At 41.6% G+C, this 72,089-nt stretch overlaps 1 protein-coding gene across 1 annotated transcript; it reads right to left on the bottom strand.

Moving 5' to 3' along the window:
- Positions 1 to 24,756: 24,756 nt before the first annotated feature.
- Positions 24,757 to 33,290, bottom strand: LOC120019231 (protein FAM177A1-like). The gene is made up of 5 exons (XM_038962553.1): positions 33,276 to 33,290; positions 27,758 to 27,875; positions 27,531 to 27,619; positions 27,234 to 27,293; positions 24,757 to 24,963 (listed from the first exon to the last, which is right to left on the bottom strand). The coding sequence occupies exons 1-5, from the start codon at positions 33,288 to 33,290 to the stop codon at positions 24,757 to 24,759; spliced, it is 489 nt and encodes a 162-aa protein (XP_038818481.1).
- Between the last annotated feature and the right edge of the window lie 38,799 nt (positions 33,291 to 72,089).

A 72,089-nucleotide genomic window follows, 5' to 3' on the forward strand; every position in this document is an offset into this window, starting at 1 on the left:
ATCATACAAACTGAGGCAGCAGACCTTGTGAAAATTTATATTTGTGTCATTCTCAAAACTTTTGGCCACGACTGTATAAATAAGCCTGTAATAAAACAACAAACATAAATATGCCAAGCCACAGGAACACTGCACGTCAGTGTGGCGATCGAGTTTAGTAGGCCATAGGGCCAGACCCATATGGCACTATATTACCTTTGTAGTGCACTACCTTTGACCAGGGCCCATATAGCTCTGGTCAATAGTAGTGCACTATGTATGGAATAGGGTGCCATTTGGGACAGATATATATTCTCTGACAGCGCATTTCCATTTGTTATATCATTGCAGGTCTGTTCAGTGGGGTAGATCTGAAAATATATATCTATAGCATACATAGAAACCTGCGTAACTGTAACCATGTATACAGTGCATACAGAACGTATTCAGACCCCTTCACTTTTTCCACATTTTGTTATGTTACAGCCTTATTCTAAAAAAAAATAATAAATAAATATCCTCATCAATCTACACACAATACCCCATAATGACAAAGCGAAAACAGGTTTTTAGAAATTGTTGCAAATGTATTACAAATAATTACATGCTGTTTCCATTGATCATTCTTGAGACGTTTCTACAACTTGATTGGAGTCCACTTGTGGTAAATTCAATTGATTGGACATGATCTGGAAAGGCACACACCTGTCCATATACGGATCGAGAGAGAGATGAACGGAGCAAAGTACAGAGAGATCCTTGATGAAAACCTGCTCCAGAGCGCTCAGGACCTCAGATTGGGGCAAAGATTCACCTTCCAAAAGGACAATGACCCTAAGAACACAGCCAAGACAATGCAGGAGTGGCTTCATGACAAGTCTCTGAATGTCCTTGAGTGGCCCAGCCAGAGCCCGGACTTGAACCTGATCTAACGTCTCTGGATAGAACTGAAAATAGCTGTGCTGCGACGCTCCGAATCCAACATGACAGAGCTTTGAGAGGATCTGCAGAGAAGAATGGGAGAAACTCCCCAAATACAGGTGTGCCAACCTTGTAGCGTCATACCCAAGAAGACTCTAGGCTGTAATCACTGCCAAAGGTGCTTCAACAAAGTCCTGAGTAAAGGGTCTGACCACTTATGTAAATGTGATATTTCCTTTTTTTTGCAAACATTTAAAAAAAATCTGTTTTTTCTTTGTCAGTTTGGGGTATTGTGTGTAAATTGATGAGGGGGAAAAGAGGATTTAATCCATTTTAAAATAAGGCGAGATAAGGGACCTAAAGACATGGAATAACATATTAATAAACCCTTGTTCAAATGGTCTTCAAAATGTCAACAAAATGACAGATTTACTTCAAATGTCAAACTGCTTGAGAAAGTAAACTTTGGCGCCACTGTGCTACAGGGTAGCAGGAAACCCAAAACACTCTCTCTTTTTCAGGATGAGAAACAACTTGTCAGCGTAGCAACAGAGCCTCTGAACCCCAGAGGGAGAGCTGGGTCTCAGGCGTATTCAGACAAGCCGTAGTCCTGACAATCCGGTTCTACAGGTGAACTACCTTTACTGTACCTCATCTCCCGCCCTTCTGCTCACTGTACTGCATTAAAATGTTTTATTGTCAAATACACCAGGTGCAGTGAAATGTGTTGTTTTACAGGGTCAGCCATAGTAGTAAAGCCCCCCGGAGCAAATTAGGGTTAAGTACCTTGCTCAAGGGCACATCAACAGATTTTTCACCTTGTCAACTCAGGTATTTGATAAAATAATGTATATGTGAAAGATAATGATAAAATAATTCCACTCTGAAACCTTATAACTGTATGAAATTGATTAGAATCATAAAATTATAATCTGATGATGTGTGTAGTTTAAATCGGAATTAGGTTAAACAATGTATAGTGGAAAAACACAGACTGAGCAAGGCGTAGCTTAGGATTTGAACTTGTGTGTGTGTGTGTGCCTAGTAAAATACCGAAGAACAATTAAAACTATGTTTGGACCGACCTGGCTAGGCCTCTGAGAGACTTGGGAGAGGACAGGGAGTACTTCTCAAGGTCTCCCTAATCTCGGGGGAATGGAACTGTCGGCTGGGTAGTGATACAACGTGGTGCGAACTGTGGAGAAGGATAAAACTCACCTACTGTTTGTGTGTATGTATGTGCGTAGGATACTTACTGTTTGTGTGGAAGTATGTGCGCAGCTATAAAATGGATGTTTTTGTATTCTTGACTTTAGAACGTTCTCTGAATAAACTGTACTATCCTTTTGCATAAGCTGAGTTTTTGACTAATTATTATTAAACCCATGGTCTTACAGATCTCGGGGATTGGTCAGAGCTATTGATTGTCAGTTATTATCATTGGGATTGAAAATTCTCGTGACAGTATTCCTACCAGTAACCTTTCAGATACTGGCTTAACGCTCTAATTATTAGGCTTCCTGACGCATCATAACAGTCATCATTTGATACAGTATCTGTCTACAACACCATTAGTCATCATCTAACACCAGATGCTGCAAGTATAACCCACTGGGCACACACTGGTTAAATCAACATCTAACAGTCAGAGAGAAAGAGAGTGACTTCCGACTGGGGACACTGGTTGAATCAATCATTTTTCAACCTATTGTGAAGTGGAGTCTACGTGGAAAAAACATTTGGATTTGCAAAAACTATTCAACCAAAAATGTCATTCAAACATTGAAATTAGGATAAAACTTCAACTTAATTGACTCAACTTAATGACTTAACTTGAGTAACAGGTTGTTACATCAATGTAATTTCAACATAATTGTCAGAACTATGTATACGTCAAAATTGCATGGAAAATTCAACATAGAAACTTTGAATTTAGGTTGAAAATGATATTTAATCTACAGTGCATTTAGACCTCTTGACTTTTTCCACATTTTGTTACGTTACAGCCTTATTCTAAAATGTATAAATATTTTTTTCCTCATCAATCAACACACAATAACCCGTAATGACAGAGCAAAAACAGGTTTTTAGAAAATTTCGCACATTATTAAAAATAAAAAGCCAAAATAAGCCAAAATAAACTTAAGTATTCAGACCCTTTGCTATGAGACTTGAAATTGAGCTCAGGTGTTTCCCATTGATCATCCTTGAGATGTTTCTACAACTTGATTGGAGTCCACCTGTGGTAAATTACATTTATTGGACATGATTTGGAAAGGCACACACCTACCTATATACTGTCCCACAAGTGATAGTGCATGTCAGAGCAAAAACCAAGGCATGAGGTCGAAGTAATTGTCCGTAGAACTCCGGGACAGGATTGTGTCGAGGCACAGATCTAAGGAAGGCTACCAACAAAATGTCTGCAGCATTGAAGGTCCCCAAGAACATAGTGGCTTCAGATCATGCTTAAATGGAAGAAGTTTGGAACCACCAATACTCTTCCTAGAGCTGGCCGCCCGGCGAATCTGAGCAATCGGAGGAGAAGGGCCTTGGTCAGAGAGGTGACCAAGAACCCGATGGTCACACTGACAGCTTCAGAGTTCCTCTGTGGAGATGGGAGAACCTTCCGGAAGGACAACCATCTCTGCAGCACTCCACCAATCAGGCCTTTACGGTGGCCAGACATAAGTCACTCCTCAGTAAATGGCACAACAGCCCGCTTGGAGTCTGCCAAAAAGCACCTAAAATAATCTCAGACCATGAGAAACAAGATTCTCTGGTCTTTGGCCTGAATGCCAAGCGTCACGTCAGGAGGAAACCTGGCACCATCTCTACGGTGAAACATGGTGGCAGCATCATACTGTGCGGATGTTTTTCAGCGGCAGGGACTGGGAGACTAGTCAGGATCAAGGGAAAGATGAACAGAGCAAAGTATAGAGAGATCATTGATGAAAACCTGCTCCAGAATGCTCAGGACCTCAGACTATGGCAAAGGTTCACCTTCTAACAAGACAATAACCCTAAGCACACAGTCAAGACAATACAGGAGTAGCTTCAGGACAAGTCTCTGAATGTCCTTGAGTAGCCCAGCCAGAGCCCGGACTTGAACCTAGAGAGACCTGAAAATAGCTGTGCTGTGACGCTCCCCATCCAACCTGACAGAGCTTGAGAGGATCTGCAGAGAAGAATAGGAGAAACTCCCAAATGCAGGTGTGCCAAGCTTGTAGCGTTATACCCAAGAAGACTCTAGGCTGTAATCGCTGCCAAAGGTGCTTCCACAAAGTACTGAGTTAATGGTTTGAATACTTGTGTAAATGTAATATTTGTTTTTTATTTGTAATAATTAGAATTTAAAACAAAAAAAAAACTGTTTTTGCTTTGTCATTATGAGGTATTCTGTGTAGATTGATGAGTATTTCATTTAAAAAAAATCGATTTTAGAATAATGCGGTAATGTAACAAAATATTGAAAATGTAAAGGGGTCTGAATACTTTCCGAATTGAGAGGTTGAAATGATGTTGAATTTCATATTTGATTATACATATTTAATATGACCTTGTTTTAATGCTGATAGTAAAATGGTATGTTTGAATCAACATCATTGTTTCAACATCATGACATCAAACAGTCTGGGCCGCAACCTGGACCTACAGGCCGTGGTGAAAACATTTGCACACAAAAATGCAAGGCGACGCAGTCACATACTACTATAGTATATATATATATAGTCACATACTACTATAGGTCTCTACATAGGAAAAAAAAATAGAGATAAGCACAGAGATACTTTTTCATAAGGAGCAAAGAGGATTTGAGGAGACCAGGGGAGTCTCCCAAATTGGATTTAATTTAATCTGAATATTTCAGTCCATTTGTGTAAGCTATTAGCCAGACAAAACCCACTGAGTTCAACAGTAAATATTGGCAAAATGTATCCTCAAGCCGACTACTTTTTTTTCTCATTGTTAGGCTATTTTATATATTTTTTAAAGTATATAAATAGCAGCTAAATACTGTATACCATGGAGGCTGCGGAGGGGAGGACGGCTGATAATAATGTTTGGATTGATAATGGAGTGGTATCAACCACGTCTTTGATACCATTCCATTGACTCCATTCCAGCCATTATTATGAGCTGTCCTCCCCTCTGCAGCTCCCACTGCTGTACAGTATATACTGTAGCTATAGATAATAGGCAACACTGAAACACAATGAAACAATCCCTAGTAAGCTGGTGTTTTGAGGGTTAATAGACTGGTTTTACGCAAAACATCTTTCTATCCAAGCTGGGAGAGAGTGCGGGGATGGTTCATGTCATACATGCATTAAACTAAATCTATTGGTAGGCGATTACTATGCAGTTGCATTGAACATTTATTTTACAACCTGCAATGTTTGAATCTCCAACTTTAATTACTGAACAAGTAATGGCATTATTGCTGCCAGCCAGCAGTCTAAATGGCAGCATTGTGAAACTGTGTATAGCCTCGTGAAATGTTAGGCTTAACATAAGAAAATGATGACCAAATAGGCCTCCCAATAAACTTTTTTTCAGAGAGATGGCGTTACGCCAGTGCCTATGGGCCGTGGTCAAAAGAAGTGCACAATATAGGGAACAGGGTGCCATTTGGGACTTAGCCATACTCAATGTCTTGGTAGCCATTTTAGGTTGAATCTAATATGAGCATGTGCCTGGTGGCTGCAGTAATATAATGACAGGAGAAAGAGGAGCCCAGAGGCTCCTGTGGAATTAATTTAGGGGGAACTCCCTACCCTACTGCATCAATGCCATCTCTGTGGTACTACAATCCAGTAGTGCCCAAACTGTATCTGTCTGCCTTGTTCGTGACCCACTTAAAGCTAAATTTGTCTTATGACCGAACAGTGTTTTTGAGCCACCTAAAGCCTGAGGCTAAATTTACCATTATGGCCAAACAATGTCTCTCTACCCACAGACGAGTATCACATCACAGGCAGCCCATGGATGATCTAGTTTAGTCTTTAGACTAGTGGATACATAATACCAATATTTGAGGAACATTTGGTGTAATGCCATTGGTTGGCAGTTGGTGGGTGCAGTTGGCTGGGATGTGGAGGTACAGTGGATGAGAGATGGTGAAAAGGACACATTGGCACACGACGGAGTTACTGAGTTACATACTGTATTGTAAGTCCCAAAAATCCCCCCCTAGCACAGACGAATGTATTCATTAATTCAATTATTATATCGGCAACAAAATGAAAGAAAAACATTCCCTCACACCACATTTGGATATACGCTGAGATAATCATCAAGGAATAAATATAGTCAGATTGTAAAGTCTCTATGTGCTGGCTCTATACATGTTTCATTGAACACATACACACAGTCACTATTCTATTACTAATGCCAGTTAGGATAGGTAATATATGACACACAAACAGATACTATGTTGAAGTTTGAACAGAATAAACCAACCTAATTCTGTTCTCCCCATCGACGACTGTTGGTGAGCAGGCAAGAAGTGAGGTCTTGGCCCCACATCAAAGATACTGGACACACACACACACACACACACACACACACACACACACACACACACACACACACACACAAATTATCAATGGTGGTTATGATTAACCTGGTGGAACCAACCTGATCGCTACGTTTACCTTTCTATTTCACTTCAGATATCATAAAATGTGAAGTGAAATAGAATGGTGAACACAGTGATAATTCCAAATATTTTTTTTTTGGTTCCAACCGTCGTGTCTTTGTGAGCTGCAGAGAAGGTGAATGGATGATCTCCGCATGTGTGGTTCACACCGTGAAGCATGGAGGAGGAGGTGTGATGGTACACCACAGAATTCTACAGCGATAAGCCATCCCATCTGCTATGCGCTTAGTGGGACTATCATTTGTTTTCCAACAGCACAATGACCCAACACACCTCCAGGCTGTGTACGGGCTATTTGACCAAGAAGGAGAGTGTTGGTGCTGCATCAGATGACCTGGCCTCCACAATCACCCGACCTCAACCCAGTTGAGATGGTTTGGGATGAGTTGGACCGCAGAGTGAAGGAAAAGCAGCCAACAAGTGCTCAGCATATGTGGGAACTCCTTCAAGACTGTAGGAAAAACATTCCAGTTGAAGCTGGTTGAGAGAATGCCAAGAGTGTGCAAAGTTGTCCTCAAGGCAAAGGGTGGCTACTTTGAAGAAAATAATACAAAATATATTTAGATTTGTTTAACACTTTTTTTTTACTACATGATTCCATATGTGTTATTTCATAGTTTTGATGTCTTCACTATTACTCTATTAATAGGTGTGTCCAAACTTTTGACTGGTACTGTATATAATTGTATTAATTTCCCCTAACCCTACCACCCCTCCCCTAATTGGAGTAAACTAATGGACAACAATACTTAGGTTTCTACTTCCAGCTTATACATACAATATACAGACACAGTATATTTTACATTAGTTATCTTGTTATTTTTTGTCCCACCCTTCAGCTCCACTCAACTCCTCCCATCTACCTCTGAACCCCATCCAGTTTTGATTTCTATTTACCATATATTTTCAACTGTGTTGTTTCACAAAAGTTCTGAACCTTTCTATGCTCATAGTTTCTACAGATTGTAAATTAACTAAACATTTTTGCCAAGAGTATTACTATATTATTTATTGATTGACTATGACTTTTTAAATCACCCAGCAGTGCTATTTGCAGAGTTGGCTCCAGGTAAATGTTGCAATTCTTCAGCCATTGTCACGCCCTGGCCTTAGTTATCTATGTTTTCTTTATTATTTTGGTTAGGTCAGGGTGTGACTAGGGTGGGTATGCTAGTTTTGTCCTGTCTAGGGTTTTTGTATATCTAGGGTTTTTTGTAGGTCTAGGTATATATATGTCTATGGTGGCCTGATATGTTTCCCAATCAGAGACAGCTGTTTATCGTTGTCTCTGATTGGGGACCATATTTAGGTAGCCATTTTCCCTTGGGTTTGTGGGTTCTTGTCTATGTGTAGTTGTCTGTTAGCACTCATTTTGTATAGCTTCACTGTTTGTTTTGTTATTTTGTTATTTTTGTTTAGTGTTCATTCTTAGAATAAAGAAGAATGTACGCATACAACGCTGCGCCCTGGTCTCCTCCTTTTGACGGCCGTGACAGCCATTCCTAAACCTGTGATAAAAAATAAGCTATATATGGACAGTACCAAAAGAAATGATCTAATGATTCTTTCTCTTTATTAATTGTTGTATTTAATATTAACTTTTTTTTTATTACAATCCCTACCATTGATAGTGTTGGATGTGTGGTCTTTGTGTCTCGGAACAGTTTGTTATCAATGTATAGGTTATTGACCTTGAGAGCTAAACGTGTTCATTTTAGTATATTCTCTTTGAAGAGTGGGTACAGTACTTTGCGATTTTGTTTGGGAACTGATCATTCATGCCTACTTTAAAGCTGGCGAGTCTTTAGCCCAGTATTTTAACCATTATGGTATCTTTAAAGGATGCGATTGGGCGTTCGTATTGGTGTCCTCTATGTTCGAAATAATGTACATGTTTGAGTTTAACCTCTCTAGGGTATGTGGGACGGTAGCGTCCCACCTCGTCAACAGCCAGTGAAACTGCAGGGCGCCAAATTCAAAACAACAGAATTCCCATATTTTAAATTCCTCAAATATACAAGTATTTTACATCATTTTAAAGCTACACTTGTTGTAAATCCAGCCAAAGTGTCCGGTTTCAAAAAGGTTTTACGACGAAAGCACACCAAACGATTATGTTAGGTATGAGCCAAGTCACAGAAAAAGACAGCCATTTTTCCAGCTAAAGAGAGCAGTAACAAAAAGCAGAAATAGAGATTAAATTAATCACTAACCTTTGATAATCTTCATCAGATGACACTCATAGGACTTGATGTTACCCAATACATGTATTTTTTGTTCGGTAAAGTTCATATTTATATTTAGAGTTTAGGCAAGACGCTACTGTATCACTTGGCAAAAAGCCTGAGAAAATGCAGAGCGCCAAATTAAAATGAATTACTATGAAAATTACTATAAAATCAAACTTTCATTAAATCACACATGAAAGATACCAAATCCAGCCAACATGTCAGAATTCAAATAGGCTTATCAGCGAAAGCATACGATGCTATTATCTGAGCATAGCACCATAGTAAACAAAAGAAAGAAAACATTTCAACCCTGCAGGCACCTCACAAAACGCAGAAATAAAAATATAATTCATGCCTTACCTTTGACGAGCTTCTGTTGTTGGCACTCCAATATGTCCCATAAACATCACAAATGGTCCTTTTGTTCGATTAATTCCGTCGATATATATCCAAAATGTCCATTTATTTGGCGCGTTTGATCCAGAAAAACACCGGTTCCAACTTGCTCAAACGTGACGACAAAATATCTCAAAGGTTACCTGTAAATTTTGCCAACAAATGTCAAACTACTTTTGTATTACAACTTTAGGTATTTTTTAACGTTAATAATCGATAAAATTGAAGACGGGATGATATGTGTTCAATACAGGATTAAAACGAAATGTTGCATGCCTTCTGTTTGATTGAAGCGCATGTCCAGGACACCTGGAGTGCCTCGACTTCAAGATGTCCGTATTTCTTCATTACACAAAGGAATAACCTCAACCTATTTCTCAGGACTGTTGACATCTAGTGGAAGCCGTAGGAACTACAAGCAATTCGCTTAGAAATCTGGTTTCCCAATGAAAAATCATTGAAAAGACAGTGACCTAAAAAAAAAAAAATCTGAATGGTTTGTCCTCAGGGTTTCGCCTGCTAAATAAGGTCTGTTATACTCACAGACATGATTCAAACAGTTTTAGAAACTTCAGAGAGTTTCCTATCCAAATCTACTAATAATATGCATATCTTATCTCCTGGGGATGAGTAACTGGCAGTTGAATTTGGGTATGCTTTTCATCCAAACGTGAAAATGCTGCCCCCTACCCTAGAGAAGTTAATTTGGTGGACAGTATCACCTAGGATCTGCAGCGCCTTAACCATGAATACTTTCACCACACTCTCTGGATCTTCACCTTCATCCTCTTTAATTCCGATAAGCACCAGATGTTTGCGCATTGATCTAGTCTGCATATCAAGTAGGGATTCTATTAACAACTTGTTACCTTTTTTAAGTTCATTAATGTCAGCTTCGCCATGGCTGTATTTAATACTGTGTTTCCCAGCCTCTGTTCTGGACCTGGGGACTGTGAAGAGACCTCTGGTAGCATGTCAAATCAAATGTTATTTTATTTATCACCTGCGATGAATACAACAGGTGTAGACCTTAAAAGTGAAATGCTTACTTACAACCCCTTAACCAACAATGCAGTATTAATAAAAATAAGTGTTAAGAAAGTATTTACTAAAATAAACTGAAGTAAAAAAATGTATAAAATAAAAAAATAAGAAAAATAGAAAAATAACAAATAATTAAAGAGCAACAATAAAATAACAGCAACAAGGGTAAATACAGGGGGTACCGGTACAGAGTCAATGTGTGGGGGCACAGGTTAGTCGAGGTAATTGAGGTAATATGTACATGTAGGTAGAGGTAAAGTGACTATGCATAGATAATAAACAGAGAGCAGCAGCACTCCGGTACCGCTTGCCGTGTGGTAGCAGAGAGAACAGTCTATGACTAGTGTGGCACAAAGACCAATAGTGATGCAGTAAATCTCTCCTCAACTTTGAGCCAGGAGAGATTGACATGCATGTCATTGCCATTCACCCTCTGTGTACATTTTAGTGCAATACAAGCTGTCCGTTTTGGACCAACTGTAATTTGCCCATGTCATTTGTTTGCTGCACCTGACCACACAACTGGACAGTAGTCCAGGTGCGACAAAACAAGGGCCTGTAGGACTTGTCGGGTTGACTGAGATATCATGAAAGCAGAGCAACGATTTCTTCACATTTTAGTAACCATTGAGTCTATATGTTTTGACCATGATAGCTTGCTATCTATGGTGACACCCAGAAGTTTAGTCTCTTCAACTTGCTCAATAGCCACATTATTCAATAATAGATCCAGATGAGGTTTAGGGTTGAGCGAGTGATTTGTCCCAAAAATGTTGCTTTTAGTTTGAGATATTTAGCACGAGCCTATTGCTAGTTACCCATTCTAAAACTGACTAGAGCTCTATGTTAAGGGTGTCAGTTATTTATTTTACTGTTATATAATAGACAGCCAAGTGGTAAATTACATTTTGTCCTAAAGAAAGGACAAAGATTTTTGCTAATGCACTTCACAACCAAAATTACTCTAGTTGTATCTGCTTGCCTGGGGAATTAGCCTACTATTTTATCAAGCTGCATATTTTTTTTAACAACTTTTCACATAACACACATTACCTGTTGTTGTTGATGAAGCCATCTGTGTCATCAGGGCAAAACCCGAGTCACTATCCGAAGCCTTATGATGCAGTGTCCTTTTCATAGGAGTCAATGGAGACTGACAACAACGGGGATGTCACAAGGGTACTTGTGTTGTTTTACACAATTTTATACTGAGGTCTTTCCTGACAAGCTGTGAAAATATCAAGTGAACAGTGAATTAAATTATTTTTGGAGGTCCTTAAACCATTGCAATCACATTGCTGGACACGCTAAGATACCCACCTTTGCTCCTTCTGGTAGATCCCGGCATCCGTTTATGACCAGGGGATCAGTCTGGCACCCAACTGTGCACTATTTAAAAGAAAAACAGTGTCAACGATTGTCATCTCTCAATTCTAAACATAGTTCGAGAAATAAAGTAATCTGGCTGTGAAGCCAATTCCATGCTTTACAGATGTAGACTGACTGGCTCCAGATTGTATTAGATTCAGGCCGGTGACATCGTTACACTATGCAACTGTGACATGTTTTGTTATGGCCATGGGTTAGTTATTAGAAAACAACTGTGCCATATTATGATGTCGTCAAATTTACTTTAGAGAGATGGAAATGTTGACATTACTGTTACCAGCAAAGTTAGTCAAAAATAGCTAGCAATGCTAATGTTAGCTAGCTAAAATATGGTGCTCCCCTCAATCTTAGTTAGCTGGCTAAAGGTATACTGCATCTAAAGTCAATCTGGTGACATCACGATAAAAGGTTTTCCTACTAATAATTTGCCTTCTTTGAACTGTTATCATGTTTCCAAACCAAATCCAAGTTGTTTTGAGGTAGGCTAACATTAACCAGCTAGCTAGTTAGCTAGCCAGTTGCGGGCAAGCTAGCTAACGTCAGCTATGCTAGTGATGATAGTGATATTGATTATCAAAATGTACATAACCAGATAACGTAAACTCACCCCATTCCGTACAAATGTGTGTAACCGCGACATTCAAACTAGGCTACAAATAAAACTAAATGGGACTGTAGCGACTGTGTTGACATCAAAATCGGGGGTGTGAACTAGGTTTCTATTCAAGCGTTGATCGACATGGTAATGGCTCTATAGTATTGGAGAAAAGTTGAAAAAACTGACCCTCCGTTACATCTTGACGTGTCATGTCGTAACGTACAGCACGCATAAAGCAACTATTTCTGTCTTACAATCTCTCTCCAGGTGTAGCACTTCTCTCATCGTTTAAAAACAAGAAATGGACAGTGACGGGGGTAAGGGGGGATACCTAGTCATTTTTTTCGTTATCATTGCATGCGATCATCATTCTCAAAGCCGCTGTTTACTTCTAAGATCACTTTAGCACCGCTCTAAAAACCCGATTCAAATTCGACACAAACCTTCAAATAGGTATGTAATTCCCACACGACATCTGTCCTTCTCACTACCACGCATTAGTTTCGCTTCCCCACCCGCCATTTTTAAAAAGACCCAACGGGGCTCATTGCCTGCTTGAATTATGCAGAAACGGGCAGTGTTTAGGTCATGTAATCGATTTTGTTGGAAAGGGGAGAAATTGTGCTTTACAATGGTATTGACATTAGTTGATTTGGAAGTATTACGTTTTTGGGGCGCTAAAATAAGGGCAATTGTACGGACCAAGGCGATGTACGTGTTTACGTGAGTTTACGTTACATAACTAGCAGCCTATGGTCTAGCTACTGGTATACTCACCGCCACTGGGGACCAACAAACTCCAAGCACCTATTTCGCATGATGATCGCGTCTTTTGTCAGGGCATGCAAACCATAGTGGTGAGGGAGTCTGTTGTGAGGATAACTTGTGTAATTGCTGGCTAGAGTAAAATGGTAGTAAAACATCCTCTTGAGTGTTCATGGGTGTGGTTGCGATAGTAGAGGCCTTAGTGTGTGCGTGTGAATGTGTGTCTAGGTCTTAGTGTCTGGCTGTGTGTGCATACATGCATGCGTGTGTGTGTGTGTGAGATCGCCAGTGGGTGGCTATGTCTCTGTCTAGTCCTGTTATCTGGAGACACAAAGAGTACACAGTGTTGTTTCCTCTACGCCATGCCTGACCTCACCCATAAGGCCATGCAGAGTGACAGTTCTCCCTACCTCCCACCCACAACTAGGGCTTAGAGTACTTGCTGATCACGAAAAACCAAAAAGTCTCCTCGCCCGTCCAATCTTTCCACCATTCCCTAGTCTCACTCCTAACCGTGTGTCTTCACCACGACAGTAGACCTACACTAATATGGTATCACTATGAGCCTGGCAAGGAAGGCTACATTAGCCCTGTTTTCCTTCAATCTCTTAATTTTCTTAGTTCCGTATGTCAGGTGGCAATGGGTTTTTTCTCTAGAGATTAGGGAGATTTCAGAGACCAACAGAATATAAGAGTCCCTAAGGATATGGAAGAATGTGAGCAGATTAACACTTTTCTTTGTACAGATAGACAGTGTCATTGAAATGCATTTGAGGATTGTATTTATTACAAAGCAATCAGAACATCTTGTCCAGTGTGAAACTGCTGATGAAAAGGTATATAAACATCCTGAGTGGGATGGGAAGAAATTCCCTGCTTTTGTTGTGTTTTAGTACATCAGACCCACACAACATGAGGCGGTAAAACAATATATATTTTTAGCCAGGTGGATATATTTAACCCACTTACCACACTTATTGAAGTCTAAACTGTTATAAAAAATATATTTTTACTGTATTTTTATTGCTGTATTTGTAGCTGCATGACGCCAAGCGCTGCGTTGAGATTATTTTAATTCCTCCCTAGAGCAAGGACTGGACACATGTGGTGAGGTGTGTAGTTAAGGCCTTAGGGTACTTCACTGTATACCTCTGAAGCTGCAGAGAGCTTGTTATGTCTCTCCCTCAAACAGATGCAGTTTATTTACATTGACTGGTGCTTTTATATCTGGCCCTTTCACAAAGGCTTTGGTCCCTCCCTGGAGTCTTCGTCCCACCAGAAAGAGTCCGCCCCTCTATCTGTCTGTCCGTCTCTCTCTCTGTTTGTGGGGAAGCAACGAGGGATGCATATAATTGGGGGAAGGATGGGGGATAAATAGAGGGGTTAATGTGTAGCTGAGGAAAGTGAGCGCCTTCCTTTGTTTGGACTTCGTTAGGGAGTCATTATACTAAACAACGAGTGGTGAGTGGCTGCACAGAGAGGAATTCCCCTTATTCAAAAGTTATCACAGATGTGCTCCTGCTCTCCTTGTGCTACGCACAGCTGGCCCAGAACTACCCATAACCCCCCTTGCTTCTCCATGCTATAGTACTATTGGCCATTGCTCTACTCTGAACAAAGGGCCAATTATTTATACCTCAATGGCTCTGAATCTGGAAAGTCACTTTAGCTGGACATAGACAGAGCCAGTACCAGCCCTAGTTCTAGCCTACTACACACAGCTGGCCCAAAAGTCCCCACAACTCCTCTCGCTTTCTTCTTTCTCCATGCTATAAGGCAGGGGTGTCAAACTCATTCCATGGAGGGACTAGTGTCTGCTGGTTTTTCATTTCAATCAAGACAGACACCAGGTTAGGGGAGTTCCTTACTAATCAATAAAGTACAAGGGAAGAGTGAAGACTTGCAGACACTCGGCCTTCTGTGGCATGAGTTGGACACCATTGGGCTACTGTTCTGGAAAATAATTTCAGCTGGACAGAGTCAGCACCAGCTCAAGCCAGGCCACCGGCTACAGATTCAGAACAATGGGCGGGTGCATGGGAGTCAGTTTCAGTCTGTGAAGCGCATTATCTGCTGCCAGCTCGGATAAAAGATGAAAGGTGGAGGGAAAGTTTGGGGGATTTCAGAGAGAGGATCTGCAGCAGCCGAATCAGGAAGTAAAAGTGCTAGAGGTTAACGGTCATCTCGGGCCTCGCTCTGTGAAATAGTTCAGTAGGGTTTCTCATCACACACTGTACAGAGACAGTGTACATCGCAAATGGTACTCTATTCATGATACCCTATGGATCCTGGTCAAAAGTAGTGCACTATAAAGGGAATAGGGTGCCATTTGGGACACATTACATCTCTCTGCCGTGTCAGTTAGGTCTCTATAATAGGTTTAATTGGACATTCGCCCCATGAATATGTCAGCAGCTGCAGGTCAATATAGTTTGTGAATGCATGCTTGCATATTATGTCAGCATGGGCAGCTATGGTACTGTTACTTTCCCCAATGAGAAACCAAAAATTGTCATTCCACAGAAATAGGAAACTAACAAATGAGCCACCGACAACTAGAACAAAACAGGTGGGTGTTTTAATATGGTTTCTGAAAAGCATACATGGGGGTGCCTACTGACTGCGTGCTGGCCAAGCAAACTCGCGTAGGATCTTAACACCCACCATGGATGCCCACTAGATTTGCCTGATATCAGACAAACTAAAGGAAAAGAAAACTCACACCAACTTAAGCAATGGAGTGCAAATAAACATGGCGTAAACAAACAGGTGAGACACGCTAAAAGGCTTTCTTTCACAACTTAAAGAGGAAGAGCTAAACAGCAGCATCATTCTTCCAACATCTCTCATACCAACTGAGGCACTGGGCTAGCCACTCTTAATATCACCTGTTCCAGCACAGGTGAAACTAACGACTGACTAACGAGGCGACAGGTGCAACACATCCTGACCAACAAGGATGCTTCCAATCAGGGCAAGCCACACCTAAACAGAACCAACCTCCATATCGAAAACGAAATCGAGCAAAACCCCAAAGCCTATAACAGCACCTACTGTATGTTAGCAGCCCTACTGCAGTACGTAGGCTATGCAGATAGTAGGCAGTGTAGAGCAGTGTAGTGCAGTGTCAGGGACTTTCCAGACCAGGTTTCAGTGGGTATGAAGTGCACTCCTTGTACAGACTGTGGCGATTACGCTACTGAAGGCCGCACTTAAACAAGTCTGACCAGACATGCAATATGGACCTATTACAAAAGAGCCTGCTCGCACAACAACAAAAAACACCCTATGCACTTCCCATAAAGGATCTTTAAAATCCCCATTTCAAATTGCCTTTGATTACATGAAAGACAATTTGAAGTCACAAGTCTCTCAGTGTTACTGAAAGACGTGTATTTTCCTAGCAGTATGCAAAGTACTCAATGCAAAGCTAAAGCAGTAAACTTCTGATTATGACCACAATGTCACATGCAAAGGTGAAAAGTTGATACAATAACACTTTGTAAGAAACTGCTCAATACCCAGTAATGCTGTTAATTTCCTCCATTTATTCTCTCCTCAGCTCCGAAACTTCCATGCCGTGCATTCCAAGCTTGGAATGTTCTTATTTTATGTTGCTTTGTCCCAGGAGATACAGAAAGAGGAGGCGGCCATTGTTTTTACCAGGCTGTTAGTAACCCTATAAGGAAGCTCACACACAGGCACACACTCACAGACACAGACACCAGAGGGTGTGACAGGAGACTGAGCGGTGTGGAAATCCCCTTATTTAGGGCCTAAATCAGAGGCTTGGCTGACTGCAGCAGAGGCCCACTGTGGAGGGAGAGAGGGGACTGCAGCTGCTATTCTCATCTCTCGACTCAGTGGGCATCTGGCTAACCAGGTAGCTGCTCTAGTCTGCTGTGCCCTCATATTATAGTCTGCTGTGGCCTCACAAATTATTGTGCCACCTGTAACTATGTAGTTAAAGGAAAGATTCAGCCATGTAGAATGTTATATTGTTTTTGTGAATCTCTGAGTGATGTTCTATTGATTCCCGAGGTCATGTTATCTTTTCATGTGTATCTGAGCTATTGCTGTTCAAGCAGGCAGAAATTCGGCCAGTATGACATACCTATCTCGAGAAATTTGTAATTTAATAACAGAGGGTCCATCACATTTCTCCTATTTGTCTGCCTCTTCAGTCCAGGGTGCATTACATGGTACCGTTGACAATGTCAGACTTCGATCTGCAGGTTGAACATGGTGAGATTAAAGACTCATAAATTGATAGTGTAGTTTGTTTAGGCGATTTTACAGCTAACTAGCTATTTCACATGCTGATAATGACTTTGGTATTATTGTGTGTAGCTAAGTTTCCTAGCTAGCTAGCCAGCCAGCCCATAGAGAGAGCATTGCACTGTGGGTTTGATAGTCGACTTGAGCTGCAGCAGATTTCTACTAAGATTTTCACATTGCTACCAACCTTTATATAATGACAAAATGAAACATTTGTACTCAAAAAATATTGTTCTCACATTATAGGAATTAGTGGTTTTCGGTGAATTCTTCCTTTAAAGCAGCAAGGTTATGAGAGACATAACATACATGAAGGGAACATTTTGACATTTGCCGTATGGTTGATGAGAAACTCCATTTTGCAAATGTACGGTCCCTTACTAGACGTCCGTGAACGTTTGTAAAATTTGCGGACGGCGGCGGGCCGTGCACGGGGGCCAGATCTTCTGGGAAGTCATCGAACGAAGTCTCTCGGACATTCGGTTTCCGTTTTATAAACTTTTCAAATTTTGGTAGTTTTTCCGCTGTCCCGGTAAATCCCACCAGAGGGCGAATGGAATCATATTGCAAATGTACAAAACATCACCAATCACGACGTGGCCTTTTCTCCTAAATGGAAAAGACTTCGAAGATGAAACTTGGTGAGCATAGGTTTGGCATAATGAGCATTTGGCCCCGAACAAGATGGCGTCGAGGCTTCAACGCTTTTTGAGTTATGGCCATTTTTCTGGGATTAAAGGTCAAAAACGAAAATAGAGCGCTAATTTGACCGCTTCACGTCAAAGTACATGAACCTACAGTGCCAGGAAAAAAAGAACCAGCCATTTATCTATCGTAATTTAAGAGAAATCGTACAATGTAATTTTAATGTTAATTTTCAACAAAAAAAAATTTTGCCCAAAAAAGTTACAGATCCAGTTGCAGCGTGTTCAGACAAATCTTTTTTAAGTGGGTTTCGGAGCTCTGCGAGATTTCTGGGATTTTCTGAAATAACACACACTTATTCAACCCTCTGTAAATAAGTCAGTTCTTAAGATAAAGACTTAAAACTCAAAATTCTATAAGAGCCTACCCCAAGGAGGATATGTGTTCACTTTCAGCTTCCTGTGTCAACCCGGAAGTGCCTTAAAATGGTGTCATAGTTGCTGTTTTGAAGGGTTAAAAAAGTCAGATCTTTTCAAAACTTCATATGTGTGATTAGGCAACCCTCATGAACTGTAAATCAGTCATTGCTCTCTCACACACACACACACACACACACACACACACACACACACACACACACACACACACACACACACACACACACACACACACACACACACACACACACACACACACACACACACAGCAAGGATGCAGTGACAAAGTGCGGTGCTTAAAGACACTCAGAGCCTGCAATGGCATTACCATAATCTCTAGGCTGTGCCGAGTTCAACGAGATGCCCCGCTACACCGTAGCTTGCTCGGTCTGAGCTCAGCCACCATGAAAAAAGTAGGCCCATAATGAAGCCTGGCCCTAAATTGCAGGTGCTTTTGGGTGACAGCGGGAGAACAGTTACGTTTAGAAGCACAATTCGACCTCAGGAACATTCCTGAGGTCCTCCCGATCTGTGCAAGCCTAACCTTGACCATGTGGCATTAACCCTTAACAGTGAAAATAAGGTGTTTACATCAAACAGTTTTCAATGACTTCTCTCCCCATAGGAATACATTGCCTGCACCCCTAAATTCAACCTGAAGCCTATGTGGGTTATGAATGCCTTATGAACCTGTCTTCGATGAAAATCCATCAGGCCACTATGAGGTCTACCTGTGTTGATTCTAAGCTTCCTGGAGCAACCGGAAGTGATTAAAATCACCCTAAAAGTGTTTTTCCATACCCAACCTGGAGTTTGAGAGAAATAGTGCATTCAACCCTGTGTAAATCGGTCAGTTCTTAACGTAAACACTTAAAACTCAGGATTCTGTAAAAGCATACCCCAATGAGGATATGTGTTTACTTTTAGCTTCCTGTGCTAACCGGAAGTGCCTTAAAATGGTGTCAAAGGGGCTGTTTCGAAGGGTTAAAAAAGTAAGATCTTTCCAAAACGTCATATGTGTGATTAGGCAACCCTCATGAACCGTAAATCAGTCATTCATCCCATCAGATTTCCAACAAAAACTCAAACACACACACAGCAAGGATGGAGTGACACAGTGTGGGGCTTAGAGCCACACAGATCCTGCAATAGTTAGCTTTGTTCGAACTATTAAAGAACCGTTAGACCTAGAGCTCTGAAACTTTAGAAACCTGTTCTAGAGCTCAGGTCGATAGTGCACGGTGAGTGCTCAGCTAGGCCTACACACAATGTCAGAACTGGACCCGCAGCTAGATAGTAACTACGTGTTATATGTTTTTATTATGGTTTAAACAGAAGGTGCGGTGAATTTTGGGCCTGCTCTGAAATATGTGATAGTTGGCTTCTAAACGAGTTGGAAAAAGTGGGTGTGGTGTCAGTTTGTATCAGTTTGGTGTCAGAATGATATATAATTGACTGATGGACACTGACTTGCTAGTTGACTTTTGTACATTTACAATATGTTTAAACAGTGAGGTACCATCACAAAAATGACATTCTGAAATCAACGAGCAATGGAGAGGAACCAGAATCACTGCCCGGCCATCCCGAGTTCATCGGGCCAGTCAATTTTGCATTTCTGCAGTTTTTTTGAGCATGTCAAATTCGTGATTGTAAATGCCCATTGAAACATATTGCAAATGCACAGTACATTTCTAATATGATTCAACAGTGAAAAAACATCACCAAATGGACATGATGAAATCAACACAATGAGCGATGGAGAGGAACCATTATCACTGCCCTACCATCCCGAGTTCATCGGGCCAGTCAATTTCACATTCCTGCAGTATTTTTGAGCATGTCAAATTTGTGATGGTAAATGCCCTTTGAAACATATTGCAACTGGATAGCCGTGCACCTGGTGATTGGAATGTGTTAACCAGAAGCACATTTTTAAAATGTTTTTTAATGCCTTTAGGGGGGAGCAAGGGGTCTACGGTTGGGTAGGGAGCACCCCCCCACCCGTGCCCCTTATCATTTTGGACGTTTTTCAAAAAATCGTTATTTTCGACTTTTGACTTCCTATGAAATCATATTGCAAATGGACAAAACATATGCCTTATGGACAAGTAAAAAAATATATATATGATAATCAAATATGACAAAAGTATGTTCATACAGTTGTTATACATGTGTAATTGACAAAAAAATCGAAAGAATTTCGAAAAACGGTCCAGAAAGCACTTTTTTAAGGGGGTGATAAGTTTTTGATTTTTTTTCTCACATTTTAGACTTTTGACTTCCTATGAAATCATATTGCAAATGGACAAAACATATGCCTTATGGACAACTAACAAATAAATAAAAATTATAATAATACAATTTGACAAAAATATGTTCATACAGTTCTTATACATGTGTAATTGACAAAAAAAAATCGAAAGAATTTCGAAAAACGGTCCAGAAAGCACTTTTTTAAGGGGGTGATAAGTTTTTGAACAAATGTTCAAATTTTCAACATTTTACTCTTGGGTCTTGACTTGTGTTACCTTTGCAATATGAAAATTTACAGTGGAGCGCACTCGCCATCTATTGGATTTTTGCAGTGTTACACTTGGCATTTGCAATCAGTTTTGAATGAAACAACGTCCAATTGAGTGGTATTGTACATCGTGTATATGTTTCGTACGGTGCCAATAACATCCCATTCATTTTTGTCCATTTCAGGGGGGTGTTCCCTTACTACTGTAAATGCTGTAGCTACCTCCTAAGTAGTTGTCATGCCATACAGTGGGAACAGGCTAAAGCACAGTACAGTAAAATAAATGTGTTGTTCTCCGACTGAGATATAGTTCAGTCGTGGCCAAAAGTTTTTGAGAATGACACAAATATAAATTTTCACAAAGTGTGCTGCCTCAGTTTGTATGATGGCAATTTGCGTATACTCCAGAATGTTATGAAGAGTGATCAGATGAATTGCAATTAATTGCAAAGTCCCTCTTTGCCATGCAAATGAACTAAATTCCCCCAAAATATTTCCACTGCATTTCAGCCCTGCCACAAAAGGACCAGCTGACATCATGTCAGTGATTCTCTCGTTAACACAAGTGTGTAGGAGGGTGGTGCTTGGAATCATTGTTCTTCCTCTGTCAATCATGGTTACCTGCAAGGAAACACGTGCTGTCCTCATTGCTTTGAACAAAAAGTGCTTCACAGGCAAGGATAAGATTTCACCTAAATCAACCATTTATCGGATCATCAAGAACTTCAAGGAGAGCAGTTCAATTGTTGTGAAGAAGGCTTCAGGGCGCCCAAGAAAGTCCAGCAAGCGCCAGGACCGTCCCCTAAAGTTGATTCAGCTGCGGGATCGGGGCACCACCAGCTTGTTCAGGAATGGCAGCAGGCAGGTGTGAGTACATCTGCACGCACAGTGAGGTGAAGACTTTTGAAGGATGGCCTGGTGTCAAGAAGGGCAGCAAAGAAGCCACTCTCTCCAGGAAAAACATCAGGGACAGACTAATATTCTGCACAAGGTACAGGGTTTGGACTGCTGGGGACTAGGGTAAAGTCATTTTCTCTGATGAATCCCCTTTCCGATTGTTTGGGGCATCCGGAAAAAGCTTGTCCGGAGAAGACAAGGTGAGCGCTACCATCAGTCCTGTGTCATGCCAAAAGTAAAGCCTCCTGAGACCATTCATGTGTGGGGTTGCTTCTCAGCCAAGGGAGTGGGCTCACAACCCAATTTTGCCTACGAACACAGCCATGAATAAAGAATGGTACCAACACATCCAGGAACAGTTTGGTGACAAATAATGCCTTTTCCAGCATGATGGAACACCTTGCCATAAGGCTCGGGGAACAAAACATTGATATTTTGGGTTCATGACCAGGAAACTCCCCAGACCTTAATCCCATTGAGAACTTGTAGTCAATCCTCAAGAGGCGGGTGGACAAACAAAAATCCACAAATTCTGACAACTCCAAGCATTGATTATGCAAGAATGGGCTGCCATCAGTCAGGATGTGGCCCAGAAGTTAATTGACAGCATGCCAAGGCGGATTGCAGAGGTCTTGAAAAAGGAGGGTCAACACTGCAAATATTGACTCTTTGCATCAACTTCATGTAATTGTCAATAAAAGCCTTTGACAGTTATGAAATGCTTGTAATTATACTTCAGTATTCCATAGTAACCTCTGTCAAAAATATCTAAAGACACTGAAGCAGCAAACTTTGTGGAAATCAATATTTGTGTCATTCTCAAAACTGTTGGCCACGACTGTATCTGCAAATTTTTCAGGTATGTCTAAGAAACCGTTGACTCATACATGCACACGTGAGCGCAAACCCAAAAACACATACGCACACACGCACACACACAAACACAATCTCACACACAGTTCCAAGGAAATTCTGTCTCTGGATTTTCCTTCCTTAATCACATACACTGTCCCAGATGACTGCTGTGTGCATCGTCTGTCAGGCTAGGCCGGGGAGCTAGAGGGTCTTCTCTTCACACACAAATGACAAACCAAACCGACTTCCAACTTTCAACACATCCTGTAGAGAAGGGTCAAGCAAATCCCACAAAGGACTTGCTCCCATACAAGTCCTAAACTAGGCTTCCTATTGAAACCTCCACTACATTCCATTCTCCATTTTGCATCCTTTGCTCATATCTCTCCTTGTGTCATCAAACAGTGGAGCGCAGCCACAGTCGGCAAAGGACACAGTCATCACATGTGTTTTTTGTTTGGCTCTATTAGACTAATAAAGACAAATAAAAAACACAAGTGCTGACTGTCCTGTACTGACTGTGGCTTCGCTCCACTGTCTACAACTAATTTAGTTGTCCCACAGTAACCCCTGTCTCAGCCTCCTTTGTAATGGTACAATACCACCCTCTACTGAAATATGTGTGTATTGCCAGCCTTTGGCCACTGTAGATTAGATTTTCTAGAATATAGTGTAATGACAGTGTATAGCCAGTCCCCATTGGTCACCGAATAGTTACAGAGTTGTTACTCTAATATATCATCCAAACCCCAAAATCCATCATGATCCATTGCCAGTCTCAGTCTGGTGTATAAATGCCACTCTCTCTCTCTGTCTTCTTTTGTTGGAGGTCTCTGTGTATAGTTTGCTATTTCCTGCTATCCCTCAATGTGGTGAGTGAGGTCACGGCTGTAGGTCATTCTGGACTAGAGAGAGAAGCCCACACTGACCTGAGAATGGCTGCAATGTGAGGTTAGCTAACATAATCTGTCACCTCAAACAGCCATAGAAGAGGACACAGGAGTCTTTGTTACCAATGAAGAGAGACAATCACATGTCACTCACAGACACAGTACAGCCACATGAAACTTCTGCAGACAGAGTATCCACCATCGATTCTAGCTGACTGACCAACATGACAGACAGATGAGATAAAATACTGTAGTTAAAGCATAGTTAACAATATATTTATTAACAGTTTATGAATGTGTTACATAAAAAAAAAAGTTTAAAAGTCCTCAGTAAGTACACATATTAAATAAATGTGAATATCAAAAAAGGTCTTAAATACATAAAGTTAATTTACAACAGAAGCAGCAGTACATAAGGCATGGTCTCGTAACAACAAATATGAAATAGATCATATACTCCCTTTACAAAATGGCCTGAAAAGATGTTCCAAATTACTAGTCAACAAGTGACCACAAGTCAGTAAGGCTACAAAGGCAAACACCATTTTTGGATCAGTGCTCAACCAAATATTTAAACAAATGTTTTCTAAAGTAAAACAAAGTGAGTGACATGCTAGTAGTAGTGTATGAAGCAGGAAGGCTTCATGTGTTAGAGTGCATTAAGGTTTAGGCTACTACTTGGCTCTGTGGTTTAGGCACAAACACAGCCCTTTGGGGGCACCAGGTACTGTAGATAGATAGGCACCAGGTTGGAATGTTAGGACCTGCCCCCAGTTAGGGGTAAGGCCACTGGAGACACATATTGTATAGTTAACAAAACAGTACTACTGTCCTACCACACTGTGTCTGCACTATAAACCCACAGAAAGACAGTGGCACTGCACTGCACTGCCCACTGAAGGCTAGCCCTTGTAGTCGGATCAGGCTAGCCCTTGTAGTCGGATTTAACCAACTCCTTTGTGTTTGATGACAGACATGACAATAACTTTATCACCATCATATCATTGTCCTTTTTTGTTATTGTTTGTTATCATGTCATTGTTCTTTATAGTTTGGTATCAATGGCATGACAACGACAGAGGAGTGAGCTAAAGGTGTAACAGGTCTGACTCCCAGGCTTATAGATGGCTCTTTTGTATCCACAACCAAACAAGTGCTTGGAGAGACACACACTAGTGCTCTCCCCTCCTACTTGACAAATGAAAACAAAAAAACATGCACAATACATAACTGTCACTCCAGAAATCAGTCTGTTGTCGTGACAATGGTGGGTACTCTGATGGCAGTGGGTGTGGCCTCAGGCTTATTTTCAACCTGATAGGTGACCGTGGCGTGGGGGGCGGTTCCCTTTGGCTGATCCATCAGTGGTCCGGGGATCTCCTCGTCTCGATTCTCGTCAAAGTATTGCTCTGCCTCCTCTGATAATCGGTTGTCTTCATCTTCTTCCTCCTTCTGGGAAGGAAAGACAAGGAGTTATTGGAATGTGCATAAACACATATGTAAATCATCTATGCCCTTTTAAGGCATCTATTTCAAGTGAATGTGACTCTTTCTTAGTGATCTTATAGCCTAAACCCCGGCTAGAGAATATGTGTAATGTCTAGCAAGGTGAAACTAGTAATCTGATAATCATTTGAACTACACTGAACAAAAATATAAACACAACATGCAACAATTTCAAATTTCATCTATTGATTTCACATCACTAGGAATACAGATATGCATCTGTTGGTCACAGATACATAAAAAAAGGTAGGGGTGTGGATCAGAAAACCAATCAGTATCTGGTGTGACCACCATTTGCCTCATGCAGCACAACACATCTCCTTCGCATAGAGTTGATCAGGCTGTTGATTGTGGACTGTGGAATGTTGTCCCACCACACTGCAATGTCTGTGTGACGTTGCGGGATATTGGAACACGCTGTCGTACACATAGATCCAGAGCATCCCAAACATGATCAATGGGTGACATGTCTGAGTATGCAAGCAAGCCATGGAAGAACTGGGACATTTTCAGCTTCCAGGAAATGTATACAGATCATTGTGACATGGGGAAGTGCATCATCATGCTGAATCATGAGGTGATGGCGTCAGATGAATGGCACGACAATGGGCCTCAGGATCTCATCACGGTATCTCTGTGCATTCAAATTGCCATCGATAAAATGCAATTGTGTTCGTTGTCGGTAGCTTATGCCTGCCCATACTATAACCCCACTGACACCATGGGGCACTCTGTTCACAAAGTTGACATCAGCCAATCACTCGCCCACACGACACCATACACACTAACCGCCAACTGCCCGGTACATTTGAAACCGGGATTCATCAATAAAGAGCACACTTCTCCAGCATGCCAGTGGCTATCGAAGTTGAGCATTTGCCCACTGAAATCGGTTATGACGCTGAACTGCAGTCAGGTCAAGACCCGGATGAGGACGACGTGCACGCAGTTGAGCTTCCTTGAGACGATTCTGACAGTTTGGAAGTCTTTGGTTGTGCAAACCCTCAGTTTCATCAGCTGTCCGGGTGGCTGGTCTCAGACGATCCCGCAGATGAAGAAGCCGGATGTGGAGGTCCTGGGCTGGCGTGCTTACACGTGGTCTGCGGTTGTGAGGCCGGTTGGACGTACTGCCAAATTCTCTAAAACGACGTTGGAGGTAGCTTATGGTAGAGAAATTAACATAAAATGATCTGGCAACGGCTCTGGTGGACATTCCTGCAGTCAGCATGCCAATTGCACGCTCTCACAAAACTAGACATCTGTGGCACAACTGCACATTATAGAGTGGCCTTTTATTGTCCCCAGCAGAAGATGCACCTGTGCAACGACCATGCTGTTTAATCAGCTTCTTGATATGCCACACCTGTCAGGTGGATGGATTATCTTGGCAAAGGAGAAATACTCACTAACAGGGATGTAAACAAATTTGCACACAACATTTGAGAGAAATAAGATTTTTGTGTGTATGGACATTTTCAGGGATCTTTTATTTCAGCTCATGAAATCAACACTTTACATGTTGCGTTTAAATTTGTGTTCAGTAAATATATAGGCCTACCTCAATCCTGATCCTGCAATACTCGTATTGTTTTGTATTTCAGTGTTCAGTTTGTTCTATTAAAGTTTCATCATGAACACTTACCACGCTGCGCTTTGGTCCTCCTCTCTTTCTCCAGACGAAGATCGTTACACCATTGCAAGCTGTGATGCTGCCTGACAACGTGCTCTCGATGGTGCTCCTGTAGAACACTGTGAGGGCCCTCGGGAACAGGACAAATTTCTACAGCATCCTGAAGTTGAAGAGTCACTGTTGTGCCTTCTTCACCACGGTGTCTGTGTGGTTTAACCATTTCAGCTCTTCGGAGATGTGTATGCCAAGGAACTTGAAGTTTTTGACCATCTCCACAGAGTTCGAACGGTGTGAGGCCACGCAGTCATGGGTATACAAGGAGTACAGGAGGGGACTAAGGATGCACTCATCAAAGAGGTAATATTGTCTACTTTCACCACCTGGGGTTGGCCCATCAGGATGTCCAGGATTCAGTTGCATAGGGAAGAATTCAGTCCCAGGGCCTTGAGCGTTGCGGTAAGCACTATGGTATTGGCGGCAGAGCTGTAGGGAGGGAAGAGGTGATGTGGTCTTTGACAAGCCTCTCGAAGTAATTCATGATGACAGAAGTGAGTGCCACGGGTTGATAGTCATTCAGTTCAGTTACTTTCCCTTCCTTGGGCACGGGGATGATAATGGGATTCTTGAAGCAGGTGGAGATAGTGGCCTGAGCTAGAGATTGAAAATGTCAGAAAACACAACAGCCAGCTGGTCTGCACATGCTCTGCGGGCGCGGCTATGGATGCCGTCTGGGCCTGCAGCCTTACGAGGGTTAACACGTTTGAATGACTTACATACGTTCTCCATGGAGACTGTAAGCACGTTGCCTTATTTGTCTTCAGAGGCTCTCCTCGCCCACTCAGAGTTGTCGTTGTACTCGGAGCGTGAGACCACTCTGTCTCACCGTTGTACTCGAAGCATGAGGAAAAAGAGAGTAGACATAGCAGCTCTCCACATGTGGAACCAGAAGTTCAGGCCCCAGGTCAGCTTGGTCTGACAGACACAAACACACAGCTTATTACCAGGCTTTGGAACATATTCTAGGAACTAGACACACACACAACGCATCGACAGGGCGGGACAGTAGGTCCTTCTCTGGTTCCTTGTCCTCCCCCTCCTCCTAGTATGTACTGTACTCCTCCATGGTCTCTCCATTAGAGAAATGGATGATCCTTCGTGGGGTTCTCTCTTTCCTCTTCTCCAGGTCTCCCAGCTCCACACTGTCATTGTCCTTCCCTGTGTTTGGGCTCTGGGACAGACAGACAGATATAGTTTCACTACAGACGAAGAGATACCCACAGACGAGAGGAGGACTCACAGCAACATATAGGCAGGGATATAATAAATTAAAACACAATAGGAACTTACACACACAATGCACAGTGAACAGTGCATGTCTGTAACGTTCGTCTTGTGGTGTATGAACAGACCAAGGCGCAGCGGGTGATGAATACATACTGAATTTATTTAACAGACAGACGAAACACGAAAACACTAGAACAAACTACAAAACAATAAACAAAGTCAACAGACTTGAAACAAATGAACTTACATATAGACGAAGAACGCACGAACAGGACCAGACTACCTAAAACGAACGAACAAACGAAACAGTCCCATGTGGATTACACAGACACAGGAACAATCACCCACAAACAAACAGTGAGAACAACCTACCTTAAGAACTAAATTGTCTTTCAATCGCTGTCCACCCTGTATTTTTTAGTCAAGTTTATGAGTATTTATGCATTACACTAGATCACTGTCCAATATGGCGCCCGACATTTTCTGACCAGCTTGGCTACTTTTCTCATTGTATAACCACGATTTTGGTGGCTAAATATGCACATTTTCGAACAAACTCTATATGTATGTTGTAATATGATGTTACAGGAGTGTCATCTGAAGAATTCTGAGAAGGTTAGTGAAAAAATTAATACATTTTGGTGGTGATAACGTTATCGCTATTTTTGCCGTGAATCAATGCTGGGGTAATGTTTGCACATATGGTATGCTAATATAACGATATATTGTGTTTTCGCTGTAAAACACTTAGACAATCTGAAATATTGTCTGGATTTACAAGATCTGTGTCTTTCAATTACTGTACGCTGTGTATTTTTAAGAAATGTTTTATGATGAGTAATTAGGTAATACACGTTGGTCTCTATAATTGCTCTGGCTGCTTCGGTGCTATTTTTGACGGTAGCTCTGATGGTAGCTGCAATGTAAAACTGATTTATACCTCAAATATGCATATTTTTCGAACAAAACATAGATTTATTGTGTAACATGTTATAAGACTGTCATCTGATTAAGTTGTTTCTTGGTTAGTTTGGTTGGTTCTTGGTTAGTTAGGTTGGCTTTGTGCATGCTACTTGTCTGTCTGAAAAATGTCTGTCCTTCTTTGTATTTGGTGGTGAGCTAACATAAATATATATTGTGTTTTCCCTGTAAAACATTTAAAAAATCGGACATGTTGGCTGGATTCACACGATCTGTATCTTTCATTAGTTGTATTGGACTTGTTAATGTGTGAAAGTTAAATATTTCTCAAAAATATTTTTTGAATTTCGCGCTCTGCCTTTTCAGTGGAATGTGGGAGGAGTTCCGCTAGCGGAACCCCAGTCCCAAACAGGTTAATGCAATCGCTGAATTACATTTTTTAAATTATCCTTACTTTTCAATACAGGTTGCGCCAAAGCGAAGCTACCCCAAAGAAAATGGCGGCATAAGCGTTTAACATTTTTCGACAGAACAACGATTTATCATCATAAATAGTTCTTACTATTAGCTGAACTGCCATCAGAATCTTGGGCAATGAATCCTTTCTCCGGTCTAATCGTCTTTTGGTCGAAAGATGTCCTCTTGTCCCGTCGAAATGGCCACTAACGTTCACCATGTACTAGAAAAGTGCCCAGCACTTGGAAGTGCGTCACACAGAAATGCCATAAAATCGCACTAAACGGATATAAATTGCTATAAAACGGTTTAAATTAACTACCTTAGGATGTTTTTAACACCTATAACGAGTAGAAACATGACCGGCGATATATTACTGGCTAAACGAAAGCTTGGAAAGAGGCCAGTCCGACGTCCATCGCGCGCCAGGCGCAGGGAAGAAAAGACATGTACTTCCGGTCTTTGGTGTTTTATACAGTCCCAGATTGCGCAATCGACTCCATTCAAATTGTCACCACTTACTGACATCTAGAGGAAGGCGTAGGCAGTGTTTGTATCCTCATAGCATTCACAGGGACCTAAAAACTGACCTGGGAGCAGAGGCCAAGATTTCTGAAATCTCACTCCATGTCAGGGAAAGTGCTGTAGAATGAGTTCTGTTTCACTCAGAGACATAATTCCAACGGTTATAGAAACTAGAGAGTGTTTTCTATCCAATAATAATAATAATATGCATATTGTACGAGCAAGAATTGAGTAGGAAGCCGTTTAAATTGGACACGTTTTCCAGAAAAAGTGAAAAACAGCACCCCCTGTCCTTAACAAGTATTAATATGGCTCTCAATCAGAGGAAACGTCAAACACCTGCCTCTAATTGAGAGCCATACCAGGCAACCCATTAACCCAACATAGAAAACACATAACATAGACTACCCACCCCAACTCACGCCCTGACCAATAAAACACATACCAAACAACAGAAAACAGGTCAGGAACGTGACAGAACCCCCCCCTCAAGGTGCGAACTCCGGGCGCACCCCTAAAACTCAAGGGGAGGGTCTGGGTGGGCATCTGTCCGCGGTGGCGGATCCGGCGGTGGACGAGGACACCACTCCACCACTGTCTTTGTCCACCTCCTTAGCGTTCCTTGAGTGGCGACCCTCGCCCCCGACCATGGTCCAGGAACCTTCACCAACGCCCCTCTACAATAGAGGAGACAACTCAGGACAAAGAGGTAGCTCAGGACAAAGAGGTAGCTCAGGACAAAGAGGTAGCTCAGGACAGAGAGGTAGCTCAGGACAGAGGGACAACTCTGGACTAGTGGCAGCTCCGGACTGAGTGGCAGCTCCGGACTGAGTGGCAGCTCCGGACTGAGTGGCAGCTCCGGACTGAGGGGCAGCTCCGGACTGAGGGGCAGCTCCGGACTGAGTGGCAGCTCCGGACTGTGGGGCAGCTCCGGACTGTAGGGCAGCTCCGGACTGGAGGGCAGCTCCGGACTGGAGGGCAGCTCATGACTGGAGGGCAGCTCATGACTGGAGGGCAGCTCATGACTGGAGGGCAGCTCATGACTGTAGGGCAGCTCATGACTGTAGGGCAGCTCATGACTGGAAGGCAGCTCATGACTGGAGGGCAGCTCATGACTGGAGGGCAGCTCATGACTGGCTGGCGGCTCTGGCAGCTCCTGACTGGCTGGCGGCTCTGGCAGCTCCTGACTGGCTGGCGGCTCTGGCAGCTCCTGACTGGCTGGCGGCTCTGGCAGCTCCTGACTGGCTGGCGGCTCTGGCAGCTCCTGACTGGCTGGCGGCTCTGGCAGCTCCTGACTGACGGACGGCTCTAGCGGCTCCTGACTGACGGACGGCTCTAATGGCTCGTGGCAGACGGATGGCTCAGAAGGCGCTGGGCAGACGGATGGCTCAGAAGGCGCTGGGCAGACGGATGGCTCAGAAGGCGCTGGGCAGACGGATGGCTCAGAAGGCGCTGGGCAGACGGATGGCTCAGACGGCGCTGGACAGACAGATGGCTCAGACAGCGCTGGACAGACAGATGGCTCAGACGGCGCTGGACAGACAGATGGCTCAAACGGCGCTGGGCAGACAGATGGCTCAGACGGTGCTGGGCAGACAGATGGCTCAGACGGTGCTGGGCAGACGAGCAGTGCAGGTGGCGTTGGGCAGACAGCCGACTCTGACCTGCTGAGGCGCACAGTAGGCCTGGTGCGTGGTGCCGGAACTGGTGGTACCGGACTGGAGACACGCACCTCAAGGCTAGTGCATGGAGCAGGAACAGGGCACACTGGACTCTCGATGCGCACTATAGGCCTGGTGCGTGGTACCGGAACTGGAGGTACCGGGCTGAGGGCACGCACCTCAGGGCGAGTGCGGGGAGCAGGAACAGTGCGCACAGGGCTCTGGAGACCCACAGGAGGCTTGGTGCGTGGTGCCGGAACTGGTGGTACTGGGCTGGAGACACGCACCACAGGGAGAGTGCGTGGAGGAGGAACAGGGCTCTGGAGACGCACTGGAAGCCTGGTGCGTGGTGTAGGCACTGGTGGTACTGGGCTGGGGCGGGAAAGTGGCGCCGGATATACCGGACCGTGCAGGCGTACTGGCTCCCTTGAGCACTGAGCCTGCCCAACCTTACCTGGTTGAATGCTCCCCGTAGCCCGTCCAGTGCGGGGAGGTGGAATAACCCGCACTGGGCTGTGTTGGCGAACCGGGGACACCATGCGTAAGGCTGGTGCCATGTACACCGGCCCGAGGAGACGTACTGGAGGCCAGATATGTAGAGCCGGCTTCATGGCACTTGGCTCAATGCTCACTCTAGCCCGGCTAGTGCGGGTAGGTGGAATAACCCGCACCGGGCTATGAACACGTACAGGAGACACCATGCGCTCTACTGCGTAACACGGTGTCTGCCCGTACTCTCGCTCTCCACGGTAAGCCCGGGAAGTTGGCGCAGGTCTCCTACCTGACTTCGCCACACTACCCTTTAGCCCCCCCCCCCAAGAAATGTTTGGGTGAGCCTCTCGGGCTTCCAGCCGCTCTGCCTTGCTAGCGCCTCATAATGCCGCCTCTCCGCTTTAGATGCCTCCAGCTCCGCTTTGGGGCGGCGACACTCCTCTGGCTCTGCCCAGGGTCCTTCTCCGTCCAGAATCTCTTCCCATGTCCATTCCTCCTTGACCCACTGCTGCTGTCGCTGCTGTCCGTTAACCCGCTGCTTGATCCGGGTTTGGTGGGTGATTCTGTAACGTTCGTCTTGTGGTGTATGAACAGACCAAGGCGCAGCGGGTGATGAATACATACTGAATTTATTTAACAGACAGACGAAACACGAAAACACTAGAACAAACTACAAAACAATAAACAAAGTCAACAGACTTGAAACAAATGAACTTACATATAGACGAAGAACGCACGAACAGGACCAGACTACCTAAAACGAACGAACAAACGAAACAGTCCCATGTGGATTACACAGACACAGGAACAATCACCCACAAACAAACAGTGAGAACAACCTACCTTAATATGGCTCTCAATCAGAGGAAACGTCAAACACCTGCCTCTAATTGAGAGCCATACCAGGCAACCCATTAACCCAACATAGAAAACACATAACATAGACTACCCACCCCAACTCACGCCCTGACCAATAAAACACATACCAAACAACAGAAAACAGGTCAGGAACGTGACAGTGTCGGTGACAGGCTGCTTATAGACATTTATATCATCATAAATCACACTACTTTATCAAGTAAACTCTATTCTATGTGCATAAATAATGTCAGAAGTTGCAATACCGGTAGCATAGTATAAAATTCAATTTGGTTAATAATTTAAGCATCATCAGGGGATGATGACGGCGATGAAAACATCCACTGAATTGTATTAGCTGGTCTGAAAACACTGATTATAAAGCACTAATAATAAAAACACTTTTCATAATCATGCCCTGCTGAGCCTACCTTCTCTACGTACATCGTTTGCCCCAAAGACACGTTCACGTTGGTGAGATAAAGAGATATTTCGGCCATAGTGCCTCTTTCTCTGTATTCTCGGATGTTTAGTCTGCACACCCAGTGTTGGTAAACCATAGAGGCACAAACGTGACTACTTTTTTATTTAAAAAAATTCAAAATACAGGTCAACAATTTACGTTCTTACATATTACAAAATAGAACGCGGGTATTAACGAGAAAATACTGAAACAAAAAAAATTATTAAAATTAAACAATTCTAGTGCAATTGTAATCACTCTGAAAAAATCTTCTTGTAATGATTTAGGAAAATGTTATTCTTGTTATTGTTCACAAGGGTTAATGTTTTAATAAAATAGTTAATTTCAATCAAAAAATATAGGATTTTGGTATAGAATTTGTGTTTGTGTATGAAGTATTTGGCAACAGGAATAAAAAGATTCACAATCATTTCCGTGGTCTTGTTATCATTGCAATAGTAACATATTATAAATTTCATGTCAAAAACATAGATAGTGTTCATAATGATAAATAAATATTTTGCAAAATTTTACCAAAATTCTTACACAAATTTACATTCAAAGAACAAGTGAGACAGATTCTCACCTTCTTTTTCACAGAAAACGCAGATATCATCAATTGCCACAAATTTGGATATCATAGAATTACATGGATATATCTTATGTAAAATGTTAAAGTGCACTTTCTTAACTTTGTTTGGTATACAATATTTGTAAGGCCTTAACCATGCATTTTTCCAGACATTGTCAGAAAGAAGCATGTTCCAGAAAAACGTTCCTCTCGGTGTAAGTTGGTTTTGTGAATGAAAAATTTGTGTTATATATTTATTACAACAAGATTCCTCAAGTAAGCCCACGCTTTCCAATCTGAGTTCTGGATAAACTTTGTGATCATTACCAAAGCTGAGATGAGTTTTCATTAGTGTAGTTAGACCACTGGGAACAGCTTTGGTCACAGAAATAAACTCTGAAAGGTATTGGAAACTCTTTCAATGTTATAAGTTGTTCATACATTCACATTTCCAAGATGGCTTAGCAGTTCAGACGTCATTTTTGTCCTCGTACTGTCTTGTCCTGTATATATATATATATATATACATATATATTTACACCTTCTTCGCATATCTTTTATATATTTTATTATCCAAGAACTCAACTACAAAAGCTTTCCTGCAACCCGCCTCACCAATTACAACAACAACAAAAAAGTATTATTTACCTCAAATCTGAAAATCCACAGTGGAAGCTAACCAGGGGCTAATCAGAAGTTAGCCAGAAAGCTAACCAGAAACTAGCCGAAAGCTAATCTGAAGCTGCCCAGAAGTTAGCCGGTTTGCTGGCTAGCGTTGGTGTTTCAGCTGCCCACGTTTTGTGGTCATCAGCTATTCCTTTAGCTCGATAATCTACCTGCACTTTTGTGCAACGCGACTCGGACCGGAGCATACCGGGCCTTTTTTTCTCTCAGTTTCCCCGGATTTCAGCCGCAGGCTCTGGACATTTGCACCTTGATTTCGCAGCTAGTTAGCTGCAAACCGTGTGACTATTGGCTTACGTCGATCCCGGAGCAAACTTAAATTATTCCGGAGCTAGCCAGCTGAGGAGTTCCATCAGCCATTCCTGGGCTACAGTCACCTATCCGGACCCGTTTTTTTTTTTGCTGCAGATACGGAGCCCCACCGGGCCTTCACGATTGACTGCCGACGTTATCTGCCCGAGGGAGTTATCCAACTGGCACCTCCGTCGCGACGTTACCTGAACGCTCATCTGGGGCCCGCTAATCGTTAGCTGTCTTATCGGCTGCTATCTGAATAAGTATATTGGACAATTTTTTTTTTCTTGGGTCACTATATCTATTTTGCCAATTGGATTGATCCCCTCTACAAGACACGGAACCCCACTAATCTACCGACGGAAACGCACGAGGTGTCTAAAAATAGACCTCCATCCTATGCTTTCTTGCTATCGATAGCCATCTACCCGGCCAGCTGTCTGGATCGCCATGACCCCAACCAACCTCTACTCACTGGACCCTTATTGATCACTCGATTAAGCATGCCTCTCCTTAATGTAAATATGCCTTGTCCATTGCTGTTCTGGTTAGTGTTTATTGGCTTATTTCACTGTAGGGCCTCTAGCCCTGCTCACTATACCATATCCAACCTTTCAGTTCCACCACCCACATATGCGATGACATCACCTGGTTTCAATGATGTTTCTAGAGACAATATCTCTCTCATCATCACTCAATACCTAGGTTTACCTCCACTGTATTCACATCCTACCATACCTTTGTCTGTACATTATTCCTTGAAGCTATTTCATCGCCCCCAGAAACGTCCTTTTACTCTCTGTTCTAGACGTTCTAGACGACCAATTCTCATAGCTTTTAGCCGTACCCTTATCCTACTCCTCCTCTGTTCCTCTGGTGATGTAGAGGTGAATCCAGGCCCTGCAGTACCTAGCTCCACTCCTATTCCCCAGGCGCTCTCTTTTGATGACTTCTGTAACCGTAATAGCCTTGGTTTCATGCATGTTAACATTAGAAGCCTCCTCCCTAAGTTTGTTTTGTTCACTGCTTTAGCACACTCTGCCAACCCGGATGTTTTAGCCGTGTCTGAATCCTGGCTTAGAAAGACCACCAAAAATTCAGACATTTTCATCCCCAACTACAAGATTTTCAGACAAGATAGAACGGCCAAAGGGGGCGGTGTTGCAATCTACTGCAAAGATTGCCTGCAGAGTTCTGTTTTACTATCCAGGTCTGTTCCCAAACAATTTGAACTTCTACTTTTAAAAATCCACCTCTCTAAAAACAAGTCTCTCACCGTTGCCGCCTGCTATAGACCACCCTCTGCCCCCAGCTGTGCTCTGGACACCATATGTGAACTGGTTGCCCCCCATCTATCTTCAGAGCTCGTGCTGCTAGGCGACCTAAATTGGAACATGCTTAACACCCAAGCCATCCTACAATCTAAGCTTGATGCCCTCAATCTCACACAAATTATCAATGAACCTACCAGGTACCACCCCAATTCCGTAAACACGGGCACCCTCATAGATATCATCCTAACCAACTTGCCCTCCAAATACACCTCTGCTGTTTTCAACCAAGATCTCAGCGATCACTGCCTCATTGCCTGCATCCGTAATGGGTCAGCGGTCAAACGACCTCCACTCATCACTGTCAAACGCTCCCTGAAACACTTCAGCGAGCAGGCCTTTCTGATCGACCTGGCCGAGGTATCCTGGAAGAATATTGATCTCATCCCGTCAGTAGAGGATGCCTGGATATTTTTTAAAAATGCCTTCCTCACCATCTTGAATAAGCATGCCCCATTCAAGAAATTTAGAACCAGGAACAGATATAGCCCTTGGTTCTCTCCTGACCTGACTGCCCTTAACCAACAGAAAAACATCCTATGGCGTTCTGCATTAGCATCGAACAGCCCCCGTGATATGCAACTTTTCAGGGAAGCTAGAAACCAATATACACAGGCAGTTAGAAAAGCCAAGGCTAGCTTTTTCAAGCAGAAATTTGCTTCCTGCAACACAAATTCAAAAAAGTTCTGGGACACTGTAAAGTCCATGGAGAATAAGAACACCTCCTCCCAGCTTCCAACTGCACTGAAGATAGGAAACACTGTCACCACCAACAAATCCACTATAATTGAGAATTTCAATAAGCATTTTTCTACGGCTGGCCATGCTTTCCACCTGGCTACCCCTACCCCGGTCAACAGCACTGCCCTCCCCTCTGCTACTCGCCCAAGCCTTCCCCATTTCTCTTTCTCCCAAATACAGTCAGCTGATGTTCTGAAAGAGCTGCAAAATCTGGACCCTTACAAATCAGCCGGGCTAGATAATCTGGACCCTTTCTTTCTAAAACTATCTGCTGAAATTGTTGCCACCCCTATTACTAGCCTTTTCAACCTCTCTTTCGTGTCGTCTGAGATTCCCAAAGATTGGAAAGCAGCTGCGGTTATCCCCCTCTTCAAAGGGGGGGACACTCTTGACCCTAACAGCTACAGACCTATATCTATCCTACCCTGCCTTTCTAAGGTCTTCGAAAGCCAAGTCAACAAACAGATTACCGACCATTTCGAATCCCACCATACCTTCTCCGCTATGCAATCTGGTTTCAGAGCTGGTCATGGGTGCACCTCAGCCACGCTCAAGGTCATAAACGATATCTTAACCGCCATCGATAGGAAACAATACTGTGCAGCCGTATTCATTGACCTGGCCAAGGCTTTTGACTCTGTCAATCACCACATCCTCATCTCATCGGCAGACTCGACAGCCTTGGTTTCTCTAATGATTGCCTCGCCTGGTTCACCAACTACTTCTCTGATCGAGTTCAGTGTGTCAAATCGGAGGGTCTGTTGTCCGGGCCTCTGGCAGTCTCTATGGGGGTGCCACAGGGTTCAATTCTTGGACCGACTCTCTTCTCTGTATACATCAATGATGTCGCTCTTGCTGCTGGTGATTCTCTGATCCATCTCTACGCAGACGACACTATTCTGTATACTTCTGGCCCTTCTTTTGACACTGTGTTAACAACCCTCCAGGCGAGCTTCAATGCCATACAACTCTCCTTCCGTGGCCTCCATTTGCTCTTAAATACAAGTAAAACTAAATGCATGCTCTTCAACCGATCGCTGCCTGCACCTGCCCGCCTGTCCAACATCACTACTCTGGACGGCTCTGACTTAGAATATGTGGACAACTACAAATACCTAGGTGTCTGGTTAGACTGTAAACTCTCCTTCCAGACTCACATCAAACATCTCCAATCCAAAGTTAAATCTAGAATTGGCTTCCTATTCCGCAACAAAGCATCCTTCACTCATGCTGCCAAACATACCCTTGTAAAACTGACCATCCTACCAATCCTCGACTTCGGTGATGTCATTTACAAAATAGCCTCCAAAACCCTACTCAATAAATTGGATGCAGTCTATCACAGTGCCATCCGTTTTGTCACCAAAGCCCCATATACTACCCACCACTGCGACCTGTACACTCTCGTTGGCTGGCCCTCGCTTCATACTCGTCGCCAAACCCACTGGCTCCAGGTCATCTACAAGACCCTGCTAGGTAAAGTCCCCCCTTATCTCAGCTCGCTGGTCACCATAGCAGCACCTACCTGTAGCACGCGCTCCAGCAGGTATATCTCTCTGGTCACCCCCAAAACCAATTCTTCCTTTGGCCGCCTCTCCTTCCAGTTCTCTGCTGCCAATGACTGGAACGAACTACAAAAATCTCTGAAACTGGAAACACTTATCTCCCTCACTAGCTTTAAGCACCAGCTGTCAGAGCAGCTCATAGATTACTGCACCTGTACATAGCCCATCTATAATTTAGCCCAAACAACTACCTCTTTACCTACTGTATTTATTTATTTATTTATTTTGCTCCTTTGCACCCAATTATTTCTATCTCTACTTTTTCTATCTCTACTATCTCTACTTTATTTTTATTTTTTTACTTGCTATATTGTATTTACTTCGCCACCATGGCCTTTTTATAATTTTATTTATTTATATATATATTTTGTTTGCCTTCACCTCCCTTATCTCACCTCACTTGCTCATATTGTATATAGACTTATTTTTCACTGTATTATTGACTGTATGTTTGTTTTACTCCATGTGTAACTATGTGTTGTTGTATGTGTCGAACTGCTTTGCTTTATCTTGGCCAGGTCGCAATTGTAAATGAGAACGTGTTCTCAATTTGCCTACCTGGTTAAATAAAGGTGCCTTGGACAGAAGTACTCTCCCAAGTATAGAAAGATCTCTTTGTAGCAAATTATTGAATATATTTTTGGTTTTCTTAATATTATGAGAGAAATTCAAATGTCTGACTAAGTGTTTTTTTGACAGATGTATTCCTAAATATTTAACACAGTCCTTTACATGAATATTTTCTATTTCTTTATCATTAAAGTCAAATAAACATAAGATTTCACATTTAGAAACATTCAGTTTTATTCCTGATGCAATAGAAAATGCAGTTATTGTCACGATCGACCATGGGATCTTTATTTAGGAGATGAACGAACGAAGCAAAACAACAAAAATAGGCGACCGTGAAGCTATAACCGAACAAAATGCAAACATGAAACCTAGACACAGACACAGACCTAGACAATGACCCAACAAAAACATGATGCCCATGGCTGCCTAAAATATGGCTCCCAATCAGAGACAAATGAAAACATCTGTCTCTGATTGAGAACCACTCAGGCAACCATAGACATACCTAGAAACATTCACTCAACCATAGACATACCTAGAAACATTCACTCAACACAAACCCATACACTAAACCCAACACCCCCCTTTTCCATATAACCACCCAAAACGAGACAAAACACAAACATTCCCCATGTCACACCCTGACCTAACTAAAATAATAAAGAAAACAAAGAATAATAAGGCCAGGGCGTGACATAACCCCCCCCTTAAGGTGCGAACTCCGGGCGCACCAGCACAAAGTCTAGGGGAGGGTCTGGGTGGGCGTCCGTCCACGGCGGCGGCTCCGGCACTGGTCGTGGTCCCCACCCCACCAGTCACTACCCGCTTTCGTAGCCTCCTCCAAATGGCCACCCTCCAACTTAACCCCACTGGATTAAGGGGCAGCACCGGACTAAGGGGCAGCACCGGACTAAGGGGCAGCACCGGACTAAGGGGCAGCACCGGACTAAGGGGCAGCACCGGACTAAGGGGCAGCACCGGACTAAGGGGCAGCACCGGACTAAGGGGCAGCACCGGACTAAGGGGCAGCACCGGACTAAGGGGCAGCACCGGACTAAGGGGCAGCACCAGGATAAGGGGCAGCACCAGGATAAGGGGCAGCTCCGGACTGAGGGACGGCAGCTCCGGACTGAGGGACGGCAGCTCCGGACTGAGGGACGGCAGCTCCGGACTGAGGGACGGCAGCTCCGGACTGAGAGACGGCAGCTCCGGACTGAGGGACGGCTCCTGGCTGGATGACTCATGGTTGACTGACAGATCGGGCTGGTCATGGCTGACGGACGGCTCGGGCTGGTCATGGCTGACGGACGGCTCGGGCTGGTCATGGCTGACGGACGGCTCGGGCTGGTCATGGCTGACGGACGGCTCGGGCTGGTCATGGCTGACGGACGGCTCGGGCTGGTCATGGCTGACGGACGGCTCGGGCTGGTCATGGCTGGCTGACGGCTCGGGCTGGTCATGGCTGGCTGACGGCTCGGGCTGGTCATGGCTGGCTGACGGCTCGGGCTGGTCATGGCTGGCTGACGGCTCGGGCTGGTCATGGCTGGCTGACGGCTCGGGCTGGTCATGGCTGGCTGACGGCTCGGGCTGGTCATGGCTGGCTGACGGCTCTGGCTGGTCATGGCTGGCTGACGGCTCTGGCTGGTCATGGCTGGCTGACGGCTCAGACGGCGCTGGGTAGACGGATGGCTCAGACGGCGCTGGGCAGACGGATGGCTCAGACGGCACTGGGCAGACGGATGGCTCAGACGGCACTGGGCAGACGGATGGCTCAGACGGCACTGGGCAGACGGATGGCTCAGACGGCACTGGGCAGACGGATGGCTCAGACGGCACTGGGCAGACGGATGGCTCAGACGGCACTGGGCAGACGGATGGCTCAGACGGCACTGGGCAGACGGATGGCTCAGACGGCACTGGGCAGAAGGATGGCTCAGACGGCACTGGGCAGACGGATGGCTCAGACGGCACTGGGCAGACGGATGACTCAGATGGCACTGGGTAGACGGGCAGCTCTGGCCGGCTGAGGCGCACTATAGGCCTGGTGCGTGGTGCCGGAACTGGTGGTACCGGGCTGGGAACACGCACCTGAAGGCTAGTGCGGGGAGAAGGAACAGGGCATACTGGACCCTGGATACGCACATTAGGCCTAGTGCGTGGTGCCGGAACTGGTGGTACCGGGCTGGGGACACGCATCTCAGGGCTAGTGCGGAGAGTAGCAACAGGGCATACTGGACCCTGGATACGCACATTAGGCCTAGTTGGGAAATTTTGATTTCTTTGTTAAAAATGGTTAAGCCATACAATTTACATTATTCAGAATATCTAGAGATAGAAGTTTCACAACCAAGATTAATAAAAATGGCGAAATTGGGCATCCCTGTCGTACACTTCTGTTGATACTGAATATTTTGGAAGTATTAAGGTTTAGTAACACAGAACTATTTATATCTTTGTAAAACATGCAAATTACTTTGATTACATTTTCACCAAATTCAAAAAGTTTAAGAGACCTAAAGAGAAATTCATGTTCAATTGTGTCAAAGGCTTTACAGAAGTCCAAAAATAAGACAACCACATCTGAGTCAATTGCATCTGAATAATCTGTAAGGTCCAAGACTAAACGAATGTTAGAGCTTATGTGACGGCCCTTCATAAATCCTGTTTGAGTCTCATTTAAACAGTACTGCAAAAAAATGTACTTACAGAGTGCATCAAACATTTTTTATGGAAAAGTGTTTATTTCTGTATTTCATGGTTGCAACTTGCTGAACATTGTCCACAGTGTTCCTATCATCTCGTTTAAACAGTACAGCAAAAACATTTACACAAAGAGTGCATCAAACATGATTTACACCTTGTTTTTGGAAAAGTGTTTATTTCTGTATTTCAATGTTGCAACTTGCTGAAAATTGTCCAGTGTTCTGATCATTTAGTTTAAACAGTACTGCAAAAAATGTACTTACAGAGTGCATCAAACATGATTTAGACCTTGTTTATGGAAAAGTGTATTTCAATGTTGCAACTTGGTGAACATTGTCCACGGTGTTTCTATCATTTAGTTTAAAAATTAATGCAAAAAAATGTACTAACAGAGTGCATCAAACATGATTTAGACATTGTTTATGGAAAAGTGTTTATTTCTGTATTTCAATGTTGCAACTTGCTGAACATTGTCCACAGCTTTCCTATCATCTAGTTTAAACAGCACTGCAAAAAATGTACTTACAGAGTGCATCAAACATGATTTAGACCTTGTTTATGGAAAAGTGTATTTCAATGTTGCAACTTGGTGAAAATTGTCCACAGTGTCCCTATCATCTGGTTTAAACAGTACTGCAATTTTTTTACGTACAGAGTGCATCAAATATGATTTAGACCTTGTTTATGGAAAAGTGTATTTCAATGTTGCAACTTGCTGAAAATTGTCCACAGTGTCCCTGTCATCTGGTTTAAACAGTACTGCATTTTTTTTACTTACAGAGTGCATCAAATATGATTTAGACCTTGTTTATGGAAAAGTGTTTATTTCTGTTTTTCAACATGATTTGGAGCTGGTTTTTGGAAAAGTGTTTATGTTTGTATTTCAACATGATTTAGAGCTTGTTTATGGAAAAGTGTTTATTTCTGTTTTTCAACATGATTTGGAGCTTGTTCATGGAAAAGTGTTTATTTCTGTTTTTCAACATGATTTAGAGCTTGTTTATGAAAAAGTGTTTTTTCAGTTTTTCAACATGATTTAGAGCTTGTTTATGGAAAAGTGTTTATTTCTGTAATTCAAGGTTGCAGCTTGCTGAAAACTGTCCACAGTGTTCCTATCATCAAGTTTTAACAGTACTGCAAATATTTCACTTACAGAGTGCATCAAACATGATTTAGAGCTTGTTTATGGAAAAGTGATTATTTCTGTAATTCAAGGTTGCAGCTTGCTGAAAACTGTCCACAGTGTTCCTATCATCGAGTTTTAACAGTACTGCAAAAATGTCACTTACAGAGTGCATCAAACATGATTTAGAGCTTGTTTATGGAAAAGTGATTATTTCTGTTTTTCAACATGATTTGGAGCTTTTTTTTGGAAAAGTGTTTATTTCTGTAATTCAAGGTTGCAGCTTGCTGAAAACTGTCCACAGTGTTCCTATCATCGAGTTTTAACAGTACTGCAAAAGTTTCACTTACAGAGTGCATCAAACATGATTTAGAGCTTGTTTATGGAAAAGTGATTATTTCTGTAATTCAAGGTTGCAGCTTGCTGAAAACTGTCCACAGTGTTCCTATCATCGAGTTCTAACAGTACTGCAAAAATGTCACTTACAGAGTGCATCAAACATGATTTAGAGCTTGTTTATGGAAAAGTGATTATTTCTGTTTTTCAACATGATTTAGAGCTTGTTTTTGGAAAAGTGTTTATTTCTGTAATTCAAGGTTGCAGCTTGCTGAAAACTGTCCACAGTGTTCCTATCATCGAGTTTTAACAGTACTGCAAAAGTTTCACTTACAGAGTACATCAAACATGATTTAGAGCTTGTTTATGGAAAAGTGATTATTTCTGTATTTCAACATGATTTGGAGCTGGTTTTTGGAAAAGTGTTTATTTCTGTTTTTCAACATGATTTAGAGCTTGTTTTTGGAAAAGTGTTTATTTCTGTTTTTCAACATGATTTGGAGCTTGTTTTTGGAAAAGTGTTTATTTCTGTTTTTCAACATGATTTAGAGCTTGTTTATGAAAAAGTGTTTTTTCAGTTTTTCAACATAATTTAGAGCTTGTTTATGAAAAAAAAAAGTTTTTCAACATGATTTAGAGCTTGTTTATGGAAAAGTGTTTATTTCTGTCATTCAAGGTTGCAGCTTGCTGAAAACTGTCCACAGTGTTCCTATCATCGAGTTTTAACAGTACTGCAAAAGTTTCACTTACAGAGTGCATCAAACATGATTTAGAGCTTGTTTATGGAAAAGTGATTAATTCTGTATTTCAACATGATTTGGAGCTTGTTTTTGGAAAAGTGTTTATTTCTGTACTTCAACATGATTTGGAACTTGTTTATGGAAAAGTGATTATTTCTGTGTTTCAACATGATTTAGAGCTTGTTTATGGAAAAGTGTTTATTACTGTATTTCAATGTTGCAACTTGCTGAACATTGTCCACAGCTTTCCTATCATCTAGTTTAAACAGCACTGCAAAAAAATGTACTTGCAGAGTGCATCAAACATGATTTAGACCTTGTTTATGGAAAAGTGTATTTCAATGTTGCAACTTGCTGAAAATTGTCCACAGTGTCCCTATCATCTGGTTTAAACAGTACTGCAATTTTTTTACTTACAGAGTGCATCAAACATGATTTAGACCTTGTTTATGGAAAAGTGTTTATTTCTGTATTTCAATGTTGCCACTTGTTGAAAATTGTCCACAGTGTTCCTATCATCTAGTTTAAAACTTCTTATGGCTGCAGCCCGGCGTCGGTACACTTATGACAAGTGCAGGGCGCGAAATTCAAAAGATATTTTTTTTTTTAATATTTAACTTTCACACATTTCAAACAAGTCCAATACAGCATATGAAAGGTACACATCTTGTGAATCCAGCCAACATGTCTGATTTTTAAAATGTTTTACAGGGAAGACACAATATGTAAATCTATTACCTAACCATGTTAGCAAAAGACACCACTTTTTTTACTCCACCAGTTTTTTACTCCATCAGTAGCTATCACAAATTCGACCAAATAAAGATATAAATAGCCACTAACCAAGAAACAACTTCATCAGATGACAGTCTGATAACATATTTATTGTATAGCATATGTTTTGTTAGAAAAATGTGCATATTTCAGGTATAAATCATAGTTTACATTGCAGCTACAATCAGAAATTGCACCGAAAGCAGCCATAATAATTACAGGCACCAACGTCAAATACCTAATTACTCATCATAAAACATTTCTGAAAAATACATGGTGTACAGCAAATGAAAGACAGGCATCTTGTGATTCCAGCCAATATTTCCGATTTATTAAGTGTTTTACAGCGAAAACAAAATGTAGCGTTATATTAGCTTAGCACAATAGCCAGAAACACTTGGGCGCCAACGACTAGTTCACATCTACGACAGATATATGAAATAGCATCATAAAATGTTTCTTACTTTTGCTGATCTTCCATCAGAATGTTGGACAAGGTGTCCTTTGTCCAGAACAGTCGTTGTTTGGATTTAGAACGGCAACTTTCCCTCTTCATTTAGCACGCACACTAGCCAAGTGGCACGATGCTCTCCATGTCAACAAACGGAAGAGAACGGAACACGGCAAAACTCCCGAAAAATGTTCAATAATCTGATGAAACTATATTGAACAAACATACTTTACGATGATATGGTGACATGTATCAAATAAAATCAAAGCCGGATATAGTAGTCGCCTATAACGGCAGCTAAACAAAAGGCAATCCCACTGTCCACCTCGCGCTCTTCAGAGTACCGAAAATGGGGGACACGTCATTCCAAGATGTTGTGTTCCATCTCAGACCAAGATAATCACCTCATTTCTTCTCTCACAGCCTCTTGACACCCAGGGGAAGGTGTATGACGTGCATGTATACTAATAGGTCTCGTGCCCATTTATAGGCAGGAAGAAGAACAGAGCATCGATTTCAGACTTTTCACTTCCTGGTCAGGAAATGTGCTGCAGAATGAGTTCTGTTTCACTCAGAGAAATAATTCAAACGGTTTTAGAAACTAGATAGTGTTTTCTATCCAATAGTAATAATAATATGCATATTGTACGAGCAAGAATTGAGTACGAGGCCGTTTGAAATGGGCACCTTTTATCTGGCTACTCAATACTGCCCCTTGCAGCCCAAACAGGTTAATGTGTGAAAGTTAAATATTTTAAAAAAATAGATTTTGAATTTCGCGCCCTGCACCTGAGCTGGATGTTGTCATAAGTGTACCGGTGTCGGGCTGCAGCCATAAAAGGTTAATCTTTTGGCATAAACCAGAGAAATCAATTTTTAATCATTATTTAATAAAGTAATTGGTCTCCAATTGTCAATGAGAGAAGGGTCTTTATCGGGCTTCGGAATCAATGAAATAAGACCCTGTTTCATTGTGGAGACCATTTCCCCAGTTTTAATGCAATCTTGAAACATATTAAAAATCGGGTCTTCTAGTAACTCCCAAAACTGTCTATAGAAATCAACTGACAAGCCATCAGGGCCAGGTGATTTCCCTTTTTTCATTGAATTCAGAGCCTCTCTAATTTCTTCAATTGACACAGGTGAATCACAAACTGAGTGGAAATCATAATTCTGAATGTGGCAAATGTAGCTTTCACAACCATCTTCCTGAAATTGAGAGCTGTAAAGGTTTTCATAAAAGGAATTGACAAACGATGATATTGTAATGGGATCTTTGCATAAAACATTGTTAATTTTGAGTGCAGTTATAGATTTTCTTTTGTAGTTTCTCTTTTCAAGTGCAAAAAAGTAACTAGTGTTTCTTTCCCCCTCTTCAATCTATTTTGCTCTTGACCTTACAAAGGCACCCTTTGCCAAATCCGTGTAAAACTGTTCTAATTCTAGTTGTAAAGACTTGGATACAGAAAACTGTCAAGCTTGCTCATCATCTCATTTTCTCTAAGGTTCTTTAAGTGCATCAGCTCTTTGGCGCGTTTAATGGCTACCACTCTGACTTTATATTTGAAAAATTCCCATCTACTTCCCTGACCCAAGTCTTTTCTTGCAAAAATATCTTTAGCTAACGATTTGATGTTTTCAATGAGAGTAGTATCTTTAAGAAGTGTGTTGTTTAATTTCCAATATCCTCGAGTACCTTTTGATTTTTTAGTAGCTTGTAAATTCAGGGAAATCAGCTGATGATCAGAAAAGGGAGCCAACTGATGATCTACATCTATAACAAATTGTAACAAAAAAGGGGAAATTAGGAATAAATCTTTTCTAGATTTACATGACACAGTTTTGTTGGTCCAGGTATAACCCTTTGCATTTGGATTGAAATAACGCCAGGCATCCTCAACACAGAGATCCTTGCATAATGTAGTGATAATATTGCTATTTTGAGGGCTTTGACTCATTCTAGGAGAAAAACGATCAGCAGATGCATCAGGTGTTTGTCACGCGGGACTAGGCTGGTGAGGAAGGAATCAGGCGCAGAGAGTTCCACAGGGAAAAAGGTGCACTTTAAATACGGCACACAGAAAAAACCACAAGCCCAAACACAGGGCACGGTTAAATAAATTGGACCACCCAAAACACAGGGTGCCAGGTCCAGAACATAAACACCTCTACCTTACACACACGTAACACAAAACAATCCCGCACAAAACAAGGGCGGGGACACATACTATAAAAAAGGAAGCTCATCAAACACATACAACAGGACACAGGTGAAACTAATAAGACACAACCAACAGACAACGAAAAAGGGATCGGTGGCGGCTAGTAGGCCGGTGACGACGACCGCCGAGTACCGCCCGAACAGGCAGGGGAGCCAACTTCGGCGGAAGTCGTGACAGTGTTTCATTAAACTAGATGATAGGAAAACTGTGGACAATTTTCAGCAAGTTGCAACATTGAAATACAAAAAATAAACACTTTTCCATAAACAAGGTCTAAATCATTTTTGATGCACTCTGTAAGTACATTTTTTGCAGTACTGTTTAACTTCTTGCAACTATAGGGGGTGCTGTTTCGCATTAGCATAATTTGCTCTACAGATTAAACTGCCTAGTACTCAATTCTTGCTCGTACAATATGCATATTATTATTATTATTGGATAGAAAACACTCTCTAGTTTCTATAGCCGTTGGAATTTTGTCTCTGAGTGGAACAGAACTCATTCTACAGCACTTTTCCTGATATGGAGTCAGATTTCAGACATCTTGGCCACTGATCTGGAGTCAGTTTAAAGGTCACTGTAAATGCTATGGAGAAACAGACACTGCTTACGTCTTCCCCTGGGTGTCAGTACGTGATGACGCTTTGAATGGAATCGATTGCGCAATCAGTGCCTCTATAAATCACCAAATACCAGAAGTAACTTCCTTTGGCTGCCTGCGCCTGGCGCGCGAAGGACATCGGACTCGCCTCCTTCCAAGCTTTAGTTTAGCCAGTAATATTTCTCCGGTCATGTTTTTACTCGTTATAGGTGTTAACAGCATCATAAGGTAGTTAATTTGAACCGTTTTATAGCAATTTATATCCGTTTAGTGCGATTTTGAGGCATTGCTTTGTTGTGCACTTTGAAGCGCCGGGCACGTTTCGGGGTCCCGGTCGAACGTTAGTGGGCATTTCGACAGACAAGAGGACATCTTTCGACCAAAAGAAGATTAGACCCAAGAAAGGATACATTGCCCAAGATTCTGATGGAAGATCACCTCATAGTAAGAAATATTTAAGATGATAAATCGTTGTTCTGTAGAAAAATGTTAAACGCACGTTCCGCCATTTTGTTAGGTGTAGCTTTGCTTGGCGCAACCTGTATTGAAAAGTAAGGATAATTTAAAAAATGTAATTCCGCGATTGTATTAAGAATTAAATTGTCTATCAATCGCTGTCCACCCTATATTTTTTAGTCAAGTTTATGAGTATTTATGTATAAGACTAGATCACTGTCTAATATGGTGCACGACATTTTCTGACCAGCTGGGCTACTTTTGTCATTGTCTAACCATGATTTTGGTGGCTAAATATGCACATTTTCGAACAAACTCTATATGTATGTTGTAATATGATGTTACAGGAGTGTCATCTGAAGAATTCTGAGAAGGTTAGTGAAAAAATTAATATATTTTGGCGATATTTACGTTATCGCTCTCTTTGGCTAGAATCAATGCTCTGGTAATGTTTGCACATGTGGTATGCTAATATAACGATTTATTGTGTTTTCGCTGTAAGACACTTAGAAAATCTGAAATATTGTCTGTATTCACAGGATCTGTGTCTTTCAATTAGTGTATGCTGTGTATTTTTACGAAATGTTTTATGATTAGTAATTAGGTAATACACGTTGCTCTGTGTATTTATTCTAGTCGAGTTGTGATGGTGGGTGCAATTGTAAACTATGATTTATACCTGAAATATGCACATTTTTCTAACAAAACCTATCCTATACCATAAATATGTTATCAGACTGTCATCTGATGAGGTTTTTTCTTGGTTAGTGGCTATCAATATCTTTATTTGGCCGAATTGGTGATAGCTACTGGTGGAGAGAGAAAATGGTGGACAAAGAAAAATGGTGTCTTTTGCTAACGTGGTTAGCTAATAGATTTACATATTTTGTCTTCCCTGTAAAACATTTTAAAAATCTGAAATGGTGGCTTTATTCACAGGATCTGTATCTTTCATTAGGTGTCTTGGACTTGTGATTTAATGATATTTAGATGCTACTATTTAATTGTGACGCTATGCTAGCGATGCTACTCAGTGTGGGGGGGGGGGGGGGGGGGTGCTCCCGGACCCGGGGTAGATACTCGTGAAAGGTTAAACTAGATGATCAGAACACTGGACAATTTTCAGCAAGTTGCAACATGGAAATACTGAAATAAACACTTTTCCAAAAACAAGGTGTAAATCATGTTTGATGCACTCTTTGTGTAAATGTTTTTGCTGTACTGTTTAAACGAGATGATAGGAACACTGTGGACAATGTTCAGCAAGTTGCAACCATGAAATACAGAAATAAACACTTTTCCATAAAAAATGTTTGATGCACTCTGTAAGTACATTTTTTTGCAGTACTGTTTAAACTAGATGATAGGAACACTGTGGACAATTTTCAGCAAGTGGCAACATTGAAATACAGAAAAAAACACTTTTCCATAAACAAGGTCTAAATCATGTTTGATGCACTCTGGATGTAATTGTTTTGCAGTACTGTTTAAAGTAGATGATAGGAACACTGTGGACAATTTTCAGCAAGTTGCAACATTGAAATACACTTTTCCATAAACAAGGTCTAAATCATGTTTGATGCACTCTGTAAGTACATTTTTTTGCAGTACTGTTTAACCTGATGAGAACAGAGGGCGCTGTTTTCACTTTGGGGGAAAAACGTGCCCAATTTAAACGGCCTCGTACTCAATTCTTGCTCGTACAATATGCATATTATTATTACTATTGGATAGAAAACACTCTCTAGTTTCTAAAACCGTTTGAATTTTGTCTGTGAGTAAAACAGAACTCATTTGGCAGCACACTTTCTGACCAGGAAGTGGAAAGTCTGAAAATTATGCTCTGTTCAAGGGCCTGCCTATAAATGGGCATGACACGTATGAGTATACATGCACGTCATACACCTTCCCCTCGATGTCAAGAGGAAGTGAGAGAAGAAATGAAGTGTTTATCTTGGTCTGAGGTGGAATATATCCTCTTGGCACGACGAGTCATCCATTTCCTGTTTTCTGGAGAGCGCGCAGATGGACCTGGAATTGCCTTCTGAAAAGCCGTCGTTATAGGCGACTACTATCTCCGGCTTTGATTTTATTTGATTTTATTTGATGTCACAATATCATCGTAAAGTATTATTTTTCGATATAGTTTTATTAGATTTTTGAAATTTATTCGGGACGTTAGGCGTTGTGTGCCTTTGTTCAGAAAGGAGAGCTTCGCGCCACTTGGCCAGTGTGCTTGCTAATTCAAGAGGGAAAAACGACGTTCTAAATCCAAACAACGACTGTTCTGGACAAAGGACCCCTTGTCCAACATTCTGATGGAAGATCACCAAAAGTAAGAAACATTTTATGATGCTATTTCATATATCTGTCGAACTGTATACTAGTATTTTTGCGCCCAGGTTTTGGCCACTCTCTCGCTATAACATAAGCCTTATGTCGTAATGAAGGTATTTTTAGAATTCTAACACTGCGATTGCATTAAGAACTAATGGATCTATCATTTCCTATACAACATGTATTTTTTTGTAATGTTTATGAATAGCTATTTGGTCAGAATAGGTGAGAGTCTAATAGAAATATCCGCACATTCTGGGAAAAGGAAGCTACGTTAGCATAATGGATAACCACTGATTTCAGCTGTAAATATGCACATTTTCGAACAAAACATAAGTGTATGTATAACCTGATGTTATAGGACTGTCATCTGAGGAAGGTTTATGAAGGTTAGTGAAAATTAACCTTTTACGGGGGCAGCCCGACACCGGTACACTTATGACAACATCCAGCTCAAAGTGTAGGGCGCGAAATTCAAATCTATTTTTTTTAAAATATTTAACTTTCACACATTAACAAGTCCAAGACACCAGATGAAAGGTGCACATCTTGTGAATCAAGCCAACATGTCCGATTTTTAAAATGTTTTACAGGGAAGACAAAATATGTAAATCTATTAGCTAACCACGTTAGCAAAAGACACAACTTTTCTAACTCCATCAGTTTCTTACTCCATCAGGTGCTATCACAAATTCGACCAAATAAAGATATAAATAGCCACTAACCAAGAAACAAATTCATCAGATGACAGTCTGATAACATATTTATTGTATAGCATATGTTTTGTTCGAAAATTTTGCATATTTCATGTATAAACCATAGTTTACATTTCAGCTACAATCCGAAATTGCACCGAAAGCAGCCATAATATTTACAGACACCAACGTCAAATAGCTAATTACTCATCATAAAACATTTCTGAAAAATACATAGTCTGCAGCAATTGAAAGACAGGCATCTTGTGATTCCAAACAATATTTCCGATTTATTAAATGTTTTACAGCGAAAACAAAATGTATCGCTATATTAGCGTAGCTACAATAGACAGAAATAATTGGGCGCCCACGGCCAGTTCACATGCACGACAGATATGTGAAATAACATCATAAAATGGGTCTTACTTTTGCTGATCTTTCATCAGAATGTTGAAGAACGTGTCCTCTGTCCAGATGAGTCGTTGTTTCGATTCAGAATGGCAAATTTCCCTCTTCAATTAGCATTGGCACTAGCCGAGTGGCATAAATTTCTCCAACGTAAACACAGTCAGAGGACGGAACACGGCAAAACTCCCGAATAAAGTTTCAATAATCTGATTAAACTATATTGAAAAAACATACATTACGATGATATGGTCACATGTATCAAAAAAAATTCGAGCCGGAGACGTTAGCCGTTCGTTACCAAGGCAAAACAGAAGTCAATCTCACTTCCTTCAGAGTACCGGAAGTGGACGGTCACGTTTTTCCACCACAGACCAAGAGGAGCACAAAAATTTCTTCTCTGACATCCTCTTTACACCAATAGGAAGGCGTATAGAGTGTCAGCAGACTCCTAAGTGTTAAGACCATGTATAGGCATCAAGTTGAAAAGAGCATCGATTTCTGACATTTCACTTCCTGGTCAGGAAAAGTGCTGCAGAAGGACTTCTGTTTCACTCAGAGAAATAATTCCAACTCTTTTAGAAACTAGAAAGTGTTTTCTATCCAAAAAGAATAATAATATTCATATTGTACGAGCAAGATTTGAGTAGGAGGCCGTTTGAAATGGGCACGATTTCACTGGCTACTCAACACTTTGCCTTGCAGCCATAAGAAGTTAAACAGTACTGCAAAACAATTACATCCAGAGTGCATCAAACATGATTTAGACAAAAATGTATTTCAATGTTGCAACTTGCTGAAAATTGTCCACAGTGTCCCTATCATCTGGTTTAACCTCTAACGAGTCACAAACCCGGATCCGGGACCCCCCCATCAAAAAAGCTGACTAGCATAGCCTAGCCTAAAGCCACAGGGATATCATATAATAAAATGTTCATGAAATCACAAGTCCAAGACACCAAATGAAAGATACACATCTTGTGAATCCAGCCAACATGTCCGATTTTTAAAATGTTTTACAGGGAAGAGAAAATATGTAAATCTATTAGCTAACCACGTTAGCAAAAGACACCACTTTTTTTACTATAACAGTTTATTACTCCATCAGTAGCTATCACAAATTCGACCAAATAAAGATATAAATAGCCACTAACCAAGAAACAACTTCATCAGATGACAGTCTGATAACATATTTATTGTATAGCATATGTTTTGTTCGAAAAATGTGCATATTTCAGGTATAAATCATAGTTTACATTTCAGCTACAATCTGAAATTGCACCGAAAGCAGCCATAATATTTACAGACACCAACGTCAAATACCTAATTACTCATCATAAAACATTTCTGAAAAATACATAGTGTACAGCAATTGAAAGACAGGCATCTTGTGATTCCAGACAATATTTCCGATTTATTAAATGTTTTACAGCGAAAACAAAATGTAGTGTTATATTAGCGTAGCCACAATAGCCAGAAACACTTGGGCGCCGACGACCAGTTCACATGCACGACAGATATTAGAAATAGCATCATAAAATGTTTCTTACTTTTGGTGATCTTCCGTCAGAATGTTTGACAAGGTGTCCTTTGTCCAGAACAGTCGTTGTTTGGATCTGGAACGGCAAATTTCCCTCTTCATTTAGCATGGGCACTTGCCAAGTGGCACGGATCTCTCCAACGTCAACAAAGTCAGAGAACGGAACACGGCAAAACTCCCGAAGAAATGTCAATAATCTGATTAAACTATACTGAAAAAACATACTTTACGATGATATGGTCACATGTATCAAATAAAATCCGAACCGGAGATAGTAGTCGTCCATAACGGCAGCTAAACAGAAGGCAATCCCACTGTCCAACTGGCGCTGCCAAGAGTACCGGAAATGAGGGACACGTCATACAAAGAGCTTGTATTCCAATTCAGAACAAGATGAACACAAAATTTATTCTCTCACAGCCTCTTGACAACCAGGGGAAGGTCTATGAAGTGTACGTAGACTCTTACGTTTTATGCCCATGTATAGGCAGGAAGTTGAACAGAGCATCGATTTCAGACATTCCACTTCCTGGTCAGGAAATGTGCTGCAGAATGAGTTCTGTTTCACTCAGAGAAATAATTCAAACGGTTTTAGAAACTAGAGTGTTTTCTATCCAATAGTAATAATAATATGCATATTGTACGAGCAAGAATTGAGTACGAGGCCGTTTGAAATGGGCATCTTTTATCTGGCTACTTAATACTGCCCCTTGCAGCCATAAGAAGTTAAAGTAGATGATAGGAACACTGTGGACAATGTTCAGCAAGTTGCAACCATGAAATACAGAAATAAACACTTTTCCATAAATCATGTTTGATAAACTCTGTTAATACATTTTTTTTGCAGTACTGTTTAAACTAGACAATAGGAACACTGTGGACAATTTTCAGCAAGTTGCAACATTGAAATACAGAAATAAAATGTTTCCATAAACAAGGTCTAAATCATGGTTGATGCACTCTGTAAGCACATTTTTTTGCAGTACTGTTTAAACTAGATGATAGGAAAGCTGTGGACAATGTTCAGCAAGTTGCAACATTGAAATACAGAAATAAACACTTTTCCATAAACAAGGTCTAAATCATTATTGATGCACTCTGGATGTAATTTTTATGCAGTAATGTTTAAACTAGATGATTGGAACACTGTGGACAATTTACAGCAAGTTGCAACATTGAAATACACTTTTCCATAAACAAGGTCTAAATCATGTTTGATGCACTCTGTAAGTAAAATTGTTGGCTGTACTATTTAAACTAGATGATCTGAACACTGAACAATTTGCAGCAAGTTGCAACCATGAAATACAGAAATAAACACTTTCCAAAAACAAGGTCTAAATCATGTTTGATGCACTCTGTAAGTAAAATTGTTGGCTGTACTATTTAAACTAGATGATCTGAACACTGAACAATTTGCAGCAAGTTGCAACCATGAAATACAGAAATAAACACTTTCCAAAAACAAGGTCTAAATCATGTTTGATGCACTCTGTAAGTAATTTTTTTTGCAAAACTGTTTAAACTAGATGATAGGAACACTGTGGACAATTTCCAGCAAGTTGCAACATTGAAATACACTTTTCCATAAACAAGGTCTAAATCATTTTTGATGCACTCTGTAAGTACATTTTTTGCAGTACTGTTTAAATTAGATGATCATAACACTGGACAATTTTCAGCAAGTTGCAACATGGGAATACTGAAATTAACACTTTTCCAAAAACAAGGTGTAAATCATGTTTGATGCACTCTTTGTGTAAACGTTTTTGCTGTACTGTTTAAACGAGATGATAGGAACATTGTGGACAATGTTCAGCAAGTTGCAACCATGAAATACAGAAATAAACACTTTTCCATAAAAAATGTTTGATGCACTCTGTAAGTACATTTTTTTGCAGTACTGTTTAAACTAGATGATAGGGACACTGTGGACAATTTTCAGCAAGTTGCAACGTTGAAATACACTTTTCCATAAACAAGGTCTAAATCATGTTTGATGCACTCTGTTAGTACATTTTTTTGCATTAATTTTTAAACTAAATGATAGAAACACTGTGGACAATTTTCAGCAAGTTGCAACGTTGAAATACACTTTTCCATAAACAAGGTCTAAATCATGTTTGATGCACTCTGTAAGTACATTTTTTGCAGTACTGTTTAAACTAGATGATCAGAACACTGGACAATTTTTAAATCATGTTTGATGCACTCTGTAAGTACATTTTTTTGAAGTACTGTTTAAACTAGATGATAGGAAAGCTGTGGACAATGTTCAGCAAGTTGCAACATTGAAATACAGAAATAAACACTTTTCCATAAAAAAGGTCTAAATCATTATTGATGCACTCTGGATGTAATTTTTATGCAGTACTGTTTAAACTAGATGATAGGAACACTGTGGACAATCTTCAGCAAGTTGCAACATTGAAATACAGAAATAAACACTTTTCCATAAACAAGGTCTAAATCATTTTTGATGCACTCTGTAAGTACATTTTTTTGCAGTAATGTTTAAACTCGATGATCAGAACACTGTGGACAATTTTCAGCAAGTTGCAACATGGAAATACAGAAATAAACACTTTTCCAAAAACAAGGTGTAAATCATGTTTGATGCACTCTTTGTGTAAATGTTTTTGCTGTACTGTTTAACCTGTTATGGCTGCAGCCCGACACCGGTACACTTATGACAACATCCAGCTCAGGTGCAGGGCGCGAAATTCAAAATCTATTTTTTTTTTTAAATATTTAACTTTCACACATTAACAAGTCCAATACAGCATTTGAAAGATAAACATCTTGTTAATCCAGCCAACGTGTCCGATTTTTAAAATGTTTTACAGCAAAAACACCACGTATATTTATGTTAGTTCACCACCAAATACAAAAGAGGACAGACATTTTTCACAGCACAGGTAGCATGCACAAAGCCAACCTAACTAACCAAGATCCAACCAAACAAACCTAGAAACAACTTCCTCAGATGACAGTCCAATAACATGTTACACAATAAATCTATATTTTGTTCGAAAAATGTGCATATTTGAGCTATAAATCAGTTTTACATTTACATTTTACATTACATAGCTACAGTCAGAAATAGCACGGGAGTAGCCAGAGTAAATACAGACACCAACGTCAACTACCTAATTACTCATCATAAAACATTTCAGAAAAATATATGGTGTATAGCAAAATGAAAGACAAAGATCTTGTGAATAGAGCCAATATTTCCGATTTTTTAAATGTTTTACAGCGAAAACACAATATATCGTTATATTAGCTTACTGCAATGGCTAACACACAACAGCATTGATTCCAAGTAATCGGTAGCGATAGCACAGCTCGACAGATATATTAAATAGCATCCCAAATTGGGTCCTTATCTTTGTTGATCTTCCATCAGAATGTTGTAAAGGGGTCCATTGTCCAGTACCGTCTTTGTTTGGATCCAGAACGAACTATTTCCCTCTTGAATTAGCAAGCACACTGGCCGTGCGGCGCTAACCTCTCCTTCTTGAAAAAATTCTTCCAACGCATCACGTCTAAAGTCCCGAATAAATTTCAATAATATAATTAAACTATATTGAAAAAACATACTTTAGGATGATATTGTGACATGTATCAAGTAAAATCGAAGCCGGAGATTATATTCACCTATAACGACAGTTTTCCAGGAGAAAATACAAGGTCCAACTTCGCGCCTTGGAGAAAAAAAATTATGGCGGACCTCTCACTCCAAGAGGCTGTATTCAATCCCTGAACGAGATATTCAAGTCCTTTCTGCTCTCACTTCCGCATGACACCCAGGGGAAGGCGTATGACGTGTTTCTATGGTCCCAAGTGACATGCCCTTTTATAGACAAGCTCTTGAAAAGAGACCTCGCATTTGGAAATCTCACTTCCGGATAGGAAATGGGCTGCAGAAAGAGTTCTGGTTCACTTAGAGAAATAATTCAAACGGTTTAAGAAACTAGAGAGTGTTTTCTATCCAATAGAAATGATAATATGCATATTGTACGAGCAAGAATTGAGTAGGAGGCCATTTGAAATGGCCACCTATTTTCAGGTTACTCAGTGCTGCCCCTTGCAGCCATAAGTTAAACGAGATGATAGGAACACTGTGGACAATGGTCAGCAAGTTGCAACCATGAAATACAGAAATAAACACTTTTCCATAAAAAATGTTTGATGCACTCTGTAAGTACCTTTTTTTGCAGTACTGTTTAAACCAGATGATAGGAACACTGTGGACAATTTTCAGCAAGTGGCAACATTGAAATACACTTTTCCATAAACAAGGTCTAAATCATGTTTGATGCACTCTGTAAGTAAAATTGTTGGCTGTACTATTTAAACTAGATGATCTGAATACTGGACAATTTGCAGCAAGTTGCAACCATGAAATACAGAAATAAACACTTTCCAAAAACAAGGTCTAAATCATGTTTGATGCACTCTGTAAGTAATTTTTTTTGCAAAACTGTTTAAACTAGATGATAGGAACACTGTGGACAATTTTCAGCAAGTTGCAACATTGAAATACAGAAATAAACACTTTTCCATAAACAAGGTCTAAATCATTTTTGATGCACTCTGCAAGTACATTTTTTTGCAGTGCTGTTTAAACTAGATGATAGGAAAGCTGTGGACAATGTTCAGCAAGTTGCAACATTGAAATACAGAAATAAACACTTTTCCATAAACAAGCTCTAAATCATGTTGAAATACAGAAATAATCACTTTTCCATAAACAAGCTCTAAATCATGTTTGATGCACTCTGTAAGTGAAACTTTTGCAGTACTGTTAAAACTCGATGATAGGAACACTGTGGACAGTTTTCAGCAAGCTGCAACCTTGAATTACAGAAATAAACACTTTTCCATAAACAAGCTCTAAATCATGTTGAATTATTTTATTTTTTTCATAAACAAGCTCTAAATCATGTTGAAAAACTGAAAAAACAATTTTTCATAAACAAGCTCTAAATCATGTTGAAATACAGAAAAAACACTTTTCCAAAAACCAGCTCCAAATCATGTTGAAATACAGAAATAATCACTTTTCCATAAACAAGCTCTAAATCATGTTTGATGTACTCTGTAAGTGAAACTTTTGCAGTACTGTTAAAACTCGATGATAGGAACACTGTGGACAGTTTTCAGCAAGCTGCAACCTTGAATTACAGAAATAAACACTTTTCCATAAACAAGCTCTAAATCATGTTGAAAAACTGAAAAAACACTTTTTCATAAACAAGCTCTAAATCATGTTGAAAAACAGAAATAAACACTTTTCCATAAACAAGCTCCAAATCATGTTGAAAAACAGAAATAAACACTTTTCCAAAAACAAGCTCCAAATCATGTTGAAAAACAGAAATAATCACTTTTCCATAAACAAGTTCCAAATCATGTTGAAATACAGAAATAAACACTTTTCCAGAAACAAGCTTCAAATCATGTTGAAATACAGAAATAATCACTTTTCCATAAACAAGCTCTAAATCATGATTGATGCACTCTGTAAGTGAAATTTTGGCAGTACTGTTAAAACTCGATGATAGGAACACTCTGGACAGTTTTCAGCAAGCTGCAACCTTGAATTACAGAAATAAACACTTTTCCATAAACAAGCTCTAAATCATGTTGAAAAACTGAAAAACACTTTTTCATAAACAAGCTCTAAATCATGTTTGATGCACTCTGTAAGTGAAATTTTTGCAGTACTGTTAAAACTCGATTATAGGAACACTATGGACAGTTTTCAGCAAGCTGCAACCTTGAATTACAGAAATAAACACTTTTTCATAAACAAGCTCTAAATCATGTTGAAATACAAACATAAACACTTTTCCAAAAACCAGCTCCAAATCATGTTGAAAAACATGAAAAAACACTTTTCCATAAACAATGTCTAAATCATGTTTGATGCACTCTGTTAGTACATTTTTTTGCATTAATTTTTAAACTAAATGATAGAAACACTGTGGACAATGTTCAGCAAGTTGCAACATTGAAATACACTTTTCCATAAACAAGGTGTAAATCATGTTTGATGCACTCTTTGTGTAAATGTTTTTGCTGTACTGTTTAAACGAGATGATAGGAACACTGTGGACAATGTTCAGCAAGTTGCAACCATGAAATACAGAAATAAACACTTTTCCATAAAAAATGTTTGATGCACTCTGTAAGTACATTTTTTTTGCAGTACTGTTTAAACTAGATGATAGGAGCACTGTGGACAATTTTCAGCAAGTGGCAACATTGAAATACAGAAATAAACACTTTTCCATAAACAAGGTCTAAATCATGTGTTATGCACTCTGTAAGTAAAAAAAATGCAGTACTGTTTAAACCAGATGATAGGGACACTGTGGACAATTTTCAGCAAGTTGTAACATTGAAATACACTTTTCCATAAACAAGGTCTAAATCATGTTTGATGCACTTGGTAAGTAATTTTTTTTGCAGTACTGTTTAAACTAGATGATAGGAACACTGTGGACAATGTTCAGCAAGTTGCAACATTGAAATACAGAAATAAACACTTTTCCATAAACAAGGAATAAATCATGTTTGATGCACTCTGTAAGTACATTTTTTTGCAGTACTGTTTAAACTACATGATAGGAAAGCTGTGGACAATGTTCAGCAAGTTGCAACATTGAAATACAGAAATAAACACTTTTCCATAAACAATGTCTAAATCATGTTTGATGCACTCTGTTAGTACATTTTTTTGCATTCATTTTTAAACTAAATGATAGAAACACTGTGGACAATTTTCAGCAAGTTGCAACATTGAAATACACTTTTCCATAAACAAGGTCTAAATCATATTTGATGCACTCTGTAAGTAAAAAAATTGCAGTACTATTTAAACCAGATGACAGGGACACTGTGGACAATTTTCAGCAAGTTGCAACATTGAAATACACTTTTCCATAAACAAGGTCTAAATCATGTTTGATGCACTCTGTAAGTACATTTTTTGCAGTGCTGTTTAAAAACTACATGATAGGAAAGCTGTGGACAATTTTCAGCAAGTTGCAACATTGAAATACACTTTTCCATAAACAAGGTCTAAATCATGTTTGATGCACTCTGTAAGTGAAATTTTTGCAGTACTGTTAAAACTCGATGATAGTAACACTGTGGACAGTTTTCAGCAAGCTGCAACCTTGAATTACAGAAATAAACACTTTTCCATGAACAAGCTCTAAATTATGTTGAAAAACCGAAATAAACACTTTTCCAAAAACAAGCTCTAAATCATGTTGAAAAACAGAAATAAACAGTTTTCCATAAACAAGCTCTAAATCATGTTGAAAAACAGAAATAATCACTTTTCCATAAACAAGCTCTAAATCATGTTTGATGCACTCTGTAAGTGAAATTTTTCAATACTGTTAAAACTCGTTAATAGGAACACTGTGGACAGATTTCAGCAAGCTGCAACCTTTAATACAGAAATAAACACTTTTCCAAAAACAAGCTCTAAATCATGTTGGAAAACTGAAAAAACACTTTTTCATAAACAAGCTCTAAATCATGTTGAAATACAGAAATTAACACTTTTCCATAAACAAGCTCCAAATCATGTTGAAAAACAGAAATTAACACTTTTCGTAAAAAAGCTCCAAATCATGTTGAAAACAGAAATAAACACTTTTCCATAAACAAGCTCTAAATCATGTTGAAATACAGAAATAAACACTTTTCCATAAACAAGCTCTAAATCATGTTTGATGCACTCTGTAAGTGAATTTTTTGCCGTACTGTCAAAACTCGATGATAGGAACACTGTGGACAGTTTTCAGCAAGCTACAACCTTGAATTACAGAAATAAACACTTTTCCATAAACAAGTTCTAAATCATGTTGAAAAACATGAAAAAACACTTTTTCATAAACAAGCTCTAAATCATGTTGAAATACAAAAATAAACACTTTTCCAAAAACCAGCTCCAAATCATGTTGAAAAACAGAAATAAACACTTTTCCATAAACAAGGTCTAAATCATGTTTGATGCACTCTGTAAGTAAAAAAAAATGCAGTACTGTTTAAACCAGTTGATAGGGACACTGTGGACAATTTTCAGCAAGTTGCAACATTGAAATACACTTTTCCATAAACAAGGTCTAAATCATATTTGATGCACTCTGTAAGTATATTTTTTGCAGTACTGTTTAAACTAGATGATCAGAACACTGGACAATTTGCAGCAAGTTGCAACATGGAAAAACAGAAATAAACACTTTTCCAAAAACAAGGTGTAAATCATGTTTGATTCACTCTTTGTGTAAATGTTTTTGCTGAACTGTTTAAACGAGATGATAGGAACACGGTGGACAATGTTCAGCAAGTTGCAACATTGAAATACAGAAATAAACACTTTTCCATAAAAAATGTTTGATGCACTCTGTAAGTACATTTTTTTGCAGTACTGTTTAAACTAGATGATAGGAACACTGTGGACAATGTTCAGCAAGTTGCAACATTGAAATACAGAAATAAACACTTTTCCATAAACAAGGTCTAAATCATGTTTGATGCACTCTGTAAGTAAAAAAATTGCAGTACTGTTTAAACCAGATGATAGGGACACTGGACAATTTTCAGCAAGTTGCAACATTGAAATACACTTTTCCATAAACAAGCTATAAATCATGTTGAAAAACAGAAATAAACACTTTTCCAAAAACAAGCTCCAAATCATGTTGAAAAACAGAAATAATCACTTTTCCATAAACAAGCTCTAAATCATGTTTGAATCACTCTGTAAGTGAAATTTTTGCAGTACTGTTAAAACTCAATGATAGGAACACTGTGGACAGATTTCAGCAAGCTGCAACCTTGAATACAGAAATTGTAACGGCTTTCTTCCATAGGTGAAGGAGAGGACCAAAGTGCAGCGCGGCTAGTGTTAAACATGTTTAATACAAGAACAAGTGAAACACTACAAACAACATACAAAATAACAAATGTGCAAACCGATACAGACCTATCTGGTGCAGAACACAAACACAGAGACAGGTAACAAACACCCACAAAATCCCAACACAAAACAAGCCTCCTATATATGAGTCTCAATCAGAGACAACGACTACCATCTGTCTCTGAGAACCCACACTAGGCTGACATAGAAACAGACAAACTAGACACACAACATAGAATTCCCACCCAGCTCACGTCCTGACCAACTAAACACATACAAAACAACAGAAAACAGGTCAGGAACGTGACAGAACCCCCCCCTCAAGGTGCGAACTCCGGGCGCACCCCTAAAACTCAAGGGGAGGGTCTGGGTGGGCATCTGTCCGCGGTGGCGGCTCCGGCGGTGGACGAGGGCACCACTCCACCATTGTCTTTGTCCACCTCCTTAGCGTCCCTTGAGTGGCGACCCTCGCCCCCGACCATGGTCCAGGAACCTTCACCAACTCCCCTCTACAATAGAGGAGACAACTCAGGACAGAGAGGTAGTTCAGGACAAAGAGGTAGTTCAGGACAAAGAGGTAGTTCAGGACAAAGAGGTAGCCCAGGACAGAGAGGTAGCCCAGGACAGAGAGGTAGCCCAGGACAGAGAGGTAGCCCAGGACAGAGGGACAACTCCGGACTAGTGGCAGCTCCGGACTGGAGGGCAGCTCATGACTGGAGGGCAGCTCCGGACTGGAGGGCAGCTCATGACTGGAGGGCAGCTCATGACTGGAGGGCAGCTCATGACTGGAGGGCAGCTCATGACTGGAGGGCAGCTCATGACTGGAGGGCAGCTCATGACTGGAGGGCAGCTCATGACTGGAGGGCAGCTCATGACTGGAGGACAGCTCATGACTGGAGGACAGCTCATGACTGGAGGGCAGCTCATGACTGAAGGGCAGCTCATGACTGTAGGGCAGCTCATGACTGTAGGGCAGCTCCTGACTGGCTGGCGTCTCTGGCAGCTCCTGACTGGCTGGCGTCTCTGGCAGCTCCTGACTGGCTGGCGTCTCTGGCAGCTCCTGACTGGCTGGCGTCTCTGGCAGCTCCTGACTGGCTGGCGTCTCTGGCAGCTCCTGACTGGCTGGCGTCTCTGGCAGCTCCTGACTGGCTGGCGTCTCTGGCAGCTCCTGACTGGCTGGCGTCTCTGGCAGCTCCTGACTGACGGACGGCTCTAGCGGCTCCTGACTGACGGACGGCTCTAATGGCTCGGGACAGATGGGCGGCTCTAATGGCTCGTGGCAGACGGATGACTCAGATGGCGCTGGGCAGACAGATGGCTCAGACGGCGCTGGGCAGACGGATGGCTCAGATGGCGCTGGGCAGACGGATGGCTCAGACGGCGCTGGGCAGACGGATGGCTCAGACGGCGCTGGTTAGACGGATGGCTCAGACGGCGCTGGGCAGACGGACAGTTCAGACGGCGTTGGGCAGACGGACAGTTCAGACGGCGTTGGGCAGACGGGCAGTTCAGGCGCCGCTGGGCAGACGGGCAGTTCAGGCACCGCTGGGCAGACGGCAGACTCTGGCCGGCTGAGACGCACTATAGGCCTGATGCGTGGTGCCGGAACTGGAGGTACCGGGCTGAGGGCACGCACCTCAGGGCGAGTGCGGGGAGGAGGAACAGGGCTCTGGCGATGCACTGGAAGCCTGGTGCGTGGTGTAGGCACTGGTGGTACTGGGCTGGGGCGGGAAGGTGGCGCCGGATATACCGGACCGTGAAGGACACGCGCTCTTGAGCACCGAGCCTCTCCAACCTTACCAGGTTGAATGGTCCCCGTAGCCCTGCCAGTGCGGCGAGGTGGAATAACCCGCACTGGGCTATGCAGGCGAACCGGGGACACCACCTGTAAGGCTGGTGCCATGTACGCCGGCCCGAGGAGACGTACTGGAGGCCAGATACGTTGGGCCGGCTTCATGACATCCAGCTCGATGCCCAACCTAGCCCTCCCAGTGCGGCAAGGTGGAATAGCCCGCACTGGGCTAAGCACGCGTACTGGGGACACCGTGCGCTTTACCGCATAACACGGTGTCTGACCAGTACGACGCCCTCTCACTCCACGGTAAGCCCGGGGAGTTGGCTCAGGTATCCAACCCGGCTTCGCCACACTCCCCTTTTGCCCCCCCCAAGAAATTTTTGGGTGAGCCTCTCGGGTTTCCGTGCTAGCCGCGTACCTTCATAACTCCGGTTCCTCTCTCCGGATGCCTCTGCTCTCCTAACTGCCTCCAGCTGCTCCCATGGGAGGCGATCCCTTCCAGCCAGGATCTCCTCCCATGTGTAGCAACCCTTGCCGTCCAAAACGTCTTCCCATGTCCATTCCTCCTTTCTCTGCTCCTGCTGTCGCTGCCCGTAGCCACACTGCTTGGTCCCTTGTTGGTGGGTGTTTCTGTAACGGCTTTCTTCCATAGGTGAAGGAGAGGACCAAAGTGCAGCGCGGCTAGTGTTAAACATGTTTAATACAAGAACAAGTGAAACACTACAAACAACATACAAAATAACAAATGTGCAAACCGATACAGACCTATCTGGTGCAGAACACAAACACAGAGACAGGTAACAAACACCCACAAAATCCCAACACAAAACAAGCCTCCTATATATGAGTCTCAATCAGAGACAACGACTACCATCTGTCTCTGATTGAGAACCCACACTAGGCTGACATAGAAACAGACAAACTAGACACACAACATAGAATTCCCACCCAGCTCACATCCTGACCAACTAAACACATACAAAACAACAGAAAACAGGTCAGGAACGTGACAGAACCCCCCCCTCAAGGTGCGAACTCCGGGCGCACCCCTAAAACTCAAGGGGAGGGTCTGGGTGGGCATCTGTCCGCGGTGGCGGCTCCGGCGGTGGACGAGGGCACCACTCCACCATTGTCTTTGTCCACCTCCTTAGCGTCCCTTGAGTGGCGACCCTCGCCCCCGACCATGGTCCAGGAACCTTCACCAACTCCCCTCTACAATAGAGGAGACAACTCAGGACAGAGAGGTAGTTCAGGACAAAGAGGTAGTTCAGGACAAAGAGGTAGCCCAGGACAGAGAGGTAGCCCAGGACAGAGAGGTAGCCCAGGACAGAGGGACAACTCCGGACTAGTGGCAGCTCCGGACTGGAAGGCAGCTCATGACTGGAGGGCAGCTCATGACTGGAGGGCAGCTCATGACTGGAGGGCAGCTCATGACTGGAGGGCAGCTCATGACTGGAGGGCAGCTCATGACTGGAGGGCAGCTCATGACTGGAGGGCAGCTCATGACTGGAGGGCAGCTCATGACTGGAGGGCAGCTCATGACTGGAGGACAGCTCATGACTGAAGGGCAGCTCATGACTGAAGGGCAGCTCATGACTGTAGGGCAGCTCATGACTGTAGGGCAGCTCATGACTGTAGGGCAGCTCATGACTGTAGGGCAGCTCATGACTGTAGGGCAGCTCCTGACTGGCTGGCGTCTCTGGCAGCTCCTGACTGGCTGGCGTCTCTGGCAGCTCCTGACTGGCTGGCGTCTCTGGCAGCTCCTGACTGGCTGGCGTCTCTGGCAGCTCCTGACTGGCTGGCGTCTCTGGCAGCTCCTGACTGGCTGGCGTCTCTGGCAGCTCCTGACTGGCTGGCGTCTCTGGCAGCTCCTGACTGGCTGGCGTCTCTGGCAGCTCCTGACTGACGGACGGCTCTAGCGGCTCCTGACTGACGGACGGCTCTAATGGCTCGGGACAGATGGGCGGCTCTAATGGCTCGTGGCAGACGGATGACTCAGATGGCGCTGGGCAGACAGATGGCTCAGACGGCGCTGGGCAGACGGATGGCTCAGATGGCGCTGGGCAGACGGATGGCTCAGACGGCGCTGGGCAGACGGATGGCTCAGACGGCGCTGGGCAGACGGATGGCTCAGACGGCGCTGGGCAGACGGACAGTTCAGACGGCGTTGGGCAGACGGACAGTTCAGACGGCGTTGGGCAGACGGGCAGTTCAGGCGCCGCTGGGCAGACGGGCAGTTCAGGCACCGCTGGGCAGACGGGCAGTTCAGGCACCGCTGGGCAGACGGCAGACTCTGGCCGGCTGAGACGCACTATAGGCCTGATGCGTGGTGCCGGAACTGGAGGTACCGGGCTGAGGGCACGCACCTCAGGGCGAGTGCGGGGAGGAGGAACAGGGCTCTGGCGATGCACTGGAAGCCTGGTGCGTGGTGTAGGCACTGGTGGTACTGGGCTGGGGCGGGAAGGTGGCGCCGGATATACCGGACCGTGAAGGACACGCGCTCTTGAGCACCGAGCCTCTCCAACCTTACCAGGTTGAATGGTCCCCGTAGCCCTGCCAGTGCGGCGAGGTGGAATAACCCGCACTGGGCTATGCAGGCGAACCGGGGACACCACCTGTAAGGCTGGTGCCATGTACGCCGGCCCGAGGAGACGTACTGGAGGCCAGATACGTTGGGCCGGCTTCATGACATCCAGCTCGATGCCCAACCTAGCCCTCCCAGTGCGGCAAGGTGGAATAGCCCGCACTGGGCTAAGCACGCGTACTGGGGACACCGTGCGCTTTACCGCATAACACGGTGTCTGACCAGTACGACGCCCTCTCACTCCACGGTAAGCCCGGGGAGTTGGCTCAGGTATCCAACCCGGCTTCGCCACACTCCCCTTTTGCCCCCCCCAAGAAATTTTTGGGTGAGCCTCTCGGGTTTCCGTGCTAGCCGCGTACCTTCATAACTCCGGTTCCTCTCTCCGGATGCCTCTGCTCTCCTAACTGCCTCCAGCTGCTCCCATGGGAGGCGATCCCTTCCAGCCAGGATCTCCTCCCATGTGTAGCAACCCTTGCCGTCCAAAACGTCTTCCCATGTCCATTCCTCCTTTCTCTGCTCCTGCTGTCGCTGCCCGTAGCCACACTGCTTGGTCCCTTGTTGGTGGGTGTTTCTGTAACGGCTTTCTTCCATAGGTGAAGGAGAGGACCAAAGTGCAGCGCGGCTAGTGTTAAACATGTTTAATACAAGAACAAGTGAAACACTACAAACAACATACAAAATAACAAATGTGCAAACCGATACAGACCTATCTGGTGCAGAACACAAACACAGAGACAGGTAACAAACACCCACAAAATCCCAACACAAAACAAGCCTCCTATATATGAGTCTCAATCAGAGACAACGACTACCATCTGTCTCTGATTGAGAACCCACACTAGGCTGACATAGAAACAGACAAACTAGACACACAACATAGAATTCCCACCCAGCTCACGTCCTGACCAACTAAACACATACAAAACAACAGAAAACAGGTCAGGAACGTGACAGAAATAAACACTTTTCCAAAAACAAGCTCTAAATCATGTTGGAAAACTGAAAAAACACTTTTTCATAAACAAGCTCTAAATCATGTTGAAAAACAGAAATAAAAACTTTTCCAAAAACAAGCTCCAAATCATGTTGAAAAACAGAAATAATCACTTTTCCATAAACAAACTCTAAATCATGTTTGATGCACTCTGTAAGTGAATTTTTTGCCGTACTGTCAAAACTCGATGATAGGAACACTGTGGACAGTTTTCAGCAAGCTGCAACCTTGAATTACAGAAATAAACACTTTTCCATAAACAAGTTCTAAATCATGTTGAAAAACATGAAAAAACACTTTTTCATAAACAAGCTCTAAATCATGTTGAAATACAAACATAAACACTTTTCCAAAAACCAGCTCCAAATCATGTTGAAAAACAGAAATAAACACTTTTCCATAAACAAGGTCTAAATCATATTTGATGCACTCTGTAAGTAAAAAAAATGCAGTACTGTTTAAACCAGATGACAGGGACACTGTGGACAATTTTCAGCAAGTTGCAACATTGAAATACACTTTTCCATAAACAAGGTCTAAATCATATTTGATGCACTCTGTACGTAAAAAAATTGCAGTACTGTTTAAACCAGATGATAGGGACACTGTGGACAATTTTCACCAAGTTGCAACATTGAAATACACTTTTCCATAAACAAGGTCTAAATCATGTTTGATGCACTCTGTAAGTACATTTTTTGCAGTGCTGTTTAAACTAGATGATAGGAAAGCTGTGGACAATGTTCAGCAAGTTGCAACATTGAAATACAGAAATAAACACTTTTCCATAAACAATGTCTAAATCATGTTTGATGCACTCTGTTAGTACATTTTTTTGCATTAATTTTTAAACTAAATGATAGAAACACCGTGGACAATGTTCAGCAAGTTGCAACATTGAAATACACTTTTCCATAAACAAGGTCTAAATCATGTTTGATATACTCTGTAAGTACATTTTTTGCAGTACTGTTTAAACTAAATGATCAGAACACTGGACAATTTTCAGCAAGTTGCAACATTGAAATACAGAAATAAACACTTTTCCAAAAACAAGGTGTAAATCATGTTTGATGCACTCTTTGTGTAAATGTTTTTGCTGTACTGTTTAAACGAGATGATAGGAACACTGTGGACAATGTTCAGCAAGTTGCAACCATGAAATACAGAAATAAACACTTTTCCATAAAAAATGTTTGATGCACTCTGTAAGTACATTTTTTTGCAGTACTGTTTAACCTGTTTGGGCTGCAAGGGGCAGTATTGAGTAGCCAGATAAAAGGTGCCCATTTCAAACGGCCTCGTACTCAATTCTTGCTCGTACAATATGCATATTATTATTACTATTGGATAGAAAACACTATCTAGTTTCTAAAACCGTTTGAATTATTTCTCTGAGTGAAACAGAACTCATTCTGCAGCACATTTCCTGACCAGGAAGTGAAAAGTCTGAAATCGATGCTCTGTTCTTCTTCCTGCCTATAAATGGGCACGAGACCTATTAGTATACATGCACGTCATACACCTTCCCCTGGGTGTCAAGAGGCTGTGAGAGAAGAAATGAGGTGATTATCTTGGTCTGAGATGGAACACAACATCTTGGAATGACGTGTCCCCCATTTTCGGTACTCTGAAGAGCGCGAGGTGGACAGTGGGATTGCCTTTTGTTTAGCTGCCGTTATAGGCGACTACTATATCCGGCTTTGATTTTATTTGATACATGTCACCATATCATCGTAAAGTATGTTTGTTCAATATAGTTTCATCAGATTATTGAACATTTTTCGGGAGTTTTGCCGTGTTCCGTTCTCTTCCGTTTGTTGACATGGAGAGCATCGTGCCACTTGGCTAGTGTGCGTGCTAAATGAAGAGGGAAAGTTGCCGTTCTAAATCCAAACAACGACTGTTCTGGACAAAGGACACCTTGTCCAACATTCTGATGGAAGATCAGCAAAAGTAAGAAACATTTTATGATGCTATTTCATATATCTGTCGTAGATGTGAACTAGTCGTTGGCGCCCAAGTGTTTCTGGCTATTGTGCTAAGCTAATATAACGCTACATTTTGTTTTCGCTGTAAAACACTTAATAAATCGGAAATATTGGCTGGAATCACAAGATGCCTGTCTTTCATTTGCTGTACACCATGTATTTTTCAGAAATGTTTTATGATGAGTAATTAGGTATTTGACGTTGGTGCCTGTAATTATTATGGCTGCTTTCGGTGCAATTTCTGATTGTAGCTGCAATGTAAACTATGATTTATACCTGAAATATGCACATTTTTCTAACAAAACATATGCTATACAATAAATATGTTATCAGACTGTCATCTGATGAAGTTGTTTCTTGGTTAGTGGCTATTTATATCTTTATTTGGTCGAATTTGTGATAGCTACTGATGGAGTAAAAAACTGGTGGAGTAAAAAAAGTGGTGTCTTTTGCTAACATGGTTAGGTAATAGATTTACATATTGTGTCTTCCCTGTAAAACATTTTAAAAATCAGACATGTTGGCTGGATTCACAAGATGTGTACCTTTCATATGCTGTATTGGACTTGTTTGAAATGTGTGAAAGTTAAATATTTAAAAAAATATATATCTTTTGAATTTCGCGCCCTGCACTTGTCATAAGTGTACCGACGCCGGGCTGCAGCCATAAGAAGTTTTAAACTAGATGATAGGAACACTGTGGACAATTTTCAACAAGTGGCAACATTGAAATACAGAAATAAACACTTTTCCATAAACAAGGTCTAAATCATGTTTGATGCACTCTGTAAGTAAAAAAATTGCAGTACTGTTTAAACCAGATGATAGGGACACTGTGGACAATTTTCAGCAAGTTGCAACATTGAAATACACTTTTCCATAAACAAGGTCTAAATCATGTTTGATGCACTCTGCAAGTACATTTTTTTGCAGTGCTGTTTAAACTAGATGATAGGAAAGCTGTGGACAATGTTCAGCAAGTTGCAACATTGAAATACAGTAATAAACACTTTTCCATAAACAAGCTCTAAATCATGTTGAAACACAGAAATAATCACTTTTCCATAAACAAGTTCCAAATCATGTTGAAGTACAGAAATAAACACTTTTCCAAAAACAAGCTCCAAATCATGTTGAAATACAGAATTAATCACTTTTCCATAAACAAGCTCTAAATCATGTTTGATGCACTCTGTAAGTGAAACTTTTGCAGTACTGTTAAAACTCGATGATAGGAACACTGTGGACAGTTTTCAGCAAGCTGCAACCTTGAATGACAGAAATAAACACTTTTCCATAAACAAGCTCTAAATCATGTTGAAAAACTTTTTTTTTTTCATAAACAAGCTCTAAATTATGTTGAAAAACTGAAAAAACACTTTTTCATAAACAAGCTCTAAATCATGTTGAAAAACAGAAATAAACACTTTTCCAAAAACAAGCTCCAAATCATGTTGAAAAACAGAAATAAACACTTTTCCAAAAACAAGCTCTAAATCATGTTGAAAAACAGAAATAAAAACTTTTCCATAAACAAGCTCTAAATCATGTTGAAATACAGAAATAAACACTTTTCCATAAACAAGCTCTAAATCATGTTTGATGTACTCTGTAAGTGAAAGTTTTGCAGTACTGTTAAAACTCGATGATAGGAACACTGTGGACAGTTTTCAGCAAGCTGCAACCTTGAATTACAGAAATAAACACTTTTCCAAAAACAAGCTCCAAATCATTTTGAAAAACAGAAATAATCACTTTTCCATAAACAAGCTCTAAATCATGTTTGATGCACTCTGTAAGTGAAACTTTTGCAGTACTGTTAAAACTCGATGATAGGAACACTGTGGACAGTTTTCAGCAAGCTGCAACCTTGAATTACAGAAATAAACACTTTTCCATAAACAAGCTCTAAATCATGTTGAAAAACTGAAAAAACACTTTTTCATTAACAAGCTCTAAATCATGTTGAAAAACTGAAAAAACACTTTTTCATAAACAAGCTCTAATCATGTTGAAAAACAGAAATAATCACTTTTCCATAAACAAGCTCTAAATCATGTTTGATGCACTCTGTAAGTGAAATTTTTGCAGTACTGTTAAATCTCGATGATAGGAACACTGTGGACAGTTTTCAGCATGCTGCAACCTTGAATGACAGAAATAAACACTTTTCCATAAACAAGCTCTAAATCATGTTGAAAAACTTTTTTTTTTTTTCATAAACAAGCTCTAAATCATGTTGAAAAACTGAAAAAACAATTTTTCATAAACAAGCTCTAAATCATGTTGAAATACAGAAATAAACACTTTTCCAAAAACCAGCTCCAAA

This window comes from Salvelinus namaycush, chromosome 24, assembly GCF_016432855.1.
Source record: "Salvelinus namaycush isolate Seneca chromosome 24, SaNama_1.0, whole genome shotgun sequence".
In the NCBI taxonomy this organism is placed as follows: Eukaryota; Metazoa; Chordata; class Actinopteri; order Salmoniformes; family Salmonidae; genus Salvelinus; species Salvelinus namaycush.

Coding starts and splice junctions, on each gene's coding strand:
- LOC120019231 (XM_038962553.1), bottom strand. Junction 27,620..27,757: donor AGAGACCATGGAGGAGTACA/GTACATACTAGG, acceptor TGTGTCTGTCAG/ACCAAGCTGACCTGGGGCCT. Junction 24,964..27,233: donor CCGTGCCCAAGGAAGGGAAA/GTAACTGAACTG, acceptor TTTCCTTCCCAG/AAGGAGGAAGAAGATGAAGA.